Source organism: Mercenaria mercenaria, chromosome 5 (assembly GCF_021730395.1).
Source record: "Mercenaria mercenaria strain notata chromosome 5, MADL_Memer_1, whole genome shotgun sequence".
Classification (NCBI taxonomy): domain Eukaryota; kingdom Metazoa; phylum Mollusca; class Bivalvia; order Venerida; family Veneridae; genus Mercenaria; species Mercenaria mercenaria.
The window spans coordinates 26,826,618-26,898,706 of record NC_069365.1 but is presented as its reverse complement, the minus strand read 5'-3'; the positions used below and the strand labels follow the sequence as shown (position 1 = coordinate 26,898,706).

Genomic DNA, 72,089 nt, shown 5'->3' with positions numbered 1-72,089 from the left:
TGTGATTTTTAACTTGTCAAGGATATGAATGAATATTTCAGCCGTTTACAAATCTTCGTCTAGGGATTTTCTTTTCGGTGTAGTATACATATTTCTGTAGTCGCTTTTAGTTCATTTTCACATTTCTCTAATATATAACCATATGTACATATTTTTATCTTCTGGCAAAATCTTCTTTTATCTTCTATTGCCTTTACTTTACACTGTTTATGCCAATAAGACTTAATTTTTACTTACTTAGGATGCATTTTTACATTGTTAAATGTCTATAGACAATTTAGATAAGGTGATAATTTATCATTATTATTATTATTATTATTAATTACTAGTAGTTTTCCCATTTTCTGTATTCACTTCAAATGTGTATACTAGTACATTCCGATTTTCCTGTATTCACTTTAAAGTATATACTAGTAGTTTTCCAATTTTTTGTACTCACTTCAAGTTTGTATCCTATTAGCTCTCCCATTTTCTGCATGCACTTCAAATTTCTATATTAGTAGTTTTCCCATTTTTCTGTATTCACTTTAATGTATATACTAGTAATTTCCCTACTTTTCTGTATTCACTTCATTGTATATGCTACTAGATTAGTCACATCCAGCGAAGAAATCCTATCTAAATATTCACTTTTACAAAGTTAAGAAAGTTATTGTCTCCAGTTTAATACTTCAACGCGAAGCATAGAAGATTTCACAAGGAATTTTTAAATTAGCAAAACTACTAGCATATAAGAGGATAATTATCAAATAAGAATACGATGCTGACATAGCAGTGTGTAACGACTGGCGCTACAAAGAAACTGATCTTAGGGACAATTGAAACAGGAACATCACTTCGAGCATCGAGAATAACCGTAGATTATGTGCCTCTGAAATGAATCATATCAGAAAACATTGAACCTGAGTTGAATAAAGTAAATCCAACGACCAAATTTTTTATGCAATGACAGCAGCTAGAGAATTTATCACAAGTAAATTTAGAGAAATTGGTTATTGTAAATTTAGAAGTATCTGTTACGAGATTATGGAGTATAACCCCGCCCATGCGGTTGAAGAATATTATAAACATTCCACATACTTCGTCAAAGTCAACAGAACTAACATTTATGCAGTAGTATGTAGAAAGATCCCAAATGATTCATGTTCGACTCCCATATTTTGGACCTAGTACCAGTTAAAATTTGAGGAGGTCGCAAAAGGTAGTTTAAATACGTTTCCATGCATAACCGACATAAAAACTATAAACGTTTCCATTAAACCAGAAACAAAATTATGCAAATGTGCATTTTTACACTCACTTCCACAAATGACGTTCATACTCTGATGAATGAATGTGGCATGTATGGATGGAAGGGAATAACCCGAAGAGGCTGAAATAATCGCGTCAGGCATGAATAACAACCACATAGACAAAACGCTTCTATACTATCGATATCGCTATGTTGCATGCGTAACTTGAAAGAAGTTAGCCAGCTCGATCACTAGTTCAGCAACATGTAAGGCACCATTGTTTTCAAAGACGACGTGTTTAGGACAATCATTTATTTGTTAAGATTTAATTATCTCGCGTGCACGACGTCTTATCTCGAGCACGCGATATCCTATCTTGAGCGCACGAGTTTTTAACTCACTACCCGTGAACTCGAAATATTATCACGTGTGCTCGACATCTTATCTCGTTCGCGCGACATCTTATCTTGAGCGTACGAACTCTTATCTCGTGTGCTCGACATCTTATCTCGTGCGCACAACATCTTATCTCGAGAGTACGACATCTTATCTCTAGGGCACGACATCTTACCTCGTTCGCTCGACATTTTATCTCGTGCGCACAACATCTTATCTCGAGAGCACGACATCTTATACCGAGCGCACGACATCTTTTCTATATATACGAGCGTATTATGGGCTTTTTTTTAGTATTGAGGTCATCAGTAAAAACATACGGACGAGCAGATACTTAGGGTCCCGCCTATTCAGTTATTTTTTAAACTTCCCACAAGTACAAGTTCATCACATGTGCACATAATCTTATCTTCAAAATTAAACAATAATGCTTACTGCATGATAGAAAGCAACAAATCGCAGTTCGACGTATACATCATTTCGGACATTGTCAGGTTATTGCATTCGTAAATTAAGGGGAAAACAGGGAAATTCTTTGATATATAGGCGAAGCCTACATACTTAATCTGTTAAGGACTCGAATTAATTTTTTGCGTCACCACTGAATTTGCTGCGATTTTATCAGTTTGTGTTTTTAACTTATTAACCTTTAAACCCGTGTAGCAAATAAGGTGGGAGTCGTAAGTTTTTACTGATGACCTGAATATACACAAAGGACTCTAATATATATATATATATATATATAATATATATATACATATATAAGATGTCGTGCGCTCGAGAAAAGATGTCGTACGCACAAGTTAAGGTGTCGAGCGCTCGAGATAAGAAGTCGTGCGATACTTATTAAGAATTCAGATGATTTGCTGATCCTATTCTGTCGTTCATTTCATGTGCATTCCATAAAAGATCATTTCTTATATTAACATTATATTCCCTTTCCATTTGACGTCATTTACGGAACATTCTACCTGCCTATGTGCGGACGTCGTCAAAACAGCGGCCCGTTATCACTAAGCAGCGTTGTTGTAACTCTGGCGCATTTCCTCTTCATGCTTTTGCTGTTCATACAAAATGAACGTCAAACTATTCAATGGAAAAGAATAGGACGAATATAAATATATAAATGTAAATGCATGTCCTAAACTAACCACCGTAACAATTAAATGGTTTATCTCTAAAATTATTTTGATTATAGACACATAAGGTAATAAAATATTCAAGGTCAATGGCAATAATGTTGGTTTAAATACTTCCGTATAAACTCTTTGTAAAAAAAGGCCGATATTCTGTTTTACTGATTTTCATTAAACATTAAAAGCATTTACGTTCTGGTGGGACGATGATGTCGTAAAGCTAATGACACTGCTATTCTTTATTTCAGTGTTTCGGCATGTTCAAAAGCGAATGCATGCTCCTATTTTTTCGTGCCTTAACCGATCTTTATTCAATTATCGTATTGTATTTATGCTTTATCAGAACTAATTATCAACCTATAACACATATTTTGGAACAATCATATTCTTATTGTATCTGCATCATATGTTTGTATATTTGTAGTTAGTCAAGAGTACTATTATGTGCTTTTTGCCAATAAATCAATGAAAATATTTATTATCAACACAAATAGCTATCATACAAAACATTTCAATGACACCAAAGAAAAACTGTGAAAGAGTCAGCTCATTTGGTCGCACCGTCATCTTTTGTAACTAAAATGTGAAGGAATTTAGAAAATGCACACGTTTTCATTTACAGAACAAGAAATTGACAATACGATTATCGATACATTTATTCTATCGATATAATTGGGTAAAGATAATATTATAAGTGTGTTTGGTATTAAGAAAATAACAAAGAGTATAAGATAAAGATATGTTTTATTTTAGGTCGACAAGACATATAACAATACAACTTACAAGTGTAAGACGGACTTTTCCCTACCCCAGGGACAGTGTATAATGAAAAATCGAGCGTTAGCGAGGTGTTTTATCCAAGCTGGATAAATAAATTATTATATAGGTTATGACGTCATAATAGTGTACTAAATGAAATGAATTGAAAATAGAGCGGCCACGACGAAATGCTCTTTTTTTATGAATTGTTACACCCTCAATACGTCATAGTGGCTTCAGAAATGAAACTGAACATGTAGTCGGATCTATGGTGGCATATTTCTGCCAACCACATATCCGCTTATTTATGTAGACAGTGTTCACTAAAAATGTCACATATCCAGTCATTATTGGCAAGTGGCAAAATTGCGTGTTATCCAGATAATTATGCTAACAGGACAAAACTGCCTGTTAGTGCCCTCTTCTGCCATCCACATATTCACATAAATAAGTGGTTATTGTGAAAGTGTCCTGATATTCAGTTAATATTCGTACCCAAACTGGCGATTAACGGTTAGATTTTTCGTCCCCTATACGGAATGAATGGGTGTATATCTACCTCGTCCCCAACCAACACCACTAATGGTTTGTGCAACTTGTAGAAATGATTTATAACATTCAGAATTTATTTATTTGTTGGGTTTAACGTCGCACTGACACAAGCATAGGTCATATGGCGACTTCCCAGCTTTGATGGTGGAGGAAGACCCCAGGTGCCCTTCCGGGCGTTATTTCATCACGAGCGGGCACCTGGGTAGAACCATTGACCTACGGTAAGCCAGCTGGATGGCTTTCTCACGCCCCAAGTGAGGCTCGAACCCACATCGATGAGGGGCAAGTGATTTTGAAGTCAGCGGCCTTAACCACTCGGCCACGGAGGCCCTCATAACATTCAGACGGAATGATAAATTTGCATATTTACTATGCCCATTTATGTATTTCATTCATTTCGTAATGATAGGGGACGATTACGGGATATTGCCAATCATAACTGACTAACTGACAAAAATCAAGATACCTAGTTAACGTAAGTGAATAATGTAGATGGCAGTAGTGGGCACTAACAGGCAGCTTTGGCCTGCTAAGATACTTAAGTGGATAACACGCAATTTTGTCACTTGCCAGATAATAACTGAATAAGTGACATTTTTACGAAAAATTTCGAGATAAATAAGTGGATATGTGGTTGGCAGAAATATGCCTCCATAGGATTCAAATCAAACTGGTATGCTATATTCATGCGCAAATAATGCGGCTGATATCAAGGAATACAATTGTTCCAGTTACAGTTTTTTTATCGACGAAAACGTGAAATTACATTCCTCTTGTCCTAGGGAGATGACAAACATATTGTATAGATCAATGAATGATAGACGGAGTCAATTAAGCTGTCTTTAATCAACAGTAAAATACGGGATTTCCTGGGAACTATAGTTAGTGACACAATGGTGAATATTGATTCAGTTGTGCCTTTCTATGATTTATTTATCATTGCGAGGAAAAGGCAGTTAGAACACGTCAAATGAATTGTATGAGATCTTTCCGGAGAGCCGACATATAAATGCGCCATATGTAAATCATGTAATATGAATAGCTCTTTCCAATCTGATAAATTTACGATTTCCGCGGGGACCGAGAATTCCGAATGTCTGGATACAAATCAGGAACCACTTTATTAGAAATATAATACATATTTTGTTACATGCAGCTATATTCCTCCAATAGTTTGATATTTGGATTCAGACGTGCTTTCATAATTGTAATCAAATATATTGAAAGCGATTAATAAAATAATTATATTTACAATCAACGTGGTGTATTTATACACCCCTCCACCTAAAACGTAAGTGACTATATTACCATCACTCATTAAAAAAGACTTCCTATACATGGACACAGCATTGTTATGTTTACTGATCCTTTGGGATCATGGAGTCCAGTCATGCATTACTGTATAATAGAATTCCGCTTAGATTGGTGCTGGGGCTAAGGGAGTGTTGCATATTTCATTACCTCTAATTAACAGACTAAATCAGTCCGAGTCTGTTGTAATTATACTTGGCTGGCTATGTTCTATACATTTAACATATTTTCTTTACATTTTATTAACTGCTGCATAATGTTTAAAAGACTTGCGGCTCTTCTTTCCACTTTATGCAGTAGCAAACTCAGACGAATACAAATCACACTTGAATACGTGTAACAAGGCCTGAGTAGAAAGCATATATAATAGTAAATATATAAATTGTATTGCATTTTACAAACACAATGTAAACAGACATTCTTATTTCCACAGGGATTTTTTTTAGACAGTATATATACAGCAGGAAATCTCGAATACTGAAGTGATTTGAAATTGCTGTCTCTTGAGATATTGTGTATCATGCACTGGCAACAAATCTCCGCCATAATGGTGGCAGACACTTTAAAGTCTATATCATATCACCTGCTAATGAAATCATTCAAAATTCTGATCAGTATTAAAACATTATTATCATAATTTCAACTTACCTGGCGGTCATGTCTCGTTAATTACTTTTAAAAAAATAAAACGTCACCGGTTCATGACTGTAACTGCAACAACGAATGCTTCTCAAACAGTTGACGGACACACCGATACATGATTTAAACATGTACAGTAAGTTGAGTCAAAAATAAATGTGAGAATACAGACATTACAGTATAAAAAAATCAAACTGAGATATTAACTTTCAAAACATATATTCAATTATTCTGCCAAAACGTAACCAGTTGCACTTTTGCGAGCTGCCAGCAAGTAAATACATGTATTAAGAATTTTGGAGGTTTAAAGTGTCTTACAGCTCAAAATGGCTGGCATAAAAAATAAATTTAAAAAATAGCACTTTCAATAAGCAACCGGTGTCACTCTCTTATTATCTCTATCTTGCAGTTGGGGAAATATAACACATCGAACCTGTTCTAATTGTATCAATGACGTTCATTTATGTAAGATTGTAATAGTCTTAGACATATACTTGGAGTTAATACAAACCAACAGTCACCGGTCAGGGAAACAATTCCATTAAAAAGGGGCATTATTGTATTATCAGTCACAGGGTTATTTTTGAAAATAAAGACACCGTGATGATGTCTCATCGTGCATTTTATTTGATACGTAAGGGTGTTAAGAATGGAAAGAAATCACCAAAGGACAATTTCTCTGTGAATAAACGCAGAATGTTTCGTGATGTATATTCATCAGGCGAGGAAATTACTACCAGTCCTCATGAAAAATTACTTGGTGTTAACATTGACACCACACTTACTTCGTACTGATCTTTTTACACTGTTTTATAACGCGTTTTGACTATTGTTGTATAATTTTGGGAAATTGTGGTATCGTCTAGAAGATAAATTAATTCGTTTTCAAAAGAGGGCTGCTAGAACTATGTCATGTATAAAACCATATATGGTACAGCTTCAGGAGACTATGCGCGCACAATATTGCACATGCAGACTCTATGTATATATTATAGTAACTCTGCATTTTTTTCTGAAAGAACCTAACATGCACCATGCACAACTACTGTTGTTACTAATCACTTTTGTGAAGTTTCATTAAATTGTGTCAAGTGGATGTGGAGAGTTGGTACGCCGGGGTGAAGGGGGGGGGGAGTGTACAAAAATTCAAGTCAATAGCTTTGAAAGAAACAAAGATATTGGACGTTATATAAAACTTTAACCAAAAATTCTGAGTTAAAAAGGCGCATAACTCTGTCAATATTCAATATCAGAGTTATGGGAATTGTTTTTCCTGGTGTAGACTTTAATAGTAAATAACTATTTCAAGTTTCAAGTCAAAAGCTTTGACAGTAACAGAGATATTTGGCTATAAAAACATTAACCGAAAGCTTCTAAGTTAAAAAGGGGCATAATTCTGTCAAAATTCACATCAGAGTTATGGGGATTGTTTCTTCTGGAGTAAATAACTTTTTTAAGTTTCAAGTCAGTAGCTTTGATAGTAACAGAGATATTTGATTTTATCAAAAACTAACCAACGCCGACGCCGGGGCGAGTGCAATAGCTCTACTTTTTCTTCAAAAAATCGAGCCAAAAAAGACACCTCCGCATTTATCAGATGAGTAGCTGAACCATTAATCCTTCTTACTTTAATCTACTGTTTTTTGCTAGTTTAGAATATCCTATTACTATTTATTCTGAGCAGAACGTTCTTTGTGCTTATACATGCACTTTAAAAGCTGGTTTATATCAACACAAATGTTTTGTCACGTAACTTGTTATTGTGATTTGTGTATATGTTCACATGGGCCTATGACCTATTGAATCTTCTTCTTTTGAATTTTGGCATCTGGTGAGACTGAGTAAACACAGTTAGCTTGGCATAATAATCAGTCACAAGTCCTAAATTTGAAGATTGGGGTTGAAAAAAAAACAACATATAAACTCTCACTTACATAAAATTATTCACTATGTATATTACGGAACGTTTTCTTTAAATTCCAAGGGGAAGATATGACCTTCTTTCTTGGAAGACAAAGGTAAAATATAGCTAATTTTGGCAAAAGGAAGCAGCCTATATTCAGCTGTAAAATACAGCATCGCTGACTTGATTTTCAACAGGAATTTAAAAGGACCTTGGGTGAATGACTGACATAATTTGACTTTCATTTGTCATTTTTTTGTGATTGAACAGTTCGAGTACAGCTAAATACAGTTTGATTCATTACATCTTAGCTGTGTTTAAATTCAACCAAATATATTACTCATGGTGTTCACAATACTGATTAGTCTATGTTTTGTCAATAGGAGGTAACTTCTGGTTTGTATAATTATGCCCCTTTTCTCTGTATTCAGACCTTGTCTTTTGCTCCCGAGGGATAATAAAGCTCTTTTCCTTCTCAAAATATAGCGTCTAGATAATCATAGCTATAAAGACATTTACTGAGAGAGTAAAGGCGAAAAAGGAAGAATTCAGAAAAAATGTTTTTAAAAACTAAAAATGGTTATGTAATCAGTTGCCACACTAAATAATTATATGACTTTGTGGTCATAAAATTCTGATAACTTTTCTCTTAATCATTGTTTTCATCCATCATTATTTCATATAAAAGGAATTCATATATTAAAGGAATTTTGTTAAAACATTTCCTCAGGCAGAACTTTTTCCTGCCAAGATAATTTCCATAGACCGCTTTGGTTTTTTTCTACTCTGGCGAATTTCTTTCTTTCTAGTTCTTTTCCTTTAAAATATGCATATTTCGCAGTGTAAGGTATTCTGGCTCTAAAAAGGAAAACGTCTTATTACAGCTCGTACGGAATTCTTACTTTTTTCTGGGCATAAAGTTCGTATGGGAAGTATAAAGTAAATAGCAAAAACATATTAAGTACCAACGGATTAATATGGCTTTACTTGAAAAATCTTATATTTCCATTACTTCTCCATTCATCAATTAACAATCATGCTGCAGAATTATTTTCTAATTCCCGCTATATTCTAAAGTCCTATTTTTTCTTAATTAACAAGTTAATTAATTAATCTTTATTTGAACTATAATAATAGTATATAACCTGTATTTTCCGTAGAGTTCTTTTTATTGTTAGAAAAAATTAAATCATATAGTTGACCAACAATCAATATAATATCATTTGTTCAAAAATAACATTTGTAAAAACCCAATTTTCAACGTCAAATAGGAAATATAAAAGGAAAAAATACCTTAAATAATATATGTGAGGTGGGAGAGGAGGGTGAAATGGCAAAAAGAATGGAACAAACTAATCAAATCTTATTACGCCCGGATGAAATGACCAAAACAGCCCGAGTTGGCCCTATACCTGTTAATCATTATCAACGAGATTAAGATTTCTACACTAAGTTTAAATGCAAAATTATCTTCCTATATTTATGCTCCATACCTCAAGATCTGCCTACAACACTGTACGAGTATCATCTGCTCAGCAGCGCACCCGTAGTAAGACCTCATGTGCAGCTCCTGGCGTGATTTCTAGCAATGGTAGAACCTGCGATAGTCCACATGGAGGTAGGATGATTTTCTCACATAACAGAATTCTACACACAAAGCGAGGTTTCGAACCCACATTAATGTGGGGCAATTAAGTGATTCGACTTTAACCACTAGGATTAACCGCCTCGATAGCCTAGTTGTAGAGCGTCCGCTTCGAGTGCGGGAGGTCGTGGGTTCCTTCACAATCGACCTAAAATAAATCATGTATAAACTAACCACTAGGATTACTACTCCACAGTGAGGAAATTTGTGACCTTGACGTTGAGCCTGCATGGGTTTTGCATAATAAGTGAACATTTGACCACAGTTTCAAGAAAATCCTTCAAGTGGTTTAGCAGAAAAGGAGGGGACAGGAAATTGAAGGCTCACACATTTGAGTTGTGACCTTGACCTTGATCTGGCATGGGTGACTTTTGAGTTCTGCACCTCGTCTTGATAAAGGGAGTATTACAGCCAAGTCATATTAAAATCCTTCAAGGGGTTTAGGAGATACAGAACGGACATTAAATGGAAGGCTCAAACCTTTGGCCTTGAGTTGTGACTTGACCTCGCGCCAACACGGCTGACTCCTGAGTTCTGCACATCGTCTTGATGTGGTGATCATTTGACATTACTAGAGTCAAACAGAAAAAGCTACTTTCAAAGAGTGTCCACAGCACAGAAATAAACGAAAATTACTGTACCGGTAACAATGGCAGTGAACTGGACTCGAGGCGAAACAGGCAGGATTTTCAAGTGTGAGAAGTTGGCGAGAAGTTCGACATTCGACATTGAACATTCGTTCTCAGAACGATATTAGACATTTGAAGCGTGAAGTTGGCAATAAGTTAAACTTTCGACATTGAACATTCGATTTCAGAACGACATTCGACATTCTATTTCAGAACGACATTGGACATTCGCATCTAGAACAACATTCGACATTCGATTTCAGAACGACATTCGACATTCACATCTAGAACGACATTGGACATTCGATACCAGAACGACATTGGACATTCGATCTCAGAACGACATTGGACATTCGATACCAGAACGACATTCGACATTCGATTTCAGAACGACATTGGACATTCGATTTCAGAACGACATTCGACATTCGATACCAGAACGACATTCGACATTCGATTTCAGAACGACATTGGACATTTGATACCAGATCTACATTCGACATTCGATTTCAGAACGACATTGGACATTCGATTTCAGAACGACATTCGATACCAGAACGACATTCGACATTCGATTTCAGAACGATATTGGACATTTGATACCAGATCTACATTCAACATTCGATTTCAGAACGAAATTAGACATTCGATTTCAGAACGACATTCGACATTCGATACCAGAACGACATTGGACATTCGATTTCAGAACGACATTGGACATTTAATACCAGAACGACATTCGACATTCGATACCAGAACGACATTCGACATTCGATTTCAGAACGACATTGGACATTTGATACCAGATCTACATTCGACATTCGATTTCAGAACGACATTGGACATTCGATTTCAGAACGACATTCGATACCAGAACGACATTCGACATTCGATTTCAGAACGATATTGGACATTTGATACCAGATCTACATTCAACATTCGATTTCAGAACGAAATTAGACATTCGATTTCAGAACGACATTCGACATTCGATACCAGAACGACATTGGACATTCGATTTCAGAACGACATTGGACATTTCATACCAGAACGACATTAGACATTCGATTTCAGAACGACATTCGACATTCGATTTTAGAACGACATTCTATTTCAGAACGACATTCGACATTCGATACCAGAACGACATTCGACATTCGATTTCAGAACGACATTCGACATTCGATTTCAGAACGACATTGGACATTCGATTTCGGAACGACATTGGACATTCTATTTCAGAACGACATTGGACATTTGATACCAGATCTACATTCGACATTCGATTTCAGAACGACATTGGACATTCGATTTCAGAACGACATTCGACATTCGATACCAGAACGACATTCGACATTCGATACAAGAACGACATTCGACATTTGATACTAGATCTACATTCGACATTCGATTTCAGAACGACATTCGACATTCGATTTCAGAACGACATTGGACATTTTATACCAGATCTACATTCGACATTCGATTTTAGAACAACATTGGACATTCGATTTCAGAACGACATTGGACATTCCGTACCAGAACGACATTGGACATTCGTTTTCAGAACGACATTCGACATTCAATTTCAGAACAACATTGGACATTCGAGTCTAGAACGAGATTGGACATTCGAACCCAGAACAACATTGGACATTCGAATCCTAAACGACATTGGACATTCGAACCTAGAACGACATTAGACATTCGAATCCAGAACGACATTAGATATACGAACCCAGAACGACATTGGACATTCGAATCCAAAACGACATTATTAGTGTCAGTTATCACCGGTTCCCGAAAGTCTGTAAGTGCTCCTGAAAGTGTCACAGACTGTTTAAAATGATTTTGTTAAAAAACAGGAACTACTTGGTTAGTATTATTACTCCAGGCACAAGTTCTTGAAAGTCAGCGAGTCATCCTAATGTGTCGAAGACCGTTCTGAATTGTTTTAAAGGACACGTGGATTGCTGGATAGGTGTTTTCTACCTTGGCACCGATTCCTGAAAGTTTGCGAGTGCTCCTGAAAGTGTCGCAGACCATTCTAAATGATTGAAAAAGAAACATGGACTATTGTGAGATTTTTTCTCCGGTGGAACCGTTTCCTGAAAGTCTGTGAGTCCTCCTGAAAGTGTCGTAGACCATTCTAAGTTACTTTAAAAGAAACATGGACTATTGTGACGATTTTTTCTCCCTTGGAACCGTTTCTTGAAAGTCTGCAAGGGCTCCTGAAAGTGTCGTAGACCATTCTAAGTTACTTAAAAGAAACATGGACATTGTGACGATGTTTTCTCCCTTGGAACCGTTTCCTGAAAGTCTGCGAGTGCTGCTGAAAGTGTCGCAGACCATTCTAAATGATTGAAAAAGAAACACGGACTATTGTGACGATGTTTTCTCCCTTAGCACAGATTCCTGAAAGTCTGCGAGTGCTCCTGAAAATGTCACAGACCGTTCTTAATGGTTTAAAATGATAGTTCTTGTGAACTTCCAAAAGAAACAAGAACTATCATTTCAACCTATTAAGAACAGTCTGTGACATTTTCAGGAGGACTCGCAGACTTTCAAGAACCGGTACCAAGAGAGATAACACTAACCAAGTAGTTCTTGTTTCTTTTTTAATCATTAAAGATGGTCTGCGACACTTTCAGGAACGCTCGCATACTTTCAAGAATAGATGCCAAGTGAGAAAACACCGTCCTATTAGCCTCTGTATCAATTCAACCGATAATAAACGGTCTGTGACACTTTCAGGAGAACTCTCAGACTTTCAGTAAACGGTGCCAGTGGAGAAAACATCGTCACAATAATCCATGTTTCTTTTTCAATCACTTAGAATAGTCTACGACACTTTCAGGAGGACTCGCAGACTTTCATGAAACGGTTCCAAGGGAGAAAAAATCGTCACAATAGTCCATGTTTCTTTTTCAATCATTTATAATGGTCTGTGACACTTTCAGGAGGACTCGCAGACTTTCAGGAAACGGTGCCAAGGGAGAAAACATCATCACAATAGTCCGTGTTTCTTTTTCAATCATTTAGAATGGTCTGCGACACTTTCAGGAGCACTCGCAGACTTTCAGGAAACGGTTCCAAGGGAGAAAACATCGTCACAATAGTCCATGTTTCTTTTTCAATCTTTTAGAATGGTCTGCGACACGTTCAGGAGAACTCGCAGACTTTCAGGAAACGGTGCCAAGGGAAAATACACCGACCCAGCAATCCACGTGTCCTTTAAAACAATTCAGAACGGTCTTCGACACATTAGGAGGACTCGCAGACTTTCAAGAACTGGTGCCAGGAGTGATAACACTAACCAAGTAGTTCCTGTTTCTTTTTAAATCATTTTAAATGGTCTGCGACAATTTCATGAGCACTCACAGACTTTCAGGAATCGGTGCCAACTGACACTACTAATGTCGTTTTTGATTCGAATGTCCAATGTCGTTCTGGGTTCGTATGTCTAATGTCGTTCTGGGTTCGTATGTCCAATGTCGTTCTAGGTTCGAATATCCAATGTCGTTTTGGATTCGAATGTCCAATGTCGTTCTGGGTTCGTATGTCTAATGTCGTTCTGGATTCGAATGTCCAATGTCGTTCTAGGTTCGAATGTCCAATGTCGTTTGGATTCGAATGTCCAATGTTGTTTCGAAATCGAATGTCCAATGTCGTTTTGAAATCGAATGTCCAATGTCGTTCTGAAATCGAATGTCGTTCTGGTATCGAATGTCGAATGTCGTTCTGAAATCGAATGTCGTTCTGGTATCGAATGTCCAATGTCGTTCTGAAATCGAATGATCAATGTTGTTCTGAAATCGAATGTCGAATGTCGTTCTGGTATCGAATGTCGAATGTCGTTCTGGTATCGAATGTCGAATGTCGATCTGAAATTGAATGTCCAATGTTGTTCTGAAATCGAATGTCGAATGTCGTTCTGGTACCGAATGTCGAATGTCGTTCTGAAATAGAATGTCCAATGTCGTTCTGAAATTGAATGTCGAATGTCGTTCTGAAATCGAATGTCTAATGTCGTTCTGAAATCGAATGTCGAATGTCGTTCTGGTATCGAATGTCGAATGTCGTTCTGAAATAGAATGTCCAATGTCGTTCTGAAATCGAATGTCGAATGTCGTTCTGAAATCGAATATTCAATGTCGTTCTGGTATCGAATGTCGAATGTCGTTCTGAAATAGAATGTCGAATGTCGTTCTGAAATTGAATGTCCAATGTCGTTCTGAAATCGAATGTCCAATGTCGTTCTGAAATCGAATGTCGAATGTCGTTCTGGTATCGAATGTCGAATGTCGTTCTGAAATAGAATGTCCAATGTCGTTCTGAAATCGAATGTCGAATGTCGTTCTGAAATCGAATGTCCAATGTCGTTCTGAAATCGAATGTCGAATGTAGATCTGGTATCAAATGTCCAATGTCGTTCTGAAATCGAATGTCGAATGTAAATCTGGTATCAAATGTCCAATTTCGTTCTGAAATCGAATGTCGTTCTGAAAACGAATGTCGAATGTCGTTCTGAAATCGAATGTCGTTCTGGTATCGAATGTCGTTCTGAAATCGAATGTCCAATGTTGTTTTGAAATCGAATGTCGAATGTCGTTCTGGTATCGAATGTCGAGTGTCGTTCTGAAATCGAATGTCCAATGTCGTTCTGAAATCGAATGTCGAATGTAGATCTGGTATCAAATGTCCAATGTCGTTCTGAAATCGAATGTCGAATGCCGTTCTGGTATCGAATGTCGAATGTCGTTCTGAAATCGAATGTTGAATGTCGTTCTGGTATCGAATGTCCAATGTCGTTATGGTATCGAATGTCCAATGTCGTTCTGGTATCGAATGTCCAATGTCGTTCTAAAATCGAATGTCCAATGTCGTTCTGGGTTCGAATGTCTAATGTCTTTCTAAAATAGAATGTCCAATGTCGTTCTGGTATCCAATGTCCAATGTCGTTCTGAGATCGAATGTTCAATGTCGAATGTTTAACTTATTGCCAACTTCACGCTTCAAATGTCCAATGTCGTTCTGAGATTGAATGTTCATTGTCGAATGTCGAACTTCTCGCCAACTTCACACACTTAGGATTTTCTATGTTCAAATACCTCTTTTAACTTTGGAAAACACTCTGGGGACGATTACGGGTAAGGATCAAGAAGTTCACAAGAAGTTAAGTCAAAATATTACTCACACCTTGCCGTATAATCCGATAATACGATAATCCTATTCAGCACTGCCTTCCAGTCTGAAATGAAGCTTGGAAATGAAGCTCCGCCAAATTTAAAATCGTGGGCTAACGGTCTTTGATTGGCTGATTTTCCCGCTTCATCTCGCGCGTATTTTTAGAAATGGTTGCTGTCAGTAATTTACAAGAAAAAATGTAAATTTCAGCACTCTATTTTCAGAAAGTGTGCCTGGTACGAGGCTAATACACCGGCGGACGACAGAAGACAATACCAGAAATGAATTAAATCACTCATCAAAATTATGTATTATGTATGTATTATGTATGTATGATACAAACTGTGCATTCAGACAAACCCAACTGTGCGAATTAGATTGTTAAAGTACATCCTACTATTTTAGAGTACAGATAGGGGTGGGTGCACGGATCCTTCTGAGAAATTTTGAACATCTACAGGAAAAGTGATGCATTAAAAGCCATTTCAGACAAACAATCTGAGCAAATCAGGTTGACAATTATGCTTAAAAAAGAAATTATTTCAGCCTTGACCAGGAATCAAACACGGGACCTCTCACACCTATTGCGGACACTATGCCACGTCACTGAAAAAAGCTAACTCGATAGTAAGGAAGTACATGTATTTTAAATGCACCCTTATACTCCATCCACCCTACTACATCTGGATAATTTGAGTACAGATGCCGACCGAGGTACAGGGGTCCTCACAAAGAACTCATGAAATTCTGCTTTTTAAGCCATATCATACAATAACTCTGAGCAAGTCAGGTTGACAAGTACACCACAGTTGCCTGGAAAATTGAATACAGGTACTGAAAAAGTTTAAAGGGTCCTCCCAGAGAAATGTTTGAAATCCACAAGTACATTTTAAATCCATTGTTGACAACAAAATCTGAGCAAATAAACTTGAAAAACCTGAGATTTTTTAGTTGGGTTTAACGTCACACCGACACAATTGTAGGTCATATGGGGATTTTCCAGGTGCTCCTCCGGGCATTATTTCATCACGGACAGGCACCTGGGAAGAACCATCGACCTTCCGTAAGCCAGCTGGATTGCTTCCTCACATGAAGAATTATACGCCCCAAGCGAGGCGCGAACCTCCATCGGAAAGGGGCAAGTTCTTTAAAGTCAGCGGGAGGCCCCCATAAAATTGGAGAATAAGTGAGGTTTGGGATTATAAGTAAAAGTAATAAATATGTCATACGGAAGCGCTGACGGGACACATGAGTTACGATTAAGTAATTTTATTGTATACCTTACTATTAATCGTAACAAAAAAAAATGTCAAAAACGGTCATTACGACCGCCACTGACGGATCTGTAATGGCGCAGTGTGCCTCATGCGCCATAATCGTAATTGCCCAGGGTAACCGGATGTCAGAACGTTCTGACGTTGACGTTATGAAGCAACGTCATTATGGCGGGTGAAAGGGTGCTGAATCATTTTCACATCGATTAAAAAATAATTACATGTATAATGTATAGAAATCCTGTGTTTTCACGCAGCTTGTATTTTATTAATTTATACAAGTAATCTTGTTTGTTTTAGATGGATGAAAAGATGCACCATGGAAATAATCGGCTTGAGATTTGTATGTTTATACAACAACGAAAGCAAAATTTGCTTGTATGATAGCAACCAATTGCAAACAGTACAGAAAGGTAAATAGAAATATATCTTTTTGGAAAAAACAATGTTCTCCAAACAAACAAAAATTACCTGGAAGATAAAGGGATACTTCTGCATAATGTATTTAAGGACAAGGGTCTGAATGAAGCAGCACGTGCAAGTACAAAATGTACCCAGATTCAATAAATGATAAAGAATAGTACAGATAATCATTTTGCATGAATGGTATAATCATTTTGCATGTCATGCATGATTTTTGTGCCCCCAATCTATCTGTCCGTCCAAATTTGTGCCGTGCATTTCTCAAAAGGTCAGCCAGACCAGAGTTATGGTCTTTAACTTTTTGAAAATACACATGAAGTGCTTAAAAGTTTGTTTTGCATACATCTGATCTAATATTTGACATAGAGTCATAAAACAATGTAGGAGTATTGTTCACCATGTGAATTTGTGCACCTGGGTTCAATATGGGATTTCACTCACAAGACGATAGGTATGGCCCTTTTCTTAGTACAATAGTAAAACGTACGCACTAAGGGCGTAAAAACTGTGTCCCACTCATCTTAAAAAGTATTGTCCAGGAATGATAAAACTTTAAAGGAATATTGTTCAGAATGTGAAGTTGTACACTGAGTTTATTTGGGACTGAACTACTCGTACTGTGACTCGATGAACTCCAGAAGAATAAAAATATTTTCTGTTATCTTGTGTTTCTTGATAATTCATCATAGTATCTAACCCCCAACCCTTACCCCACCACTCCTGATGGCTAACACGCCCCACCACTCTTGATGACTCACCTACCCCAACACTCCTGATGACTCACACACCCAGCACTCCTGATGACTCACACACCCCACCACTCCTGATGATTTACTCACCACACCACTCCTGATGACACACACCCCACCACTCCTGACGACTCACACAACGCACCACTCATGATGATTTACACACCCCACCACTCCTGGTGACTCACACACCCAAATGCAAGGCAATATAAGTGTTTACTTAGTCTTAAATTGTCAACAAGTATCAGTTGACCATACAGTGACAGGAAGTGGTTACAACAGTTACCTATGAACATACAGTGACAGGAAGCGGGGACGCCAGTGACCTATGGACATACAGTAATAGGAAGGGGGAAACCAGTGACCTATCGACATACAGTGAAATGAAGTGGGGACACCAGTGACCTATAGACATACAGTGACAGGAAGCGGGGACACAAGTGACCTATGGACATACAGTGACAGGAAGCGGGGACACCATTGGCCTATGGACATACAGTGACAGGAAGCGGGGACACCATTGGCCTATGGACATACAGTGACAGGAAGCGGGGACACCTGTGACCTATGGACATACAGTGACAGGAAGCGGGGACACCAGTGACCTATGGACATACATTGACAGGAAGTGGGGACACCATTGGCCTTTGGACATACAGGGACAGGAAGCGGGGACACCAGTGACCTAAGGACTTACAGTGACAGGAAGCGGGGACACCATTGGCCTATGGACATACAGTGACAGGAAGTGGGGACACCATTGGCCTATGGACATACAATGACAGGAAGCGGGGACACCATTGGCCTATGGTCATACAGTGACAGGAAGCGGGGACAACATTGGCCTATGGACATACAGTGACAGAAAGCGGGGACACCATTGGCCTATGGACATACAGTGACAGAAAGTGGTGACACCATTGGCCTATGGACATACAGTGACAGGAAGCGGGGACACCATTGGCCTATGGACATACAGTGACAGAAAGTGGGGACACCACTGGCCTATGGACATACAGTGACAGGAAGCGGGAACACCAGTGACCTATGGTCATATAGTGACAGGAAGCGGGGACGCCAGTGACCTACGGACATACAGTGACAGGAAGCGGGGACGCCAGTGACCTAAAGACATACAGTGACAGGAAGCGGTGACACCAGTGATCTATGACCATACAGTGACAGGAAGCGGGGACACAAGTGACCTATGGACATACAGTGACAGAAAGCGGAAACAACAGTGACCTATGGACATACAGTGAAAGGAAGTGGGGACAACAGTGACCTATGGACATACAGTGACAGGAAGCGGGGACACAAGTGACCTATGGACATACAGTGACAGGAAGCGGGGACACCATTGGCCTATGGACATACAGTGACAGGAAGCGGGGACACCATTGGCCTATGGACATACAGTGACAGGAAGCGGGGACACCAGTGACCTATGGACATACAGTGACAGGAAGCGGGGACACCAGTGACCTATGGACATACATTGACAGGAAGTGGGGACACCATTGGCTTTTGGACATACAGGGACAGGAAGCGGGGACACCAGTGACCTAAGGACTTACAGTGACAGGAAGCGGGGACACCACTTGCCTATGGACATACAGTGACAGGAAGCGGGGACACCATTGGCCTATGGTCATACAGTGACAGGAAGCGGGGACAACATTGGCCTATGGACATACAGTGGCAGAAAGTGGGGCCACCATTGGCCTATGGACATACAGTGACAGAAAGTGGGGACACCATTGGCCTATGGACATACAGTGACAGGAAGCGGGGACACCATTGGCCTATGGACATACAGTGACAGGAAGCGGGGACACCAGTGACCTATGGTCATATAGTGACAGGAAGCGGGGACGCCAGTGACCTACGGACATACAGTGACAGGAAGCGGGGACGCCAGAGACCTTTGACCATACAGTGACAGGAAGCGGGAACACAAGTGACCTATGGACATACAGTGACACGAAGCGGGGACTCAAGTGACCTATGGACATACAGTGACAGGAAGCGGGACACAAATGACCTATGGACATACAGTGACAAGAAGCGGGATCAGTGACTTTTGGACATGCAGTAACAGGAAGCGGGGATACCTGTGACCTATGGACATACAGTGACAGGAAGTTGGGGAACCAGTGACCTATGACAATACAGTGACAGGAAGTTGGGACAACAGTGACCTATGACCATACAGTGACAGGAAGTGGGGTCACTAGTGACCTTCGGACATACAGTGACAGGGAGCGGGGACACCACTGACCTATGACCATACAGTGACAGGAATTGGTGACACCAGTGACCTACGGACATAAATTAACAGGAAGCGGGAACACCAGTGATCTATGGACATACAGTGGCATGAAGTGGGGACACCAGTGACCTATGGACATACAGTGACAGGAAGTGGTGACACCAGTGACCAATATACATACATTGATAAGAAGCGGGGATACCAGTGACTTATGGACATACAGTGAACTAGTGACCTCTGACAATACAGTGAAAGGAAGTTGGGACACCAGTGACCTATGGACATACAGTGACAGGAAGCGGGGACACCTGTGATCTGTGGACATTTTTGCGTATACTTTATATCTGTCTATCTACAATTAGATACGTAGTAAAATATGGATAATTTGCTGAATTTCTTCTGTTTAACAAAGTATAAATAGATTCTTATTTGTCCTTGGGGACCATTGCAAACGACTTACAGTTCGATTACTAGGTCATACGTGTTTACACGTTTTCAAACCAAATTTTCTCTACTTGCAAAATGACCTTTCTACTTTTTGATTATGTTTTGTTTTTAGCTTGAGCTCACGTTTTTCTTATACAAGACAAATTAAAATATGGAACCCTGAGTTATGGTTACAAAACGCGATCTTTAATGTTTACAAACATGATGTTTACGAAAACGAACTGTACAGTAATCGAACGATAATTTGATATTTGTAAACAAACGCAGTCGACCATAATAATTATTTACCAGTTTAGGTACTAATAAACTTTGATAATGTGGCAGTTAACCTCAATACAATCGACACTGTTTATTTTCCAATACAGGTAAATCCAATAATTGCTTCGCATAAGATCTATGACGGATTATCTTTGAACACCCCTGGACTTATTGGACTCAACTGCCACATTATCAAAGTTTATTAGTAAATCACGCATACCCGATATGAAATAATATCTCAAACCGTGACTCGATGAACGAAGTACCGTATTAGCGCAATCCGTTAGGTCGCTAGGTATTACACCCGAGGTCCGGAGTTCGATACTGGGTTGAAGTAAACTTTTTTTTTACTTGTTTTTCAGCATAGATACAATACCGGTTTTTCCGCTGGCTTTGAAAATAATACGGTAATACAACATACACGGGTTTTTCGTGAACATCCATTTATACCGATGGAATGTAAGTACAGTACCCACACATTATACACTAACATACCATTCCATAGCTCGAAATGGCGAACATTGAAAAAGCTTCTGATGAGCGATTTCATTATTCTGAGGATTCTAGGAAGATCATTCGACAATTTCTATTGTAATTTTAAAATGATGATAACTTTTCTCTGAAATAAAAAAAAAACTGAAATAAATAAAAAATAAAGCAGGACTACATAAAACATTTCCTAAGAAAACAAACCTCATCCGAGTTTCGAACTCGTATTATTTTTCGCACTGCATTTGAAAACCGACAGCTTTGCCAACTGAGCTATTTTGCCAACTGAACTATTTCGCCATTCAAGTAAATGTAAATTTTTATTTGAAAAGTATCATAAGAATGCCTATCTAATTTACCGTGATAACTGACCAACCTAAATTATCTGTCTTAGACTCGTCTGACATTTTCGCGTCATTTTTATTATCTTTCGCCGACTGTAGTAATCTATATTCATTTAGCTATTGTTTCGTATTAACCTCAGTTTTCTAGGTGAAGAAAAAAAAAGGTATGTTTTTAAGCACTTTGCAGGTGAGTATAGGTTTTTTTTGTTATCAGAAAGACTGGAACATTCTCGTATATTTCCGTCAATTCTTACGGAATTTAAGCTGCTTAACGGTAAAGACTGATTTCTTCTCACCCGCTAAACTGCACATATGTACGGATTTATAAATTAGTGGACGCTCCATAATATGATTTTGTTTAGAGCCAATAGTCAATTTTAAAAAGCTTAAGGATCCAAATTCAAAATTTCAAAAAAAAGAATTTCGAATTTGTATCTTGCTCGAAGCTCGAAACTGAAATGTTCAGTGTTTTATTCGAGCGAGTATTGAACATCGAGTCTGTCGAAAATGGAAATCTTAAGGAACTGATTTCGAGCATAAATTAAATTTCGAGCGTGTAAGAAGAAAAAAGACTTAAAAGTTTAAAAACGTTGAAATTTAAGGCGGCATATTTTGGGCAAGTTAGAAGTAGAAGATCGAAATTCAAATTTTCGAAAGGATGACGTTGAATTTCGCTTACACTGAATTTCGCACAAACTCGGAAATCGAAATTAAAATCAAAAGAAATCATCGAATTTCGAGGCAGAATTGAAATTAGAGCCAGCAGGAAGATCGAAATTCAAATATTTTGAGGGGGCGGTGGTCTAGTGGATAATGTGTCCGTCGCTCAACCCAGGGGCATGGGTTCGTGCCCCACTGGGGTCACGACCATGACTTCTCATATGACACCAGTACTGGTTTTTCCAGGAAGCGGACTCGAGAGTTGTTACAATAAGTTTGAAGCTTTAATCACAATCGAGCTAAAACAAATTAGTATAAACTAAACTAAATAATTATGTCAACGCCTGTATCTTAACGTGACAAAACAAAACGTGCAACTTTCTTTTCTGGTGTAGCATCGTTGCATATATTTAACTGAATGCTATTCTTTGTTACAAGTCAGACGAACGGGCATAACGATACCGAAGATTAAATACATGCTCTCCTTAATACCTGATATTATGGCAATATTACAACCAAACTTTTCAGACAATCATCAATAGCAACTGTCGACTTTTATTAGAGAAATTTAAGTATTAAATAATTAATTGTAACATTGCAAAATATAGTGCCAAAACATGCAATGAAATTTAGTATCATTTAACATATTTTTCAAGGGTGTAGTCGGGGATGGCGGGTACTTTCGATATTATTGCATGCATTTTTATCAGCTGTAAAAACAATTACGAGATGAGAAGTGCAATACTCTTGATTTTGCGTCACGAAGGTGGCTGAGTAACAAATATATATCATATACTGATATCAGATGTGGCATATAATAAACACATGTTAACAATGAAATAATCAAGAAGGGGTCCTAGATCATGGCATTACTTCATATGTGAAATTGAAAATTTCCGAAACAATTATTTTAATAAAAAAAATATCAAACAATTGTAGACTTAAATTCATAGAATTTTTCTTATGACAAAATAGGACTTAACAGACTATATTAAGGTTCTTGAACAAACTGAGATATTTTGTGTCACTTTCAAACGTTTACAGTCATAATCCAATTTAAGCTGGCCCTTTGCCCAAATAACAAATATTTTGCATAGAATACATATAAAATGACAATGTATCTAATTTTGAAAGGTAATTCAAAGGTAGGTGACAATTCGATATGTGTGTTAGGGAACAATAATGCTTTGTTCAGTTAATACACTGATAGTAACTTGACAACGGTCTTATCCTGTAAGAAAGCTACGAATGGCCCGAAAATAAAAGTCATAAAGAAATAGTTGTATATATTTACTTATTTCGTTAAATGCCTGTATTGTATATGGTATAATTGGTACCGGAATGAAAACGAACACTACAATGAAAAATATTTGAAGTATGTACTATAAAGTCTACAGTGTTTTGTTTGAAATACAAAATGCATTTAAATATCAATCACAAAATGTATGATCTCTATAATTATGTCTTACTTAAAAATATTGTTTTATGATGTATATTATCGATTAATATTTATTATATTATTCTTCATTTAGGGCTTCCTTTACAGATGTGACTTTGTGCTAAAGCGATGCAGCATTGCTATTTTGCCTGTATATATTAAATAACAGTTTCATTTACGGATATTTAAGGACTATGCTATTTCGACAATGCAAAATTCGTATGTAAAACTGAGATTGTCGTAACAACGCGAGAAATGCACGGGGATCAAAAAGAAACTAATAATTATAAGAAAATGTATCTCCGAATAAATTATAAAGTATCAATGACACTCAAAAACATGTCCCAACAGTACACTAGAAGAAAATGCATAGAAATTTTCGGGGTAAGTATTTGGTACCGTAAGTCTCTCATATATATACAATATATATATTCTTCTATCAAGGATATGTCAGTGTAAATGAGCTGAGCGTTAGCTTTCTAAGAAAACGCCGTTAAACTATGTTACACGAATCACACGTGCACCGCTCTTTTACAAAACTGTGTCCGCCATGTTTTCTTCAGTGAACGAAATAAAAGGAGTATTTTACCTTAGATTTCCTTATTGTAGAGTACGATTGACTTTCTAATCTAAATAAAACATCACTTTTTATAACATCCCACTGTCCGATCTTTCTGATCACTTAACGATCACTCACAATTACAAAATAAAACCAACGTGTCATCAAAATTATCACTTTACACGGCTTCATGGACATCACGTCCTACTAACATTAAATTTGTAATCATGCGCCAACCAAACAAATGATGAAAGATCGGTACTTTTTCAAAGACATGTTTTATTTCCTGTAATTTTCTGATATTCTAACCTTCAAACAACCGAACTGTATGCACAGAAATAACGAAACATTTATGCAATATAGCTTTTAGTATAAATTCTGGATCTATCTTTTTCCAGCCCAACAACAGACATGTATATGTCACAAACCCGGTCTGTCCTCGAAATCAGTGTCAAAGGTTACTAGAACATAAATACAATAAATAAACAACCGCTTACTATGTTCTTGTAAGTCCTGTAAGATGAAACGGCTCGTGTTTATACATTCATATATATTCCGTATCGGGAACATTGACAATCACAAGTCGATCCTTACCACGAACATGAAAACAGTTACTTTTATGCCTTTGTTTACATTTCAAAAGTAACTATTCACATATACGTTCAAGAACGTAAATTTCGTGCTTTCCGACCCGCATGGTGTGTAAACTTCTGTATTTAAAAGTATGGTGTATTCGGCAAACCATTTGTAACTTCCGACGTGGTAAAAGTCATTGTCAGTTATGTTTACGAAATTTAATTGAATATTTATGTTTTATACTTGCAAAAGAAAAACTTGATGGTCATGGTCGCTGGCTTCGAATTCCTCGCCCATCACCGATGTGGGATCAAAAACCCACTTGAGGTGTGAAACTTTTCTCGTAAGGAAGCCATCCAACTGAGGTTAGTGTCTCGATCTAGGTACTAGTCTGAGCCTCAAAAAATGTCTGGAGGGACCCCTGGAGCCTTTCACCACCAACAAAACCTGGGAAAAGTTCATTGTGTCGTTTCGGTGTTACTCACAATCAAACAAAATAAACATTGTTCCCGTTTTTGTTTGTTTGTTTTATATAAATGAATATGCAAAAAGGGTTTGTTTGTTTCAGTGTAACGTCAAAATATAATATTACAATTATATATAAACAGTGAACGCCACATGCATTATTTGTTCACAAGGGGTTATGCTTTAATCTTACAGGTAAAACAAACATATTCCTATTGTATAAATGGTAAAGGTAAATATATATGTATATGTGTGTGTACTCGTGGAATTAAATGTTAAGTGTAAAAAGTATATATTCACAGTTCAAATCATCCATGCTAAATAATACGTACGGTATGTTTGCTTTCTCACTGTCTAACATGTTTGAAATGATTTATTCGATTTTTATCATAGAGTTCTAGTTTATTTTTCACCTTAAATTAAAGCAAACGTGTTCAATATAATTTTAAACAAACTCTGAAGTTTAGTAGGTTGTAGCATTCTCTAGGTCAATGGTATTTTTATTACCTTCTGTAGTCAGTCATTATCTATTGTAAAAAAAAAACTCTTTTTAACCAAAGTGGAAAAATTCAGGTACTTGAAAATGCAGCTTTCTAAAGTTAGAATTCTCGATGTCATTTGTCAGACATACCTTGTAAATAAATAATATTATTACAAAATTAATACTGCTATTTCTTTTGTTGCACTTTGCGGACTTATGATAAAGTTATTTATGTGCATCTGATCACAACGAAGCACTGACCCTGAGGACTATGTATGGGAAAATATAAGAGTGAACTAAGTGTTGACTGAAAAAGGGCAATATTTATTTTGCCGAACAATACCTTAACAAATATATATTTTCACATATCTGGGCGAAAAATACCGCTTAACAAATATATATTTTCACATATCTGGGCGAAAAACACCGCCATTGCAAAACAATACATTAAAAAAAATATATATTTCCACATGTCTGGGCAGAAAATACCGCCGAAAAATACCTTAACAAATTTATATTTTCACATATCTGGGCGAAACATACCGTCCTTAACAAATAGATATGTTCTCATATCTGAATGGAGTTACAGTCCAATACCATAACAAATATATATATTCACATATTAGGGCGGATATAACCGCCGAAAGCATATCAAGAAATGTAGATGAATTTGCATATTAAGAGAAATCTTTCAAAATTAGAAAGTTGTCACTTGAAAGAGGAAGCGGAATGGCATGTGGTGGTAAGATAAAACCAGAAATTAGCCAAAATAAAATTAAAGAAAGAAGCGTGCTATTCACTCTTGAATGCTGACGAAGAAGGAAGATGCCGTTTCACGATTGGTTCAACGGTATAAAAGGAATTCACTGATTGGCTTTTACCGTAGTATATAAATTAACATATTTCAGAATAGGACCGATTTGCTCCAAATGTACAACACTGAAATAAATAATTTTATCTACCTATAAAATTCATATATATATGAGCAGTACAATTCCTGTAAATGAGCACTACGTAAGCGCTCAGGCCCCTCTCGCACACCATACCTATAGTTCGGACTTCTTTAATGTGTAAAGGCATGTGCACAAAAATGACAAATTTTGCCAACACCTGGTAAATTGTAATGTGTTTTTTAGAAAAGTAATAAACGGAAATAGAAAAATAGCTCTCAGCTCATTTACACGGATAGTTTAGCTTTATTATGTATGTTATAGTTTTTCGCAGTTATGCACGATGACATAGAATACTTACCCCGAAAATTGTGACACGAACATACTGATAACTTTTCCCACTTTACTTTTTAAATTAAAGTAAGAGTTCAGCACTTCATGGTTTTGATGTATTGTCACATTGGAATAACGTTTGTTTTACAGTAACTTCGAAATTAATCAGAAATAATATCATGTACCCCATCCACCTAATTCACAATTTCAAAATAGCATAGGCCTTAAATTAATATACAGCGCGGGCGCACAGCAAGTTGAGAAGATTCCCCAACCTCAGTATATATACCATGGCATAGTGATGAGCAGTTTTCATCACAAACCCTTATCCATTTCTAAATGACATACTGCCGCACTTCGTCCCGATAAGCTTGAACTCAAACACAGGTTTGAAAATGTAGAGAATATGGATCAGGTGGTCGCATTGCCTTTGCTCAATTGTTTGAGGTTTCCTTAGGGGATTTGTTACCGTATGTGTTTTAAGTCTAAAAAAATAGTCCCATTTTTATTTTTTATAATCTTGGTATTGTGTGTGTGTGTGAGCCACTAAGGACTACTTTTTAAACAATAAAAACAAGCAGCAACGGATTCTAGAATAATTATGAACTTTAAATTCATATTTGAAATCACTCCGCTTTAGGGTTAGGGTTGAAATTGGCCCTACCCTTGGGCAAACTTAGTTTTACATGGAAAACCTTTTAAAATCCTCTGCCTTGAACGACAATACACAGAGCTTAGATATTTGGCATCTAGCATTGTCTAGTGGGCCTCTGCCAACATTGTTCAAATTATGACCGGTCTATGCTCAATCAAATGTTGATTCTTCAGGTGTATCGGTTGAGATATCACTCAGTATGCACCGGCTATCAATCCTTTCAGGGCTTTGATTATGTTACGGGATTTATAAACTTCCGTAAACCAGTTTGACAAATTACTGACATGAAAGAATTCAACAACGCATCTCACAGCGTTTCAGGGCGGCAAGTGAGTCAAAATCTACGACATCATTACCACTTGACCACGGAGGACCAGCTTAAAACATGTCAGGTAAGATGTATCTAGACGATTCAGACTTAACCACAATATTGAAACAGTATTCCCGGTGGATACATTCTCGAACAATTTGCTGCACTAAATTGTCACTAGTTCTAGACCTGAACTAAAAGTCATATAAATTTACAGGTAATAAGGTATGTGGTGATAACTAAATTCCGAAAACTGGCGAGTTTTGAAGAACATAAGATAAAAACATGTATATGGCAGTGGTAGACATTGATTTGAAAGCTGACCATTGATCTTTTCTGCGCAGGTGTACAGCTATTTTCAGTTAAATAATATAAACGATATACGAATCAAAAGTTATTTAAAGGCGATTCTTTCTTACAACCTAATCGAATGAGAGATTTTTATAATGCAAACATATTAACTAATTAAAGAGAGGTCACTTCACAGCTGCATCTAAGAAATATCTGCATTTTTGTAAATCTGCTGTAGGTTTCTTTGATAAAGCGAGTAAAAATCCTAATAGAGCTACCATAAGTTTTCAAATATACGACAAATTGCACTAGACGCATTCAAAATTTCAAACATGCGTACACGCTATTAATTAAAATGGGATCGCTTATTTCACTATACATTTTTTTTTCATTTTGTCAAGTGTTTGATATCACAGCGGGTGCTAATAATAACAGAGCTAATGATTTTTATTTTCCTGGATTTGACACTGCGTTCACATGTTCTGACCTCAAAGGAAATTAAAGGTATTTATTTATTTGCGCCGTCATTTTTGTTCAGCTGAAGTTAGGCCCATTATTTTCCACATTAGATAACGAGTTGAAGTGCGCCACAACATACATAAGAAACGTTGGCATCAATCAAAAGAAGAAGATATTTTCATTTTAACCAGATTTTTTGATAGAGAAACTAGTGTTTTATCAGTCTAATTATATTTTGTTTCATCCGATGCCCAATGCTTGTACCTGAAACGCAAGAAATCCAACCAAGTTCTAACCAATTCATGTAAGGGGTGCAAGGGACATGCATGAGGGGTGTTGAATATCTAATCTGACTCTCATTCAGTTTGGGCAACTAATGAATGATCGTAAATATTATAGAGTGATTTTCAAAACATTTGATGATAAGGAAACAAGAGCTCGTAGAACAAGAAATGCCCTCTTAACCCCTTGATGTATTCAGTAACTGCTGTTATGGGTCGACATTCTGACCTCAAAACCAATAGAAGTTATCTGATGATCAACATCCCTATTAAGTTTCGTGATCCTAGGCCCAAGCAGTCACAAGTTATCGTTCGGAAATGGTTTAACAAAGTGGCATTGACCTTTGACCTACCGACCTCAATATCAATAGGAGTCATTTGCTGATCATGACCAACCTCCCTATCAAGTTTTGTGATCCTAGGCCGTAATATTCTGAAATAATTGTCTGTAAACTGTTTAACTGTTCCGGGTCATTGTGTCCTTGGCCTTTGGTCTACTGATCTCAAAATAAATAGGGAACATCTTCTGGTCATGATCAACCTCCATATCAAATTTCGTGATCTTAGGCCCAAGCGTTCTCAAGTTATCGTCCAGAAACGGTTTAACTGCTCCGGGTCAATGTGACCTTGACCTTTGATCTGCTGATCTCAAAATAAATAAGGGTCATCTGCTGTCATGAACAACCTCCCTAACAACTTTCATGATCCAAGGCTCAAGCGTTCTTGAGTTATCATCTGGAAACCGTAGACCTGTGCTGGATCAATGTGACCTTGCCCTTTGACCTACTGACCTCAAAATCAATAGTGGTAACTTAATGCTAATCATAAATTAAAAATATTTGTCAACATCAATCTGCATCATGACTTAAAACACAAACATGTTTCAGGAATTCTTAATGCTATCATCAAGGCTGCCTTACAGGTGAAAGGCCTACATGAAAAATACCAACTATACAGTACCTCACGACTTTCTAGATGTCCTGTTCAGGCAGTAAAACACAAGCAAACACGTAAGTACTATGAACACTGTTTTAATAGTTTTAATAGTGAAAGTTCTTCATAAACAATATCAAAGTTATTTTACAACAGGAGAAAAGAAATGAATGAAAATTTAGACATCAGCAATGAAAACCAGCCATACCAATGTCACTGTTAATATGTGTAAATGCTAGGTGTATCAAATGAGAATAAGTCAAGTTACTTAATATATGTCCTTTCATTGATCTTTCTCTCTTGAATTGATAAGATCACTTCTCAAAGTTATAAATAAGATCAATTCTTTAAATTGATATAATTTTCCATTTATAATAAAGGATATAAACTTATTTTTTGCAGAAATCCTTACAGTTCATATAAAATTGGGTAAAAACATATTAATTAAGACCATTTAAAAGTAAAAGTTTGTAAATGGAAGTAAAAATCTATCATTACATCTTTACAAAAAGTAGGTAAAAGCAGGAGATCTGTCTAGAAGGTACAGCTACATCTGCCACACCCTGACAACCTGTTGTGGTACACTGTAACCTTGACCTTTTGACCCCAAAACGATGATATGGTTCATTCACTGACCATTTGATATTACTCTAATGCTTTCTTTTGATTCACAGGGCATTGGTTGGTAACACTTTTCAGCTGCAATGCAAATATTACATTTAAACGTAATGGCAATAGGGGTTTTCTACATGCCACAGCATAGAACCATCTCTAACTATCAACTGAAAACCAATTTCTTTGATGAGGTCACTGTTATGTTTAACCTTTGAAGTACTGACCGCATACACAATCCAATTTGTCTAGTGACCAAAGGCAATTGACAAATTAACACTGATGTCTTTAGGTCCAAGTGTTCTCCAGATTTTTATAGAAAACCAATTTAAGTCACAGTGATACTGACCTTTGACCTTATTACCACCACCTCCCAATCAGAAGCAGCATGACCATGAAACTTTAATCATGAAATTTTTCAAAATATTTACAGGTGGACAATGGTAATGAAATCTCTAAGAACATCACCTAGAATGCCGTCAAGCAAAATTATACCAGACTCTATTTCACTCACTGGAGTCTGTTCACGAGAGGTACCTCTCACTCCCAAAGCACCAATTTACATGGATCTCTATTCTACAGATTCATTACCACATTTGGAGGGAAGTCTCAACAAAATGGAATCACACTTAGCTCATAAGCACCAAATTAAGATATAACAATACAAAAATATCTGTTTCCTCAAAAACCTCAGTAACCTGTAACATGTCCTAAAGACTGAATGACTACAAATTAGTTGCCAAAAAGTATAGCTTTCAATTTCAGATTTTGCTGTGCTATGGAAACATACATGTTAAACAGAAATAAAACAAACAACGCATTGATGACTGACTTCAGAGAACCAGCTGAAGGGTATAGTCACAGTAGAATTTACATGTACGGTATAATTCATTACTATGCTATGTAAAAGTACCTACTGATTTAACATGAAATAAAAAAAATGCATAATAATGTGTAAAAATAAAACATGAAATGAGCATGTGAAAACCAACATAGTGCATTTGCAACCACAGACTGGTCAGGATCCATGCAGTTCGCTAAGAGTTTCTTTAATTGCAATAGGCTTTGAAGGCGAACAGCATGGATCCTGACCAGACTGCACGGATGCGCATGCTCATCTGGATCCACGCTGGTTGCAAATGCACTATGTTGGTTTTCACATGGTGCAGCTGAAGAGATTGTCAAATGTATTGACCATGTACTCTGTCTAAGGTCTTTAAAGGTAAACATCACCAAAACACATTACATATTTTCCATACTACATCATATTTAACCTGGAATGACCAGTTTTCTTTCATGAGTAAATAACATTGGGCATGGCCTTACAACTATGAATGTTGATCTCTTCTTCTGGATTGTCAATTTTAGAGAAATAATCCATGAACACAGAAGAAAAAACATTGGCCTTGTTTAAAGTGCTGGTCCAAGCTACTATAAATATAATAAATGTATTTCATATTCAAATGAAAATGACTAAACTGAATTACTAATCATTCCAGGTTTTTTGTTTCTTTTTTAAGCTACAAATCTCTCTTACAAATATCAAATTCCTCCAGTCATGTCTCTAAAATACAACTATCTAATACTCTATCTAAAATGTAAAATGTGACATCAGGAAAACAGTCAAAATTGCATGTAACTTATCCAGAAATGGAATACAGCACAACAACAACTAAATGAAATTCCGTTTGACTGTAAACATGGCACATGTACAGTAGTGTCAACATAGCATGTTTTGGCCACGTCATTTTAAGTTTATGTCAATTTCAATTCTGTTCAATATGGTTTAGTCAGAACTGTAAGCAGTAGAACAAGAGCTGTCACAGGAGACAGCGCGCTCGACTATTTCGATGCTGGATAGTGAAACTGGGCACATCTGAGGAAACTAGAGCTGTCACTGGAGTGTTTAATGACTCCAATTGTGGATGGAGATATTGCACAATAGCCTGAGTCTATGTCAAAAATATCAACTTAAAGTAATAAGAGAGGTAAAGATAAAATGTATCAAAACACTGTATAAGTATATCCTAAGCAAAAAGGGGCATAATTCATTAAATATTGCATGGTGCCAGAGTTATGCAGCTTGTGTCATATAGTGTGGGTGATGATGTTGAACAACTATTTTAAGTTTGAATCAAATCCATTCAGTAATAACAGAGACAGGGTGAAAGTGCATCAAAACTTTAACCTAAAATTCTAAGTAAAAAGGGGGAATAATTAATGAAAAATTGGTGCCAGAGTTATGGCCCTTATGTCAGATGGTGTGGGTGATGGTGTTGAACAACTATTTTAAGTTTGAATCAAATCCATTCAGTAATAACAGAGACAGAGTGAAAGTGCATCAAAACTTTAACCTAAAATTCTAATTAAAAAGGGGATATAATTCATGAAAAATTGGTCCCAGAGTTATACACCTTGTGTCATATGATAAAGGTAATGATGTTGAACAATTGTTTAAGTCTGAATCAGATCCATTCAGTAATAACAGAGATAGAGTGAAAGTGCATAAAACTTTAACCTGAAATTCTAAATAAAAAGGGGAATAATTCATGAAAAATTGTGCCAGAGTTAAGCATCTTGTGTCATATGATGTGGGTGATGATGCAGAACAACTATTTCAAGTTTGAATCAAATCCATTCAGTAATAACAGAGGTAGAGTGAAAGTGCACCAAAACTTTAACCTGAAATTCTAAGTAAAAAGGGGGAATAATTCATGAAAAAATGGTGCCAGAGTTATGCACCTTGTGTCATATGATGTGGGTGATGATGTTGAACAACTATTTTAAGTTTGAATCAAATCCATTCAGTAATAACAGAGACAGAGTGAAAGTGCATCAAAACTTTAACCTGAAAATCTAAGTGAAAAGGGGGGATAATTCATGAAATATTGGTGCCAGAGTTATGGCCCTTATGTCAGATGATGTGGATGATGATGAGGAATAAGTATTTCAAGTTTGAATCAAATCCATCAAGTAATTACAGAGATAAGTTGAAAAAAGAGAAAGTGCACCAAAACTTTAACCAAGGTGGGGACGCGGAAAGACGCCGACGCCGGGGCGAGTAGGATAGCTCTCCTTATACTTCGTATAGTCGAGCTAAAAATGTACTTGTCTGTGTTCTATTAGAAAAAGTTCACAGGCAAAAATGCATCCATGTACAAAATGTCGAAATATTTTTTAACTTATTAAAAAACAAAATTCATAAAAATGCATCATTTAACAAATGTACAAACCTATCATGGGTTATTCATGTATTGATATTTGAACAAGATAATATCTTACGAACAATTTCACTTCTTTTGTGTAAGATTTCTTTCAAAATCTTATCAAAACCATTTCTATTTTTATTTTCCATTACTAGCAATGACATGTGTCTGAAGTGTACCTGTATAGCCTATACAGGTTTCACATCATAAAAGCATATTCCTTTTCATCAACATTTGATTTCACTGTTATCAAATCAACATAAAATTATTGTATATTCTAACATGGCAAGATTTATTTCCCTATTAAACAACAAGAGTGCCAGAATGTCACAGCAAATTAGCAAATAGCACCTGTATTTGCAAATGGAATTTTAATTTTATTATTGTAATTCTTTTATTTTTCTAAGTTCACAAAAAACTCCTTACCAGGTAGAGATACCTTAAATTTGAAAGTAACATCTATGTTGTACCATAGAAAAGTGGTGTTGGTTTCTCCCTACAGTCAATTATAAAAAAGTTACAATATAAGTTATTTATAGTAACAACTAAGGGAAGTTAAGTCAAAATGAGGTCAGGTGATGTTTGAAGATGAGGAATGGTCACAGGTTACATCTGTATTAGTATCAATTCATTCTTGTAAGCGGTATTGATGCTAGACGAAACGGTCCCAGTTGGTTAACCAAGAAATGGCCCATATAAAGCAACCTAAGTCCACAATGAGGTCAAGGTCAAGGTAAAACTGAGGTCAGGTGATGTTTGAAGATGAGGAATGGTCACAGGTTACATCTGTATTAGTATCAATTCATTCTTGTAAGCGGTATTGATTCTAGACGAAACGGTCCCATTTGGTTAACCAAGAGATGGCCCATATAAAGCAACCTAAGTCCAAAATGAGGTCAAGGTCAAACTGAGGTCAGGTGATGTCTGAAGATGAATGGTCACAGGTTACATCTGCATTAGTATCAAGTCATTCTAGTAAAGGGTATTGATGCTAGACCAAACGGTCCCATTTGGTTAACCTCATATGGACGGACGAACAGGACAATCACTATATGCCTCCCGCATCAGTAGATGTCGGGGGCATAAAAACAAGGAGTGCGTTCAATAAACGCTTGATGCCCCCGGTGGCATCCTTGTCGATACAAAGAAACCTAAGTCCAAAACGAGGTCAAGGTCAAACTGAGGTCAGGTGATGTTTGAAGATGAGGAATGGTCACAGGTTACATCTGTATTAGTATCAATTCATTCTTGTAAGCGGTATTGATGCTAGACGAAACGTTCCATTTGGTTAACCAAGAGACGGCCCATATAAAGCAACCTAAGTCCAAAATGAGGTCAAGGTCAAACTGAGGTCAGGTGATGTCTGAAGATGAGGAATGGACACAGGTTACATCTGCATTAGTATTAAGTCATTCTAGTAAGGGGTATTGATGCTAGACGAAACGGTCCCATTTGGTTAACCTCGTATGGACGGACAAACGGTCGGACAGACAGGACAATCAGTAGATGCCGGGGGCATAAAATAATTGTAAGTCAAAATACACCTCAAAATTGGATGTAACATGCATGTTGTACTACGACTAGTAATGAACAAGAGTGCCAGAATGTCACAATATACGCCCGTCACAGCAAATTTCTTTACTCTAGCTGCTGTATTGCAAATTAATTTTAATTTTGTGGTTGTTTAGTAATCATTGTAAGTCTTTTGTTTTCCTAAGTCCACAAAAAAAATTCCCTACCAGGTAGAGAGACCTTAAAATACACCTAAAATTCGAAAGTAACATCTATGTTGTACCACAGAAAAGTGGTCTTGGTTTTTCCCTATGGTCAATTATAAAAAAGTTACAATATAAGTTATTTATAGTAACAACTAAGGGAAGTTAATCTTGACATTTCCTCTCATGATGGTGTATAGTTGTGCCAAGTTACATCAAAATCCCTCCATGCATGAAGAAGAAATGCTTTGGACAAAGTCATTCCTGTATCTGACCTTTGGTGTTTATATGACTGAAAAATTGTTGAAAAAGACGTTAAACCCGACCACAAACACACACACTAAGTGTGACCTTGACCTTAGAACCAGGGACCTGGTTCTTGCGCATGACACTTCGTCTCGTGGTGGTGAACATTTGTGCCAAGTTATATCAAAATACCTCTATGCATGAAGAAGAAATGCTCCGGACAAGGTTTTCATTCTTGTATCCTTTGACCGCTAAGTGTGACCTTGACCTTAGACCTAGGGACCTGGTTCTTGCGCATGACACTCCGCCTCATGGTGGTGAACATTTGTGACAAGTTATATCAAAATCCCTCTATGCATGAAGAAGAAATGCTCCGGACAATGTTTTCATTCTTGTATCCTTTGACTTCTAAGTGTGACCTTGACCTTAGACCTAGGGACCTGATTCTTGCGCAAGACACTCCGTCTCATGATGGTGAACAACTGTGCCAAGTTTCATCAAAATCCCTCCATGCACGTAGAAGATATGCTCCGGACAAAGTCATTCTTGAATTTGACCTTTAACCTCTAAGTGTGACCTTGACCTTAGATCTAGGGACCTGCTTCTTGTGCATGACACTCCGTCTCATGATGGTGAACAACTGTGCCAAGTTTCATCAAAATCCCTTCATGCATGTAGAAGATATGCTCCGGACAGTCTGTGGACACCGCCCGCCCGCCCATCCGCCTGCCAGGGGCGTTCCCATAATACGTCCCGTTTTTCAAACGGACGTATAAAAAGTTACAATATAAGCTATTTATAGTAGCAACAAAAGGAAGTAACTCTAAAGAAGGGACCTGCGCATGACACTCGGTCTCATGATGGTGTACCATTGTGCCAAGTTACATCAAAATCCCTCCATGCATTAAGAAGAAATGCTACGGACAGTCATTCTTGTATCTGACCTTTGGCCTCTATGTGTGACCATGACCTTAGACCTAGGGACCTGGTTCGTACGCATGACACTCCATCTTGTGGTGGTGAACATTTGTGCCAAGTTATATCAAAATCCCTCCATGCATGAAAAGAAATGCTCCGGATAAAGTTTTCATTCTTGTATCCTTTGACCTCTAGGTGTGACCTTGACCTTAGACCTAGGGACCTGATTCTTGTGCATGACACTCCGTCTCATGATGGTGAACAATTGTGCAAAGTTACATCAAAATCACTCCATGCATGAAGAAGATATACTCCGGACAAAGTCATTCTTGAATTTGACCTTTGACCTCTATGTGTGACCATGACCTTAGACCTAGGGACCTGGTTCGTACGCATGACACTCCTTCATGTGGTGGTGAACATTTGTGCCAAGTTTCATCAAAATTCCTCCATGCATGAAGAAGATATGCTCTGGACAAAGTCTGTGGACGCAGCCCGCCCGCCCAACCGTCTGCCAGGGGTGTTCCCATCAAATGCCCCGTTTTTCAAACGGGCATATAAAAAGGACTGAAATTTTGAGTTATTACCCACACACAGAGTTTTTATGTCACAATTATGACATCATAGCGTCAAACGTCATAGTGGCACGCTGGAAAAGAAACCCACACAAAACAGGCAAATGTTTGATGAATATCTTCAAGGATGCAGAAAATAATCCTGGACAATGTGTTAGAATAGAAACAAAAAATCTCAGATAGTGATTTGCTCTTGAACAAAATTATTGTCATTCAGATGCGTATTATTACATCACTCAGACTGGGCCCTCGTGATACAATTTTTTTGCATCGGAACTCCAAACAATGATTTTATTCAACAAAAACTCATTAAATGAGCTATATTATTTCCTAAGTATAAGATTAAAACAAGAGGACCATGATGGTCCTGAATCGCTCACCTATCCCCACATGACCCGGTGTTGAACTGAGTATGACGTCGTTATTTCTATTATTTGACATAGTGACCTAGTTTTTGAGCACATGTGACCTAGATATCATCAAGATAAAAAATTCTGACCAATTTTCATGAAGATCCATTGAAAAATATGGCCTCTAGAGAGGTCACAAGGTTTTTCTATTATTTGACCTAATGACCTAGTTTTTGAAGGCACGTGACTCACTTTTAAACTTGACCTAGATATCATCAAGGTGAACATTCTCACCAATTTTCATGAAGATCTCGTGAAAAATATGGCCTCTAAAGAGGTCACAAGGTTTTTCTATTTTTCGACCTACTGACCTAGTTTTTGACCGCACATGACCAAGTTACAAACCTGACCTAGATATCATCAAGCTGAACATTCTCACCAATTTTCATGAAGATCCGTTGAGAAATATGGCCTCTAGAGAGGTCACAAGGTTTTTTCTATTTTTAGACCTACTGACCTAGTTTTTAACCCCACGTGACCCAGTTTCGAACTTGACTTAGATATCATCAAGGTGAACATTCTGACCAATATTCATGAAGATCTCATGAAAAATATGGCCTCTAGAGAGGTCACAAGGTTTTTCTATTTTTAGATCTACTGACCTAGTTTTTAACCCCACGTGACCCAGTTTCGAACCTGACCTAGATATCATCAAGGTGAACATTCTGACCAATTTTCATGAAGATCCATTGAGAAATATGGCCTCTAGAGAGGTCACAAGGTTTTTCTATTTTTAGACCTAATGACCTAGTTTTTGATCCTACTTGACCCAGTTTCAAACTTGACCTAGATATCATCAAGGTAAACATTCTGACCAATACTCATGAAGATCTCATGAAAAATATGGCCTCTAGAGAGGTCACAAGGTTTTTCTATATTTAGACCTACTGACCTAGTTTTTGAACCCACGTGACCCAGTTTCGAACTTGACCTAGATATCATCAAGGTGAACATTCTGACCAATTTTCATGAAGATCTTATGAAATAAATGGCCTCTAGAGAGGTCACAAGGTTTTTCTATTTTTAGACCTACTGACCTAGTTTTTCAAGGCACATGACCCAGTTTCGAACCTGACCTAGATATCATCAAGATGAACATTCTGACCAATTTTCATAAAGATCCCATGAAAAATGTGACCTCTAGAGTGGTCACAAGCAAAAGTTTACGGACGCACGGACGGACGACGGACACCGCGCGATCACAAAAGCTCACCTTGTCACTTTGTGACAGGTGAGCTAAAAAATGCATAGGTTCGTTGCACTTTGAGAGATCAATAAATTTCAAGTGGATTTCAAGGCATAATGATTTGGAATTATTTCGCCCGACAGAATTTTAATTACTATTTTTTCCCTTTAGAAGGAAAGTAATGTTGCTGTTTTTTTTATTAATATACATGGAAAACAACATCATTTTATACAAGGGCAATTTTCATTTCCATATGCCGGGTTCAGTTATTCTGTGTTATTCCTATACATGACATTAGTTCAACTGAACACAAAATTTATACTAGGGATCTGCAAAATCAACAAGTTTGAAAAAAATCTAATTCTCTAGACTACCTAGGACCCCAGATAAATATACACTCAATCTATGAACAATATAAACTCGGTGGACAATAAAAATCCACACTTCTACAGTTCAGTACTACAGTTAAAACATACCTTTATATAGTATTTCCAATTCTTAAACAACAATAATTACATAACATGTATTATGTCTACTAGAACTAAAATATACATAAATTCCATATAGTGGTAAACAACAACAGAAACCCTGTACTGCCCAGTAAAACTCTTTACATTTACATAATTGAGCCGCGCCATGAGAAAACCAACATAGTGGCTTTGTGACCAGCATGGATCCAGACCAGCCTGCGCATCCGCACAGTCTGGTCAGGATTCATGCTGTTTGCTTTCAAAGTCTATTGCAATTAGAAAAACTGTTAGCGAACAGCATGGATCCTGACCAGACTGCATGGATGTGCAGTCTGGTCTGGATCCATGCTGGTCGCAAAGCCACTATGTTGGTTTTCTCATGGCGCGGCTCAATTATAAATTTACAGTCAGAGAGGCAGTGCTGAATAAATTCTATCACAGTGGAGTAAGACTGAAAAAACTCGTGGCATTAGATATTCTTTATGACAATACATATTTTGGCTGTCTTAATTACAAGTCTGTTGTTTTTTTCTAAAAACTTAACAACACTGCCGTGTGGATGCAAATTCACTGATAAAAGAACTAGACATTAGACAATCTGCAGAACAAAACCATAGTATCCAACAACTGATAAAAAAATATATAAAATTAAGAGGCTATTAAATTTTATCAGTATTATTTTAGAAAATAGTAAAAACCTGAACTATAACAAAAATTTACCTACAATGTAAAAATACTTAGTCTTAGCTTAGGCTATTACATTTAAAATAAGTAGAAAAGGTGGCCTGCACCTTTTTTTGTAAATAAAAAGCGGATGGGAGATATGAAACATATTTTAATTCTGTGGTTGGGGGTCTTTTTAAGCCATTAATTTTGTATGGTTGGGTAGTGGGTATTTGACAGGGGTAAGTTTCCTTAACAGGCTATGAATCTGTGGAAATGTGGGTCAAGACTTCAGTGAAAAGATTTCAGACTCAAGACAGTAAAAGTGACAGCACAGCTCAGTTCATTACGAGAGACAGACCCATTTTGTTAAAAATGGAAGACTTCCTGATTTGAAGATTTTTCTCTCCATTTTTTGGATATTTTTGTGTAGAATTGGTACTTAAACACATTCATTGCATGAAATGAGGTGGTTTTCAAGTTTATATTCCAACAACAGAAAGTCTCGAAAATCAAAAGCGAAAGAAGGGGATTTATGAGCAGACAAAAGCAAATTTGTGCCTTTTTAAGGTAGCAGACCACAACTGAATGGCATTTAACACAAACTATTCAACCCACGATTTTCTTTCTTTATTTTTCTTTAATTCATTATAGAAATTTTATGTAAAGTAGATGCAGGAAAAATGTTCTCTCAAGATAGGTAAATCAGATTGTACTTTACAAGATACAAAGGATTTGAACTTTGAATCTGTTATGTCTGACCTTCACTGCTGACATTGGCAGGGGGTAAATAGTTGACTAAATTCATCGAAGTTGGAGTCACTCAGCAAAAAAAACAAACTGGGTGATCATTAATTTTCTCTATTGTCAGCTTAAACACAATTGATTCAATATCGTCCCCAACTCCTACCCACCTCTTTGGACATAAATGATGCACTGAAACAGTATGGGGCCCAAAAGATATTTAAACAAGAGGGCCATGAAGGCCCTGTATTGCTCACCTGACCTAGGAATCATCAAGATTAACATTCTGACCAAGTTTCATTAAGATATGGTCATAAATGTGGCCTCTAAAGTGTTAACTAGCTTTTTCTTTGATTTGACTTGGTGACATAGTTTTTGACCCTACATGACCCAGATTCAAACTGGACCTTGAGATCACCAAGATTAAAATTCTGACCAAGTTTCATGAATATACAGTCATAAATGTGGCCTCTACAGTGTTAACAAGCTTTTCCTTTGATTTGACCTGGTGACCTACTGTAGATACCCATGTATAATGCGCAGTATTGTCACCCCCGGGACCACCCCCGAATCGTTGGTGCACATAATACACAGGTATAGACAATTTTCCAACTTCAAAACAAATTTTTTTACCGATGTTCGCCATTTTGGTAAAGGGAAACTATTCCCTGTGGTAGTTTTTCATCCCAGATGACCCAATATCGAACTCATCCAAGATTTTATTGAGGTTAACATTCTGACCAAGTTTCATTAAGATTGGGTCAAAATTGTGACCTCTGGAGTGTTAACTAACTTTTCTTTTGATATGACCTGGTGACCTAGTTTTTGACCACATAAGACCCAGATTCGATCTTGACCTAAAGATCATCAAGATTAACATTCTGACTAAGTTTCATGAAGATACAGTCATAAATGTGGCCTCTAGAGTGTTAACAAGCTTTTCCTTTGATTTGACCTAGTGACCTAGTTTTTGACCCCATCTTACCCAGATTTGAACTTGACCTATATATCATCAAGATTAACATTCTGACCAAGTTTCAGTAAAATATGTCATAAATGTGGCCTCTAGAGTGTTAACTAGCTTTTCCTTTGATCTGACCTGGTGACCTAGTTTTTGACCCAAGATGACCCAATATCAACTCGTCCAAGATTTCATTGAGGGTAACATTCTGACTAAGTTTCATTAAGATCGGGTCAAAATTGTGACCTCTAGAGTGTTAACAAGCTTTTCCTTTGATTTGACCTGGTGACGTAGTTTTTGACCCCGGATGACCCAATATTGAACTTGTCCAAGATTTTATTGAGGGTAACATTCTGACCAAGTTTCATGAAGATTGGGCCAAAACTGTGACCTCTAGTGTGTTAACATGCTTTTCCTTTGATTTGACCTGGTGACCTAGTTTTTGAACCCAGATGACCACTCGTCCAAGATTTTATTGAGGGTAACACTCTGACCAAGTTTCAGTAAGATTGGGCCAAAATTGTGACCTCTAGAGTGTTAACAGTCAAACTGTTGACGACAACGGACGACGGACGGACGATGGACGACGACGGACACAGGGCGATCACAAAAGCTCACCCTGAGCACAAATTGCTCAGGAGAGCTAAAAATGCTAAAAGTAGCAAATATTTCTGTATGCTACCAGCAACTGACAACTAAAACAGACAACATATATTGTGCATCTGTGGTGGTAACCCTTGAAAAAAGTGAGCTTTACACAACATCTAAGCCCACACTTATTTTAAAATGGAGCACACCCTATTTAAGAAGTTCAAAGGGCCATGAAAACATCTCACTGATTTACTTTGTTGAAACATTGGACAACCTAAAATTCTTTATTCTCAAAACTTAACCTTTAAAATATTAATTTATCAGTGCTCCTACATGTTTCAATAAGTTATTTACAATCAAAACAAAGTAAAGTAACATACTCAAGTCAACACAATAATCATCATCTTTTGTCTGTACAGATAATATGCTCCTACTAAGTGAAATTCTATTCCCTTTCTTAACCCTAGGGCCTTAAAGACTACCAAAAATGAAAAGACAAGAGCCGGCATACAGAAACTTAACAAAGGCACTGATTATCAAATTCTTTCGTTTTGTAACAATTTGTACCACTCTGTTAAAGATAACCGGATTAAAGATTTCTTGAGCATTATAATTCCCAACATATTTATCAATCTTAACAATAATACTGTTCAAACAGCTGTATGTACACAATTCATTTCTCCTTAAGCTGTGTAAAATGAAACTAAAAACTACAGCAAATTGTACAACAGAAACTAAAATCATCCGCCAAGTAATCCAGTTGTAATAAAACAATGAACAAGAGATGTACTATATACACTTCAATCTATGTTAATGGCTTGACTGTATCAAAAATAACAACAGACGCACTGATATTGTTGTTTACCTAAACAGCTTCTCCTTATCTGCAGTGATACCATGAACTTTTATCAAATGATAGTGCCATCTGTACTCTTGGTTAAATTCTAGTCCGCATAATGAACACTTGTATTGTTCTGAGGCTGAGCTACTTGCACTATTTAACTGTTCACTACTAGCACTAAATGCTGCAAGTAACTGTTCACTGCCTCCCCCAGGAAATACTGAATTACCATCTACTGGTCTCTCAGTATATACAAGTGGATTAACATTATCTATAAATTGTTTTACATTAGAAGCTTGAAACATGTCAACTTCATCTACATCTTCATCCTCATCAATTTCAATGTCGGAATTTTCAAGTTCAGCGAAGTTTATTCTTGGTTTTTCACCACAAGAGAGCCGAGTTCTTCTTTCTGTGTTGCTTGCAATATTCTCATTGTTATCAGAGTCTACATCAATATTGTCTGTTTCAGGCTGCCAGTCTTTGTCTTGCTCCTTTTCACATTTTGGACCTCTCTTGGAAAAAGTCTTTTTCAGTGAAGCATGAAAACCAAGATGGCGTCTTTTCTTGTTAGCCTCTTTTTGTGCCTTCAGATTGACAGGAATTGGCGAAATTATTTTACCATCTGCATCCCTAGGCCTAACCTGACGTTTTTTCCAATTCCAAACTTTTCGTTGACCTTTATTTTTTTCTTTAGAAGGGTATGGATTGATTCTAGCCTGTGCAAGGAGTTGCATGGTTGTTGATTCGCTAAGTCTTGGTGATGGTGCCCCCGTTGCAGCCTGGGAGAACAGCTCCTGGAATGAGATGAAAGGAAGCCTGTTGACAAGGGAGTTGGACTGATCCTGGCTGTCAATGCCCACCTGCTTTGCTTGCTGTAAATGACTGAACAATGCTGGATATCTGGATTCAAGTTTACCTTGAGGAGCTTTTGCCACCACACTTTTATATTCTCGAGGCATATCTAAACTAGCATTTCTGCTATTTTTATCACCATTCACTTCTCCATCACTTTGTGAATAGATTTCATGAGTCATATCTTCATCAACCTCAATCTTTACAATGGGTGAAACTGATCTACTCTTATCCGAGATCTGGTCTGTACCTTGTACTGGAACACTTGAACCGCGTGAGTTTCGAGCAGAGTCAAGGATAGCATTTGTTGTGACTTCTTTTGATTGAGATAAAGCAGCTGAAGAATTTTTCAACAGGGCTACAAGACTGGAAGAGCTTTTAGTAAGCGCAGATGTTTGCACAGTAGAGCCTGTATCACTAATGCCATTTTCAACTTCAGTCCTGCCTTTGCTTGATCTCTCTAATGCAGCCTGATATTTGCTTACATTGTCTTTAACCATCTCAATCCAAGATCTTCCCTGAGGGTCCGGCTCTGATCTACCCCTTTCTCTGGGATAACCTGTTAGAGCCAAACTTCCTTTCTCATGCAATTTGTCAAGAAGTGCAGTTCTCCCCACTTCACCTAAGGAGGAATGTTCATTGTATAGCCATTCTGGTGGACAGTCAAAGTTCTCAGTTTCAGAGTTACTTCCCCCTGTTAATACATTATCAGAACTGGCTCCTGTGAAGTCCCCTGCATCACACTCTTGTGAACCGCCATACTCACTCTCATCAATATTTTTCTCCACTTTCACTTCAATAGCCTGGAATTCAGAGTTATCTTCTACACCATTTTCCTTTGCACTGTCTTTAATTTCTTTGTCAAAATTGTTTTTCTCCTGATGCTGAGTAATAGTTTTGTCCTCACTGTTCCCTCTTGGAATTTCTTTTTCAATAATACGGTCAATTAAAGAGGAAACTTTTGTCTTTTCTACAACACCTTCAGTTTTGTCTTTCTCACTTTCAGCTATTTTGTCTTTCTCACTTTCCGCTACACTTGAGACATTAACAATCTTTGGCTGAGTCTGCTCAGCAGCTTCATATTCTGGATCAACCTTCTCTTCTTTCACTTTTATTACATCTTTATGTATAAATGGATTAATTCCTGGGGAATCATGGTAACTACTTTCCTTCGGTAATGGAGTTTCATTTCTGCTTGCTTCATTTCTTTCTTCCGGCTTCTTGCTCTCTGCAGAAGGTTCAACACTGTTCGTAACTCTTTGTTTTGGCTGACTTCGTTTTCTCTTACTTTGTTTAGAGACAGATTCCGCTCCTGATTTCCCTTCCCTCTCTTTACGTATTGCAGCATTTGTATCTCTAAGTAAATTACTAAGAACATTAATATCATTCTGGAAGTTTTCTTGTCCATTTGTATTATGTACAGCTGGAAATCCTGTGTTTCCCAAGTTTCCATGCAACCAATAAGATGGTTGCTCATGAGTTTTTTGCCTTTTTGGTTTCTTTTTGTTATCAGCAAACACAGATTTAAGAGTTTTATGAATTTTCACAACTTGTTGCTCCTTGGTATCAAGAATCGAGATACAAATAATTCCATCTATTTCTAAACCAGACACTGTATTGTAATTTTTCTGACAAAGGGAGACAACTTCATCATGAAGCAGCTGAATAATGTCTGTATGGGTGGTTGCCCCTGGATAGCCAGCTGGTAGTTTTGCCATTCTGAAAAGAAAAGAAGTTTTTATCCAAGGATGATTAAAATGATGTATATCGGACAGTTTTATAATATTTTCAACCTTGCGTACAATAGTCTACGAGTATGCCATCTTGTACAGACAAAGCTTAAGTTGATAAATATTTTGAGGCTTGTACTCTTTTAAGTACATGGGTTTTTATATATTTCAGTTATATATACAGCTTAATAAAAAATCTTTGCTGGGTTGGACAAACTGATTTTTTTCTCAGTAAAATTTTTACTTAACTTTGACAAAACTACAAAACAAAATGATCTCTTTTTTTAATGCGTGAATGGCATGACACCTTGCTTTAAAATATTTAAACTTAACAGCTGTTTATCTTAAAATAAACTGTCAAAACAAACAGAGACAAAATCTATTTTTAGCTCTAGCAACCCCTAAAAGGGGCCAGTACCCTCTAAAAACAAGAGATCCGCCAAGCAGGGCAATATATGCCGAAGGGTTATATCAGTGGAGGACAGAATGATTCAAAATTTAAAGAAAAAGCGAAATTTAAAGATTTTTTTTGGAGGTGCAAGACTTAGTGTTTAAAGTCAATACCTTGAACAGTTAATAAGTTATGCTCTTGACACGAAATATGAGGGACAGATTTGACTTTTGAGCTCAGTTTGTGACACTGACTGTTGACCTACAGACCCGGTTAATGTGCTTGTCGCCACCTACATACATGCCAAGTTTTAAGTCAATACCTTGCATGCTTATTTAGTAACTTATGCTCCAGACACAAAATATGATTGACAGTTTTGACCTTTAATCTCAATTTTTGACCTTGACCTTTGGTCTACACCGCCGGTTCAAGCACTCTGCACATTGTCTTATCGCCATCTACCTATAGGCTACGTTAAAAGTCAATACCTTTAATAGCCGGTCGCAAATTATGACAGAAGTACAGACAGACTCATGCAAAATAACATACTGTATAAGTGGATATTTCTGTGGGTCGAAAAGTTTGCGAATTTGGAATTCCAGACATTTGGCGAGCGGAAATACTAGCGAATTCCCAATTTCCAAGTTGCGTAAAAATAGCACTTCGTACGAATCACTGATTTGTCTGGCATAATAATTGCACTTTTGCTGACAGCACTGTTATCCCTTATATGGACCCAGTAAGGGAAAAATCATCCAGTCAGTATGTTTTCTCGCCTATGGCAGTTTACGGTAATTAGCTTTGCTAGTTTTGTATCCGTTAACAAGTCGTAATTTAAAGTAATTACGATTATCTTTACCTTTTTAAAATGTAACCAAACAACTCTATTTTGAGAAGTAGCTTAAACTTGTAAAGAGTACAAACAGAGACATAGTATCAATTTCTCTTGTTTACTACCGCTGTTATGGTCCATTTTTATGACGGTTTGGCTGATATTTACGCTGGAGAAAATATTAGCGAATTTTGTCAATTTGCAAAATTTGCCAATATTTCCACCTCGCTAACTTAACCACTTATACAGTAATATGTCCCCTTTTCTCCAAAACGGGCATATAAGAATTGGGAGAGGACCTTATGATGAAGCTACAGACCAAGTTTGATGAAGACTCGTCAAGCAGTATATGAAAAGAAGCCATTTAAAGGTATTTTTATTTCTGAATCTAATGGCGCCTCAAAAAAGCAAGCATCCCCATTTGGAAATATGCAGAAGAAGACCTAAATAAGATGCTGCAAACCCAGTTTGATGAAAATCTGTCAAGCTGTTCATGAAACAAGAGGGCCAAGATGGCAGTAGGTCGCTCACCTGAGAAACACACCATAATAATTCAGAACAATGTAAACATGTTTGACCTAGTAATTTCATGGAAAAAAATATTCTGACCAATTATCATTAAAATTGGAGCAAAAACAAGTATTTTTTTATTTGACCTAGTGACCTAGGTTTTGACCCCAGATGACCCATATTCGAACTTGACCTAGATTTCATCAAGGCTATTTTTCTGACCTAATTTCATGAAGATCAATTGAAAAATACAGCCTCTATCGCATACACAAGGTTTTTCTTTGATTTGACCTAGTTTTTGAACCCAGATGACCCATATTCGAACTTGACCTAGACTTGATCAAGGTTATCATTCTGACAAAATTTCATGAAGATCAGTTAAAAAATACAGCTTCTATCACATACATGAGGTTTTTCTTTGATTTAACCGTGTGACCTACTTTTTGACTACAGATGACCCATATTCAAATTCTACCTAGATTTCATCAAGGCAATCATTCTGACTTACTTTCAGGAAGATCAATTGAAAAAAAAAACAGCCTCTATCGCATACACAAGGTTTTCCTTTGATTTGACCTAGTGACCTACTTTTTGATCCCAGATGACCCATATTCGAACTTGACCTAGATTTCATCAAGGCAATCATTCTGACCAAATTTCATGAAGATCAATTGAAAAATACAGCCTCTAATGCATACACAAGGTTTTTCTTTGATTTGACCTAGTGACCTACTTTTTGACCCCAGATGACCCATAATCAAACTCGACCTAGATTTTATAAAGGCAATCATTCTGACCAAATTTCATAAAGATCAATTGAAAAATACAGCCTCTATCGCATACACAATGTTTTTCTTTGATTTGATCTAGTGACCTAACTTTTGACCCAAGATGACCCATATTCAAACTTGACCTAGATTTCATCAAGGCAATCATTCTGACTTAATTTCATGAAGATCAATTGAAAAATATAGCCTCTATCGCATACACGAAGTTTTTCTTTGATTTGACCTAGTGACCTACTTTTTGATCCCAGATGACCCATATTCGAACTTGACCTAGATTTCATCAAGGCAATCATTCTGACCAAAATTCATGAAGATTAATTGAAAAATACAGCCTCTATCACATACACAAGGTTTTTCATTGATTTGACCTAGTGACCTATTTTTTGACCCCAGATGACCCATTTTCAAACTCGGCCTAGACTTCATCAAAATCATTCTGACCAAAATTCATGAAGATTAATTGAAAAATACAGCCTCTATCTCATACACAAGGTTTCTCTTTGATTTGACCTAGTGACCTAGTTTTTTACCCCAGATGACCTATTTTCGAACTCGGCCTAGATTTCATCAACGTAATCATTCTGACCAAATTTCATGAAGATCAGTTGAAAATAAAAGCCTCTATCGCATACACAAGCTAAATGTTGACGGACAGACAGACGACAGATGCCGGACATCGAGTGATCAGAAAAAGCTAAAAAAGGCTTTAAAGGTATTATGTTTGTTTGTTTTGGGTTTAACGCCGTTTTTCAACAGTATTTCAGTCATGTAACGGCGGGCAGTTAACCTAACCAGTGTTCCTGGATTCTGTACCAGTACAAACCTGTTCTCCGCAAGTAACTGCCAACTTCCCCACATGAATCAGAGGTGGAGGACTAATGATTTCAGACACAATGTCGTTTATTTTAAAGGTATTACTATCTTACCTCTAGTGGCCCCTAAAAGTGACCAATAACCCCCATTTGAACAAATTTGGGAGAAGACCTTACAATGACACTACAGACCATTCACAATTTGATGAAGATCAGTTCGTTATAAGTTATTTGAAGGTTTTTCTATTTCTAGCTTAGTGGACCCTTAAATGTGATGAGCGCTCCTATTTGAACAAGTTTTTGAGAGGACCAAAAGACCAAGTCTGATGAAGATCTAAATATCATGTCATAAAAGTTAAATAATCATATCATAAAAGGTTTTGACTTAGTTGTTAGATTAAACTGAATTTTCATTATCTTTGTTAGAGTTACTTCCCTTGTTATGTACGTCACACTGACACAATTATAGGTCATATGGCGTCTTCCCTGTTTTTTAAGGAGGAAGACTCCTGGTGCCCCATCATGTGCAGGCACCTGGGTAGAACCACTGACCATCCATAAGCCAGCTGGATATCTTCCTGACATGAAGAATCCAATGCTCAGAGTGAGGCTCGAACCCAAATCGATGAGGAGCAAGTGATTTGAAGTAAGCGACCTTCAACCACTCGGCTACAGAGGCCCTTTTTGTTTTGAAATAATGTAGAAGTTATCTGTTCTATTGTCACTACAATTCAAATTTAAATCACCAGTTTGAATCTGCTGACTTTTTTAAATAGGCGAAAAAAGCAGATATATAAATTGCCCCTGTATGTTAGACAAGGCCTGAACGAACCTATGATTTATCCCAGTCTACAATTAAAATTGAGAAGAAGTATTTTCACAGTCTGTACATGCTAAGGACCTACTTCTTAGTAAGTTTATTCCAATGCTTTACAACTTCAACACTGTTTACTGACACACTCTTGACCAATAGCTGTTCACTTGTAAAACGTTGACCTCAATGATCTGGAAAAGAACAAAAGAATCATCTTAAAAGGTGTCGGAGGACTATAATGCTTGAAAATTTGGGTCTGCGCATGTCACTCCATCTCACTGAGGTTAACATTCACATGCATGCCAAATATAAACAAGACTGCTCCATGCATGTTAAAGTTATGGTCTGGACAAACAACTCTTGACGGACGCAAGCAAGCACAGATGCAAGCATATACACTGAACAGCCATTTGGACGACTATGTCTTCGTTTTCAGCAAGTGGGCTTGACAAAAATTTTGCTTAGTGTGATATCCATCACTGTTTTGCTATATCTTATATTATGTGAATTGTATGTTATCTTGGGTTTTGTAGCCGTATATAAAAGTAATAAAGTTATCTGTAACTGTATCTTAAGCCTAAATGGTTGAAAAGCAACAGACAAAGTTTCAAAAACACCTTTCATCACAGGGTTTTTTTTCGGCCATTTTATAGCCGTTATTGGGCTATATTCCTAATGCCAAAAAGTATGTATTTTTCCCAAAATGAGTGCAAAAATTCCCAATCTACATTCTGAAAAAAATTTCATCAAAATTGCACAAACACTGACCAAATTATGGATAATTTTGTAATGGCAGTATCTTAAAGAGATTATACAATGTGAAACAAGTGTATGAGAAGGTACTTAAACACATCCTTACTGTATCCTATGGGACTAAATATTTCCCAATTTGGAACATTTACGCGTCAAAATTCCCAATATTGGGGGTATAGGCTATGTTCCCAAAACAGGAAGAAAAAACCCTGCATCAAATGAACACGTCATTTTTTTCACCATGCAAGACAACCTAAAACTGACCCCAGATCTATCAATCAGTGAATTAGAAGTTTGAGCCTATCAGTGAATCAGAAGCTTGAGTTTTGATATCGGTCTCTAAATCAAGCATTAATAACTTTGGCCCTTGTGTAACTTGAGCGGATGCAGTGGTAAAATTGTTTTTACCTACAAAACCAGGTGTTATTTTTTTTTGTTTAATGTCGCACTGACAATTATTGGTCATAGGCGACTTTCCAGTTTTGATGGTGGAGAAAGATCCCAAGTGCCTCTCTGTGCGTAATGTCATCACGAGCGCCTTGGTAGAACCACCGACCTTCAATAAGCCAGCTGGATGGCTTCCTCACATGAAGAATTCAACGCCCCGAGTGAGGCTTGAACCTACATCGATGATGGGCAAGTGATTTCAAGTCGGCGACCTTAACCATTCGGCTACAGAGGTCCCCACAGGGGTTATTATTAATGAAGAAAAATATGCCTTAAATAACTCTATAATACAATATCTGTGGAATTTTTTGAGTGATCAAACTTTATTACCTTTGTTGACTCTACTCCTACAAGAGGCAAGCAGAGCCTTTACACATCTGACATTTGAATCATCTGAAGAGTGATGACAAGCATATCCTGGAAATAAAAGAAGTCATATTACACAACTTTTCTACAAAATACACATAATTGGTCCATAACAATAATTTTATTAGAAAACAAGAGAGCCAGACTGTCACAAAATATGCCCCTCATCGAACTTAGTCTAACTCAAGGGGCATAATCCAAGCGTGCCTGGGGTGATTTGGCTTGTTATCGAACTTGGCCGAGATATTATACCCACAAACATTGTCAGCAAGTTTGGTGAAGATCGGATGAAAACTGTTTGACTTAGAGAGGGGACAAGGCTAATTTAAACTCCCTGTTTTTCAAGTAATTCAAGGGCCATAATCCAAGAGTGCCTGGGGCGATTTGGCTGGTTATCAAACTTAGCCCAGATATTATGTTCACAAACATTGTCAGCAAGTTTGGTGAAGATCCTATGTAAACTGTTTGACTTAGAGAGCGGACATGCTTATGACGATACGCCACGCGTGTTCACAAAATACGCCCTGCTCTTTCAGAGATGCTTAGCCGAGATATGTCCACAAACATTGTCAGCAAGTTTGGTGAAGATTGGATGAAAACTGGTTGACTTAGAGAGCGGACAAGGCAAAAATCAGTTTTTCGAGTAATTCAAGGACCATAATCCCAGAGTGCCTGTGGCCATTTGGCTGGTTATCGAATCTGGCCGAGATGTTATACCTAAAAACATTGTCAGCAAGTTTGGTGAAGATCGGATGAAAACTGTTTGACTTAGAGAGTGGACAAGGCTAAATTCACTGTTTTTCGAGTAATTCAAGGGCCATAATCCAAGAATGCCTGGGGCGATTTGACTGGTTATGGAACTTGGCAGAGATATTACGCCTACAAACATTGTCAGCAAGTTTGGTGAAGATCCGATGTAAACTGTTTGACTTTGAGAGCGGACAACCGACAAGACAAAAATCAGTTTTTCGAGTAATTCAAGGGCCATAATCCAAGAATGCATGGGGTGATTTGGCTGGTTATCGAACTTGGCCGAGACATTATGCCCACAAACATTGTCAGCAAGTTTGGTGAAGATCCGATGAAAACAGTGCGACTTAGAGAGCAGACATGCTTTGGACGCCGCCCCGGGCGTATAAAAAAGCATTTATATGACTGTATTCACATTAATTAACAGTAACTGATCCACAAAACTGAACCAGTTTTCAAGTCATACTGTATTATCACATCTAAGCAGCCTTTTCACATTATTTTGCATAAATTATTGCAATTCCGAATGTTCATTTATTGTTGAGTAAAACTGAAATTTAACAAGACTTTCCTTTGATCTGGCCAACTGACCTAGTTTTTGACCCCACATGACCCAGTTTCGAACTTGACCTAGAGATCATCAAACAAACATTCTGACCAAGTTTCATAAAGATTGGGTGACTGTGGCCTCTAACGTGTCAACAAAGCAAATGTTGACGCATGATGCCAACAATGACCAGTCACAATAGCTCACCTTGAGCATTTGTGCTCAGATGAACTAAAAGTAAGTTTCAAAGCTATTTGCCTCAAAATGATAGCTGTACGAATTTGCATGTAACTTTAACCATGCTGTGATGTCGACACTGACGCCAGGGTGAGTACAGACTATTCTTTGAAAAGTCAAACTAAAACTACAGTAACTTACAGACCAGAGTTTTCTTGGGTTGGGCAATACTCCTAAAAATGAATGAAGTGGGCAATACTGGACAATAAGAAGTTTTACTAATTTTTTTCTTACCGAAACAATTGAGTTTCTATGTTACAAAATGTGAGCTAATTCTTACAATAAATTTTACTTACTTTGAAATTATTGGTAAAGTGATAGGTAGCTGACACAACAGTTTTATTAACAATATTATGGTTTACATGTATTTACACAACAAAATAGTTTTTATGTGAAAATAAACAACCTTCAACATTTATAGTCACAAATACATGAATTTATAAATGACGCAGTATTACTTTGTATATATACAATCTACACATTGTCACTGATCACATATTGAAAGGTCTCTCTAGGTCCAACTAGATTTTGCTTAACATATGATCAAAGTCTACCAGCCTAGTACTTCTTTACCACAAAGCATTCTGTAACAGAAAATAAGTTTTGCAGTTTTTTCGATCCCCAGTCTGTTTCTGAGTTTTGTCTGAATAATACCAAAATATGAAAACACAGAGATATAAACTAACTAGCTATTTTTATTTAGGGGCCTAGCCCAAAATCTAGGGGCCATGGGCTACTGGGCCCCTGCTAATTTATATCCCTGAAACACCCTTTCAAAAGACACCGAAGATGCTGACATATCTACAGGTTTTTTGTCTACCCTACAGAGTGGTTCACCAACTGCCTTTGTCCTCTCTACACAGCACCACCACACAACACTTACAGATTTTGTATTCTCAATTGTTACAGCATGCAGGTGTCACTACTATCACTATAGCCTAGGGGTTGTACAGGCCCAGATCAAGAAATATTTGATTGGCGGGGACTAGTTTAAAACAAAGGTATCATCGGAGAAATGCATAGCGCCGAGAGGGGGTAGGTACGGGAGGGCCACCTCTGTCCGTATTGGGGAGAAGAGTGGGTTCTCTTCCCTGAAAATTTTTGAAATACAGATATGAAATGGTGGCCTCTGGTGTATGTTTTGATCTTAATTTTGAGGTACTGGAGGGGTACTCCCCTCATTCAAGTCATTGGGGTCTAGTGCATTTTTTGGGTCTAAATTTAGGAGTATTCCCACCACTTCAGGTAGGTCAATTTGGAAATATACGTATGAAATGTAGGCCTCTGGTGCATTTTGGGACTAAATTTTGAGAAAATATTACTTCTTTGCAAAAACAGTTTGGTGCAACTTTGAAGAGTATAGGTCACTTCTCAGCCAACGGGGGAGGGTGGGGTGTGCACAGGCCCCTCAGCCCGACCGTTGATCCAGGCCTGACTTAAATAAACTATATTCAGCTACTGTATAAAAAAATGTCACAAGGTTTTCTGTGACAATATTTCTCTCAAAAGTTCAACACAGGAATTATTACTTGATTTTTGATTTTCTCAAAATTATCTTATTAGAATATGTACTTTCAGAAAAATCAAATTTTGTTACAACTTATTATTATCCTCTTAAAAGATTTCTAACTAATTTATAGACATGTTTTAACCTGGACCTAATATGTTTTAGCTTTTACTGTATAATTTCATTGTGTTAAAAACATTGATATTATATAAATGCTCATTATAATGTTGATTGGTAACTATAATGATTATAAATGTATGATTAACTGTTATACAAATTGAAATTTATCTTGACTTATTCTCACTGTAAGAGTCTATACTTGATTAATACTTGTTTAGAAATGTTCTTTGGCATATGTTCCCTTGCCAACATAATATACTATATAAAGCATGGTTTTGAATGAAGAAAAAAAAAGAAAATATTAGGACTCGAAAGTAAGAACTAAGACAATCTCTGCAGAGTTAGAATTTATGTCAGGAATACCTGTAGTTGTGTAAAAAGTAAACTTTTATACGGAAAACCGTTTGGCCATTAATTTTGAAGTAAAGATTTAATTGTCGAAGGAACTCGTTATTTATTTGTTACTTATATTTGTGTTGATTTCAATACAAGAACTTTAAAACAGAGTTGGAGTTATTCATCAATTTTGCTGATTCCCCATCAGCGCGTCAACAACAGTTGCTGAGCATTTAGCTCTATCACAAAAACAGCAAAAAATATCACTGACAATGGGTATGTTTAAGAATTAGACTGTCTATCACCAACAGCAAGAGGCTAAATTAGCAAGACAGACCTGTTTCTAACAGGATTTTTCTCTCTCTCTTCTGGGGGCTTTGTGTCACTCTGTCCTGGTCAGTGTGTGTGTGTGTTCAGTTTAATGTCTTCTTCAACAATTTTTCGGTCATATAAACAATGGTGTCTACTTTAATACAAGTTGTAGCAGTGAGCGCAATGTCCAACTTTATAGTGCTGCTTCACTGGAATATCACGCTGTAGTCTAAGACATGTGACATGATACCCCTCCCAGTCATATTATACTGACATCGGGCTGACCAGTCCTAGCACTATCCTCTTAATGCTGAGCACCAAGCGAGGATGCTACCAGTACCATTTTTACATCTTTGGTATGATGCAGCCTGGGATCGAACCCACAACCGCCCACATTCGACCCTCTGGTAAGTTCGCTCTGTCTCTGTACTAGCAGAGGATGATTTGGCACACTGAGTGGCTGCTTTTGAACCATGTAAAGCGCCCTTGAATGTGACTATCATGAAAATGGTGCTATATTATATAAATCTGGTATAATATTTAATATATATGCCATGTATCTGAATGGGGCTTAAATTTCATAAATTTTCAATTTTATATTGAATGGCTCTGCAATCTCTCTGAAAAAATAGGGAAATCTACCATTGTTATAGGTCATAATAAGCTAAATAGTTTTCCCTATATATTCTATATAAAACTGACCTTTTTTAAAGAGCTATCAAACATAACTAGACCCATTTCAGAGAACAAATCCTTACCTCATTTTAAAGAGTTATGATAAAACTGATATAAAATGAAGGGAAAAGTAGGGGTCATGTATCTTCTAAGAGAGATTTTTCTGGTCACATTTGCTTACTGTAAACTGACATCAAAATCACACTGCTGTGACCTGGAAGTACTACTCATACTAAAATTGAGCTTGACTTCACCAAATACAACCTGCTCTCCCATTTTTCCTACCAAAATGTCACAAATACACCCACAATGAAATTTAAGCAGAAACTAACTTCAATTTAGACCTCTGTTGCCATGCCAAGTGAAAAATTAGTGTTCAAATACCTGGCAGCCATTACGTGACTAGACCAGATGGCTCCCACGCTGGTTCCTTTAGTTTAGTTAGGCCTATAGATGAATAAGTCATAGTTAAATAAACGAAATACATCAGTCTTCGCCTTAATTTTTTTTCAGCACTTGTCCTTTCGGGCAAGTAAGTTAAGAAAACCACTTGCCCGAAAACATTTTTACTTGCCCAAAATCATTTTGTTTATAAATATGATGTATTTTGGTTTATGCTTAATTCAACATTCAGTTATTTAAATGGTAGTCAACTAACCTACCCACACTATTGATGGGCAGGCTAAGCCAACGTAAGTGGATAACCATGTTGCAATATTCAAGTAACTAGCAGACAAAAATTATGGGAGAAAACTGTAGAAAAAAAGTAAAACCTATACCAGTATCTAGTTATATGCCAGGTGTGGGGTTCAAATTTACACTACCCTTCTAAAACTTACTTTTTTAATCCAGGGCCTTTAAAATATAGTGTTGTTGTTCAAATTTAACTGCAATAATGGATCAGCCTGGTTAGGCGCCCCCCACCTCCTCCCCCCAAAAAATTATTGTGTTTCTGGTGGCATGGCCAAAAAAAGTTGAATCATTATTATCAAGTTAATATCACAGTCCGGGGAGACGTGTCCAAAAAATATGGACACAATAATCATCATCAACCCACCCGTGTTTAAAGTGAAAAAAAAACATTAACAATTATCGGTAATTATTCTGTTGATAAACAAGTAATTGGCCTTGTTTTCATCATCAATTAAAACCCCCTCAAAGAGCTAAAAGAAGTGTGTCGGTATCATGGCATTTGAAGTGGAGATCAAAGCGGTATAGTTGCCCGAGATTGTCATGGCATTACGTCATGTTTTCGCGCCATTTCACTGTCTGATCGTACGGCCTCGGTTCTTTAAATTGCTGAGAAGAAATCAGTAAAAAAAGTATCTTCTTTAATTTTTTTTAAAAGCGAATATGCAATATCCGGTATAAACTGACAGGTAAATGTGTCAAACGATAATAGTAGATATCCTACACTCTGTGACCTATTTGCCCTCAAGGAATTTACGTTATTGTTTGAAAAGAATATCTGACATAGTGTGGAGTCAAAAAAGACATGTACAAAGATTCATTTACTTATTAAACTTATTAAAAACCACAGCGACATCAGACTGCTTTATTTTCAAACAATTTTTTATTTACGTTCACGAGGTCACGTAACCTATTCTGCCGCACTTGCAGAAATCTGTTTGCCAAAAAACATTTTACTCGATGTATTTAAATTGCTGCCGCTTTTTCATTATTTAAGATTTTTTAATCCTGTTTTTTTGTACTTTCTTGTCAAAAGTCTGAATTTTATGACCATAGTATGTATTATTTATTTACTTTTAGAAATAAATAAATAATTAAGATCGCGCTGTTTGAAATTTTACAAATAATTGTATGAAACTTCGATCGTTTTTATAGAATTATGCCTACATTTCTGTCGATATCTTATTAAAATTGTTATAGAATTAAAACTGTATTACTTCTCAAGCGGTGTTGAAAATCTGAAGCGATCATATTAAAAAATGAATGCACTACACGCGTTTTTGTGTACGTGTCGATAAACAAAAGTAACGGCGATACGATAGGTCGCACGTGCTCGAGGAATGGAAAGTTACTGGCATGACGTTTTGATATCATTACGATTCGCGGGTAAACTCCAGTCATAGGGATGTAATTTCTGAATTTTGTAAAGTAACTTTATACATTGCAAATGTCACGTGAAGTCATCAATTCATGCATAAATATACGAAAGCTGGTATTTAGGATGTTCATTTCAGATTCATGAAATTCTTTTTTGTAATTATTGTGAAAATTAAGGGATTTAAATTTCGGAAAAAAAGCACTTGTCCGTTCGGGCAACCACCTGAAAACTTTGGCTTGCCCAAAACAGGATCTACTTGTCCCGGACTTCGGGCAACCCAGTTACGACGAAGACTGATACATGCAGCAGAAAATATTCACATGTATACAGGGTTTTTTTCTCCTTGAAGTCCTTCATAATAGGGGCCGTTAATAGGCCCCTTCCCCTCAGAAATTTTTTTTTTTTTTAAATTCATGCAGTTTTCCCCAAAAATTGACTTTACATCAGGTTTTTTTATTTGCCTTTGCCCAAATACTGAGCCTTTTTCTCCAAATCACACGACTTGACTTTAACACTCATAAAAATGATCAGTAGATTTTAACATTAGAAAAACATAACTGTGTTGTCATCTATGTTAAACTCCAATCTAGGCCTATAGGTCCTGTTACCATTAGGATCTGAACTAAAACAAACAAATAAATCATATGATATCTGAATAAAGAGCACTTTAATGCTAAAATTCTTGACCTACTTCCTCATATCAACAAATCAATACATGTTTGGCGCACTCGACCTTCACCTTGAACTTTTGGCCGAGATTATTTTAGTCAATAAATTGAGTAATAGGGTGGACGCCATTTTTGAAAAAATATTTTAACAGTTCGTGCTGCACAGACGAAATAATACTTATCCTCTTTCCAGATCCTTATCTAAGAAATATATGGGTCTAATTAAATGAACTATACTAAAGTGTTTGTTAAAATAAAACTGAAAAGGGCAAGGTCGCTAAAAATAGAACATTGCCATGGATAGAAATGTTTTGTTTTTGCAGCTAATCTTCATTCTCTTCGGAAGCAGATCTAAAACATAAAGCTTACCTGATACATATCCAATAAGACAATACAATTTCTGTACCTATATACGCTTAGAATGACTATAAAAACACGAGTTCACAAATTCTAGCGCGCACTTGGCCGCTTTCTTAACCCGGAAGTGACCTTAAGCGGTGTCGATATAAAAATCACTCTCCTTCGGGGATAAAGACACTAAATATTAATTTAGTGTCTCGGACCCTGAAAAGCATGAAATGATAGCATGTTTAGCTTACTAAATTTATGCCTCTGTCTATTGTCTGTAAACATCATTTTTTGAAAAACAGATCATTTTCAGCGCAATAATTGCATTGATAGTAGCTCTATTTGATAATTGTTAAAACTATAACAAAAGGCAATGCAAAGAAGTATAAAATACATTTTTATAGCTCTTTGGGTAAGGGTAGATTTCCCGGAAGCACAGAGCACACAAAACACAGTCATAGAGCTCCGTGCATCGTAAAGAAGGCCCATAACAAAAGAAGCTGTAACGGAAAAAAATTGTAGATGGGTTGCTTCAAAAATCCAACAACAAGTATGGGCCTTAATTATAAATAGTATGCAAAATACAGAAAATGGGGCTTGGGTGGTATGGGGTAGATCTATAAAAGGGTCGGATGTCAGTGGAGGGAGGTGGAGCAAAGATGAATATTAAACAGGGAAAGCCGCGTTCCTTAAACGTAGTATTCCTACAACGTCGCGCGAAATGGATTAAATATACTGATGTCCGAAGGTAATGGTACAACATCGAAAAAAAATACATGTACTATAAGTTCTGGGCGTTATGCGAGCGGACAACTTTCAATACATGATAAATGACACACGCAGATATCCTTATGGACTCTCAAGCCTGCAAATGCTTGAAGGTTGTTCCACATCACCACTGCACTTGGGAAAATGAAAATGGGAAAACGAAAATTTGTAGTAATTGCCAGTGGTAGGCAAAATGAATGCATATGACGCCTGAGTCTTGTGAGTTTATAATCCATGGACAAATTTATAAAACGTGATAAATTAAGTATATTTCCGTCTGTCTTCAACTCTTGTAAGGTCTGTCAACCAAATGCATGTTGCATAGAGGTGACACTATTGTGTAGTGACAATCTATGCTCATCCGAAATGGACAGTCCTAGGCTGAACCCTTTTCAATGTAAAGTTTCAGGGGGGTGGGGGCTCCATATTTTCTACTTGACGTCTAACTACGTTTTTAAGCAAGCTGCATAGTGTGAGACTTTCTTCTTTTAATTTCATTAAGCCTTAGCCTATAGTGCATTGAAAAGTGTAGAGAATATACCTCCACGTCAGAAATATATATCCTGTTGCTTGCGTAAGTGTTTTATATGTCAAAGTAACATGTAAACGCTGTGGTGAGTCATATCAGAATATAAATAGTTCTTATTAAAATGCAGAACTGAACTGATTATGTCAATAGATTTCGACAAAATGTTTTTGTCTACATAGAAAGTATAAATTATCAAGTATCAAGAATTTAGAAATAAAGACGTCATGATAATTTTGGAAATACTAGTCAAAGTTACTTTTTGGTTTAAATCTAGACAATACATCAATTTAGACATAATCGGTTGTTGTAAAGATGTAACTAATGCTTACCGTCACCAGCTTTTAACTGGAAATAGTATCAAAACCGGAAATGAATAATTCTAATATATTACAAGGATACATTAGTACGGAAGAGCATTACTGCCAGGTGTCTGTTATTTACTAACTCGAAATTTCGAATTACTAAGTGTAAATCGTACAACATTAATGATTAGGGAGTAACCTTTATTCAAAAACAAAAGTATCAACGTGTCATTATTTCTAAAAAAAAAATATAATTAATATCAGATTACATTTATGGGCAAAGAAGTGACCGAAGCAAATATTCATAACTTTTGTCGGACATTGATTCAATATAAGATAATCTGGTTGTTGCATATGTCGAAATTGGGGAAAACAATTGAAACATACATGACATTGCAACGTGCTTCCGACGCTTACCTAATCTGGCTTTAATAGAAGTGTTAATATCCTGCGTACATTTCAAATTACACATTCATAAAGTAAATACCTCAAGATTGAAATTCTAAGAATGTTGAGGTATTATAAAAGTCATCATCCCGCATAGATCACTTTGGGAAGTTTTCTTTCATTGTTTCATTCGCTTCGCTCGCAAGTATAAAGTAAAACCAGGACTTGCATGATGAAACCGGCATCAACGCTTTGCATATGAAACTTACAACGGGACAGCTGCGCACTAATCAACTTGTGACGTCCTCTTTAGATATAGAAAACCCGCCCTTGTCTTGAGTTAAAAGCCCGTTTTGTTATTATAACTGAAAAATTCGTACTCTTGAGTGATCACAAAATATTTTATATTAATTGGCAGCTAGTTTCAGTCAAGTACGTTTTTGATGCTATAGAACTAAGTAATAATTAAAATTTGCTTCGCGGTAAGTGTGTTATTTATGTATGATTGTATTAAATAGTACACTTAAACCTTCAAAAGAAAATGTTTGTCATAATGACCATCGGATTCCAAAAGAAGTCAGGGGAATAGAACTATTTATAAAATACACATTGCTTTAATTGGAATCAACTCCTTTTAATGTATTACTAAACGCATTATACTTGAGATAAAGAATTAAATGGAATCTTTTGATACCTATTTTGACACCGGTACCTGATTGCAAATGTTGCTTTACTTTAATAAAATATTTTCAAATACACCAGCCGCGGTGATTTAGAAGTGGATTATTTTCTTTCAATTATTCAACTTTTCATTAATCCGCCATAGTTTCACACCTTTTCTGTGTTACTTAATATTTTGGCACAATAGTGGTTAATGGTCTAGATTCGCCAGTTAGGACACGAATAAAACACATATCAGATGTAGAAACTTCAGGAAAATTTTAACTAAACAAAAGTGTATTTTAAGAGGAAATCTTGTATCAAATTATTCAATTTAGATAACAAAGGTAGGTTTTCATTTTTTATAACGTTAAAATAATTGTTTCATTTAAATATTCTTTAACATTGTCAAAAAGGTACGGTAGAAACGTGATAGGAATTTTCAAAATTTTCAAAATATCTTTAAGATCACATTCGACACGGAGTACTCTTCAGATGTACCATTTGGGTGGAAAGTCTGCTTTTGCGTGCGCAGAATTACAAAATATACGTCCACGTGCGTCTTTTATACGTGCACGCATAAATATATAGGGTCGTGCGCGATATACGTGCACTTGTCATTATGCATGAACTTATAAATTTACGCTTGCATTTTGATATGGTAAGTATGGTGACAGAAGTTTCAAGCATGCAGCTCCAAAGCTTTGGAATGTCCTCCCAGCAAGCATCAGAGATTCAACCTCACTGTCCGCATTTAATAAAAACTTTGAAAACGCATCTCTTTCACACATGTTATATAAAATAACAAAATCTGAAATACTGTTGAAAATGGCGCTAAACATAAAACAAACAAACCATGACAGGTTTGTTTCGTGTTGAGAAAGGGATTGCTCTCGTAATGTAATTTAACGTTGAGTTCAACAGGCATTATTTTGTATACTTCCACAGGCATTATTTATATCTGGGAAAGTAGCAGAAAGGTGTAAATGACAACACGCGTTCATATATTCTCTGTATTGCAACACGCTTTATTGTATTCATCTCGCAAAGTAACTCATTACGGGTATTGACTGAACAAACTTTTTGTCTCGACAGGACCTGAACCGTTTGTGTATTGCGAACCTCAGAAAAAAGTCACCTTTGGTGATACTATAACTCACACAACTTAAGAAACTACATTAAACTCAGAATATATATATGTGTGTGTGTTCGGGTTTAACGTCTTTTTCAACAATTTTTCAGTCATATAAACGACGGTGTCTACTTGTAGCAGTGAGCACACTGGAATATCACGCCGTAGGCACGTGACATGATACCCCACCCAGTCACATTATACTGACACCGGGCTGACCAGTCCTAGCACTACCCTCTTAATTAGAATATATATATATATATCAAAGTGCCTGTGTAAAACTATTGTTACATTTATTCCGCTGAGCCGACTTTTGAAAATCATAAATAATTTTACAATACTGGTAGACTACACTAAAAAGGTCTAAACCCTCATATAACTAGATTTGAACTTAACAAAAGTAATCATTTTAAACTTTAACAGTCCCAAATATAGATACTATATATATATATATATATTGTTCCCTTTATTTCCTCTGAGTTGACAGTATTTCTGTTCTGCAGGAGGATTATGCTTATCCATTTTACCATTGTGGTTGTACAATAGTAAATAAAATTGCTATATGTTTTATATAAAATTAACTGTCTTCTGAGAGGTGTAACACATACCCAGGCCCATTGAAAAATAATTACTAGCCTTATGTTCTTAAATGCCCTATGAACCAAAAAAAAAAAAAAAACACCAACAAAAGTAGGGGTCATGCATCATTTAAAAGAATTTTTTTGTCTGATAGGTCAGCACTATGGAATATCTTCCAAACTGGCAGCTAAATGTAGGTATAAAGAGATTATTATACTATATATCATTCCGAGATGAAAACAACCCCTATTGAAGTATACATCATTCTCTTGTTGTTATTTAAAATAGCATTCAGTTACCTTGCCAGACATTCCAAGACTTAAATAACATCCGTTGTTATTTGTGACATTCAGTTACACTTCTAGATAAATAATGCCTGTTGTTGTATACATCATTCCGAGAGATGAATAACTCCTTTGGTTGTTTACACCATTCAGTTACTTTGCATCTCTAATATTCAGAAATTCTGTTTGGCTGCTTTTTGTAAATTTTATAAAAAAAAAAAACCCAAAAAACCCTCAATTTTCGGGAAATGGAAGTCAGTCAGGGAATAGTGCAATTAAAACTCACCAACACCTTTCAAACATGATTTCGTTTCATATAAGTTGAAAATGGTAAGACATTAGGATATATGAGTTTAATATGAACGTCTTTTCGTAAGTTTTTATTATCACATAACTTATCATTGATTTTATTGTTTGTTTATTTGATTTTGGGTTAACGCAGTTTTTTCAACAGTATCTCAGTTATGTAATGACCGGCAGTAACCTAACCAGTGTTCCTGGATTTTGCACCAGTACAAACCTGTTCTCCGCAAGTAACTGCAAACTTTCCAGCTTGAACCAGAGGTGGAGTACGAATGATTTCAGAAACAATGTGTTTTATTACGGCGCCGCGGAGAATATACGCTTCGCCCGGGGATCGAAATCCGTAAAATCTGGGTTCTCCCAATATAATAGGCTATTCCGGCCTATCTCGACGCTAATGCAATAGTTTTTCGAGAAAGAAAAGATTTTTACCTTGCTTTCTGTGCAGTAAGCACTGGAAGCTGGGAATTAGCTAACATATGGAGACTTTTCTAAATGTAAGTTACTTGCTATCAATGGTATGCCGTAGAATATGTACTATACTGTGTTTTGACATGGATTACAGTAATGTAAGTTTAATACAGGCTAGATCTGTGAAAAATGTAGGAAAACGCTTGTTAAATCGGAATAAAAATTGTATATCTATTATTGCTTATACTAATTTGGCCCCATGGGTTTACTTTTTAACTTAGTATAATGCCATTTTCCTTGTCTTGGAATGTATAAAAAATACCTCTCCATCTCGGTTATGTTGAACAGTAATAAACAACAAACGATTAAACAACTGTTTACAACTACTAGTATGTAATTTATACGTCAAGGAATAAATCAAATTATAACTTTACCCAGTAGAATTTAAACAAAGACGTTTTAGGCAACATAATCATCATCGCCGCCCTCCACATCAGTATCATCGTCGCCCTCCCATTCTTCATCATCATCAATATCATCATCATCGTCGTCGTCATCATCAGTAACATTAACAAAACCAAATACATATCGCTTTTTCCATTTTTTTTTTATAGAAGGACTCTCCATCATTTCACCATTCATTAATCATTTTCAATCCATTCATTGGTATTTGAAAAAGCATAAAACTGCTGTTCTTGTCACTTTTCGGGGATGTTTTAACAGGAGTGAAAATGTGTGTTAACAGAGAGATTCTCGCGCTCACGTGCTGTTAAAACACCTTTTTATATATGCGCGTTCCGTGGCAAAGCTTAAACGTACTACGGCCTCAAAACGGATAATTCAAAACGAAATGAAGTCATCGTGAAAAAACAACGTAGGCATTCCCGCGCATTTCATGGAAATTGAATGACGTTGAGGGACAATCTATTCATTTACTTGATTTTCACGCGTTTTATGCTAGAATAGCGTTAGCGCATGTTCTTTTCGTGTTATATCATCTTCAGAATCCCTCGGGAATCGTTGGTCCCCTCGCCCTACCGGGCTTGGGCACCAACCAATCCCTCGGGATTCTACAGATGTTATAACACGAAAAAACATGCGTTATCCCTACAATGGTATGAGTATTGTATCCATACAATGAACATGTATGTATTAATATCAATGTACTGAAATGAAATAAAAATTGGAAAAACAAAAACATTAGCAACAACATCCCAATCATCAGAAGCACCATCATTATCATTAACAGCAGCAGCATTATCGCCACAACCATCATCACCACCATCACCGCAATAATTATTATAAGCCTTATCCTATGCAACAGCAGAGACATTTGACCTATCCACTTTTTGGCTATTACTTTTGCACTTTTAAATACAATGTACTTTTATAGCCTTCAAAATGACTTAATTCAAGCCATCACTTGTCCAAAGTTTATTTTTATTACCTCGATGACCGAGCAATTGGGACATAATACTGAATTAAAGGCTTGATATAGGATTGAACTATTTAAAAGATTTAAGAAGCAAGGCCATGCTAACCTATTTCTCTGTCTTTCACTAGCTATGGCTTTAAACCTACATGCGCAAAATTGAGATTACAAGTATAAGCCTCTGATTTTGATAAGTGAAAAGTTTTTTTTTCTTGTTTCAGTTGAGCGCATTAGACGTATTTTCAATATTAATTTCAGGATATTAAACATAAACAGAGAGAACAAGAGTTGAAAAATAATGCGTGCAGAAGGCGGTAACGTGGAAGGCCATGCAGCACTGCTCAAGCTCCATAGAGGTGCGCATCTGAGTCGGACTGGTCAAGGTGGGGCTCGAACAAGGATTGTTCACTCTCATCCGACACATATGAGGGCGCAACCAACGTCGAAAATTTCCAGTGCACAATCAACTCCACGCGCACAACCAGCGTCAAAATGTTCTAGTACACAGTCAACTCTACAGACTGCATCGCGACCGCCCGAACTAAACTGCCGCAGGCGAAGTTCATGTTCAAGTACTGGTATATGGTATCCTGGGTCCAAAAGCGAGCGTGCACGTCCAGATTCTTATGCTTTAAGTCGCGATTCTACTGACGAAGTTGAAAGTAATGAAACAAAAGAAGATGACGTGAGTTATGATAAAACTAAAGAAAAGACAGAAACAATTCCGAAGACAAACGTTTTTGCTGGAAGTCGTAAAAGATCAGTGGGGTACGGGTATAAACGTCCAATTGAAAGTCTTTTGCCTACAACAGCGGAATTTGATTTTGACGCAGACGGTAAGAGAAGCTTCTTTTTCTTTTACTTTGTTTCACAGTTAGGAAGTAAACACATCCATTGTCAAAAGTTAAGCGGATCAATTTAATAACAGTCCACCGGATTCAATACTAGTTTTGCACCTGTAAGTAACTTCTATTCGTGTAAATATATTGTTTTGTTTATTGTTAGGTTAAGTTACATGATTTTAGATGCGAATTTTCCTTATACCATCCGTTTCCCTGCTTCCAAGACATTCCATCCAAAACTACCATACTACTTTGCGAATGTTGCACAAATCCGCAGCGTGAGAAAATCCGACCAATTTAAACTTTTAACCAAACAAAAATATTTCAATTAACTCAATCGAAAATTTCATATATCATAATATTATGAAGTTTTCGATTGAGTTCCATTACAATTATTGCACGAGGAAGGCATCCAGCGGGCTTACGGAAGGTCGGTGGTCCTACCAAGGTGTTGCCAAATGACCAATAATTGTGTCGGTGTGACGTTAAACCTAACAAACCACCGACCTTCAATAAGCCAGCTGGATGCATTCCTCACGCAATAATTTAAAAGAAACGTGGAACATGTAGCTACTTTGACAAGGTCATCACAATAACATATTCCAAAGAAAATAAGGATAAAAAGGTGTTGTTATTTTTTTATTTTCGGCCACTATCTTAGCGCTGGCTACGGGAATAATTTATTCTAAAATAATTGCTGGATTTCTGCCAAGAATAGCGCAAGTGGTCATACAATTGTATAATAAAAACAATTATGAGGCAAGGTGCATTATATCACTATATCATTGAGAAAGGTTTGAATGTCGATTTGTCATCCAATACCATCGTGTGAGAGAAATATTAACATGACTTGTGTAAATCCTCAGAACGATAAAGGTCAAACTATACCAATATTGTTACAATGTATTTTCAAATAAGCCTAAAATCAAAACATACTTTTAGTAAAGATTGATAGATATTTACGGTATATGTCCCCAGTCCATATGGTATCATTGAGTGTCTTTTAACTTTATTTTTCATAACTTTCGGTCATATTTCACGGTTAATTGACATATTCTGTCCATACTTTGTATTCCACAAGAGGTGTACAATATTTTTATCAACAGAAGTCAGGGATAAAATTAAAAGACAACAAATTATTTTTGCGTATAATTGTTACTGGATATTGATATGGTCGAACAAATGTTAGATAAATTAAAAAGTATGTATACCAGAGTAGTAGTAATACATGTACAAGTGAGCTAAAATGATAAAATGGGACAAATTGAAAATAGACTTGGACGTAGGAAGGATTCAGCCTTTAATTGGTAAGAAATGTTATTGAAATAAGAAGAAATGTGCTTTGTATATGGGGTGAAGATATTTGTGTTGCATACATTGTGAAATATGTCCTTCAAAACTGAAGCTGTTTGGTGTCTTGCAAAACAGCTCTCAACCTCGAGGGACAATGTTGGATCATCTTAACTGCCTAGTTGGATTAGTACGAACGGATGACGGACTAGGAGTCGTGGAAATACTACGCATAAACGCCGCTTTTAATCTATTGTATGAACACTTATTATTTTCATGATCGTGTGGTTATTTGAGGTAACCGAAACCGCTGCTAGATATGACATACATTAACCTATGAGTACTGTAACTGTAACGTAATTGAAGAAATTGCTTTCTGGTGAACGATTCTACGCCTGAAGATTCTTACAAAGTGAAAAAAAAAACACATTGCAATGTCACATTTATAAATGTTGATTTACATAATGTTTTGTATCGTGACAATCATTTTTTATTTCTCATTATATGTACAGAAGCTGATGAAAAGGAGAGAGTTGAGGAAGCGAAAGAACAAGCTGTGAAGTCTCTGCAGGCAGAGGACTATAACCGGATGTGCAAGTTGGAGGGAATAACGCCGTGTGGAAGGTTTAAAAGACAGATCACGGACTGTGTGGCAGATGTCTCAAACAGTCTCCTCGGTACGAAAGATGTCAAGTCTATATGCGTCTCACTTATGGTATGATAACGCTTTATTTGTAAATAAGTTTGCACATTTCAGTTACAATACAGCTCATGTTGAAATCTAAGAACTTCATTTTTACACTTTTTAGTGCACAGAAATTTTTTCTAAATTTCTTTTTATGCAATTTTCAAAACATAAGATAGTATCTTATTATTTTTGTATGATATATCACAAAGTGCAAAATTTGTTACATTGTATACTGAATCAGTTATGTAACAGAAGCGTTGGCTATTCGTATACTGGCTTATTTATGTCATTTAATCCACGGGCAATATAATAGCACTTTACCTCTTGGTATTATATTATACAAGTCTTAGATCTTGTTTAATCTAATGAAAGAAATTGGCTTAAAATCTTAACTTCTTATATAAATTTGATTAAAGAAAACACTTAACTAGAAAACATGAATAACTGGAACAAATCATGCTTATATGGTAAATTAATTATCAGCAGCTGTTCCTTGTGCTTATATTTTCCGCTTGCGTAAAAATTTGTCACCAGCAAAATTTATTTCCTGTAAAATATCGTACATGTATCTAAAACAAGTTTATACTCGAAAGTTTTTTTTTTCTTTGATAACAATAATATTCAATCATGATTTAGAATCACAAAGTAGATTACATGTTTTATTTCAGTCAAACGTAACGATAAAAGAACTAGACCTGTCAGGCAATGACCTCTCTGAGAAAGGAGCCAGGTACCTTGCTGAAGCCCTCAGAGAAAATAGTACCGTGGAAGACTTGGTAGGTATACATAGAAGGCCGCTTGTCTGGTCTGTTTTTCAGTATTTAGTTATTTTATATCATAACATGTGACACACAATAGGAAATATAACTAAGACTGTTTTGAAAATATTCAGTAACAAATGGAAAAAAAATGTTACAGAAGGAGGACAGTTAATATTTTACATTAGTTTTCTACTTTGTTCTGAACGGTCAGAACGCAAGTGCAACAAGTATATTCCAGACTTTGTGGTTTGTTGGGTTTGTCTTGCTAACAAGTTGCTGTCAGATATATCATTATACCAGCTAGAGCATTATAAATCAGCTACTAGTATTGCATTTGTCTTGCTAACAGTTTACGTGCATATTAGTCATTCGAATGAACACTTACTGTCTTTAGCGTTTGCCTGACTACAACTTTACATTCAGATATAATATTATTCCAGTGCAATAGATATCTTCGTTGTTAACTGTTTATACACAAACAAGTTTTATTCAGAAACAGGGTTTGTAATCTATTGTTTGTGTTTCTATCAAATTTACCTTCAGGTATATTTAAGAAATAATAAGTTCCCAAACGTGGTTTATCGTAGAATAACCCGAGTTTTGAGTTCTTATGCGTAAGAATATATCACGAAGGCCGTAGGCCTGAGTGATATATTGTTTTTCATAAGAACGAAAAGCTCGGGTTATTCTACGATAAATCACACCTGGGGAACTTATTATTTCGATTCTAACACCACTTACTAGTATCAACAGTGTTAGAAAAAATGGTAACTACTTTTTACGACCGTGTTACGCACCTAGATCGGATGACGTCATTGCACGCGAGTGGTTTATTGCAGAATAGCCCGAGATAAATTTTGCTCTACATGTATGTATGTTATTTGCTGGCCATGTTAGAATACAAATTATAATTCAGACATTTTGTATTTTCAATCCCATTGCCAGTACAAGGTTTGTTGATATTGGGTAGTTGTCATACTAAACAGTTTTACTTAAGATTTATTAAATTTCCAGTCCAGATGTCAGTACAATAGGCCTACCGGTCTTCAAGGCTTGCGGTCATTGGTAGATTCTTGCAGTTTTACAAATTCAGATATTAACTATAGGTTGTCAATACGAACAGTTTTACATTTTCAGTCCCTATGTCAGTGCAATATAGATCTACAGGGTTTGCAGTCCTTGGCAGATGTCTTATTAGAAATGAAACCGATGACGAGAATCGACTTGTCCAGTACGTAAGACATTAACAGATTTTAAAGAAGTGATAACTGTTAACCAATAGTTTCAAGATGTACTTTACTAACTAACATGTATAAGTACGGTGTAATGTATAAATAGTTAGTAATTTTGTAATAAGATCTCATGCAACCACTGCAGGGAAACATTGGTCTTTACTGTGCCATCGCTTAGCTCTGATAACCCGACTATGCTAACGATTGAGTTGCAGCTAAAGCCAGATACATGTATAATAAAAGATAGGTATTAAATCGCTGATGCATATTGCCTTCTTGTGGCCATGCTTTTTTAATGAATGCCATTCATAAAATAATCATTGTTTATATACATCACAGTCACATTTCGCTCATAAATATGGGTCGGAAGCTGCAAGTTCGCCATACTGGCCCCGCCTGAGTAATGTTACCGCAGTGAGCATGAAGATAAATACTTGCTACTGCATTTTTGTTATTTGCAGAAAACAAGTTTGAAAGACGGCACGCAGAAATAATATCCGAAATTATACAGGTAGGTTAATCAAAAAATGTTATTATAATAAGAGAATTAAAGAAGGTCTTATTTGTTAAGAACCGACCGCTTACGATGTAAGAGATGCAGTTTTGTCGCCCAATATGATATTCCTAATTACAATATGTATTTATGACCAGATGATTTATATTTGATCAAATCAAAATGTCTTATATTTCTTAGCTCCCATCTTAATCGCTTATGTGTTTTACTCGATACGTTTCTAGCACTACATGTTTGTACCTGTCTATTCTCGCATTTCGAGCATAACGTTGATGATTATGTAATTGAATATGGTATAACATTTTCAGAAAAACGACTACATAGAGGAGATTGTACTATCTGGAAACAAGTTTGATGATGTTAGTGGTGTTTCTTTAGGCAAAGCTTTGGGTAAGTTTCTTACGTATGGTAGCAGATGCCAGTTTTTGGACTTTTCGCAAGTCGACCGGAGACCGTCTTCCTTCGACTCAGCAGAAATCAACTAAACAATATGATTTGAAAGAAATAATTTGTTTGTTTGTTTTGGGTTTAACGCCGTTTTTCAACAGTATTTCAGTCATGTAACGGCGGGCAGTGTTCCTGGATTCTGTACCAGTACAAACCTGTTCTCCGCAAGTAACTGCCAACTTCCCCACATGGATCAGAGGTGGAGGACTTATGATTTCAGACACAATATCGTTTATCAAATAGTCACGGAGAACATACGCCCTGCCCGAGGACTCACGACCCCGCGATCCTGCTACCTATAGGTTATAACACACTAAATAGCCAGCACTATATATTCTATATAAAAGGACAAGTTTTCACAATGCTGCAATACACACCTAGACCCATTTTAAATTTCTTTAACTTACATTTTTTTGTAGAGCAACATTTATACTGTAAAATAATCCAAAGAAAAGTGGGGGTTTCATGTTGATGCAAGAAAAATATTTCTGTCAAACGGACACACCGTAATTTTTACACTGAAATGACAATCGCAATTTAGGGTAGGG

At 36.7% G+C, this 72,089-nt stretch overlaps 2 protein-coding genes across 2 annotated transcripts in view; one reads left to right on the top strand and one right to left on the bottom strand.

The window, feature by feature from the left end:
* Nucleotides 1-42,406: 42,406 nt before the first annotated feature.
* On the bottom strand, nt 42,407-59,128 carry LOC128556944 (uncharacterized). The gene is made up of 4 exons (XM_053543012.1): nt 59,002-59,128; nt 51,377-51,463; nt 49,938-50,037; nt 42,407-45,688 (listed from the first exon to the last, which is right to left on the bottom strand). Exon 4 carries the CDS (start codon nt 45,685-45,687, stop codon nt 43,135-43,137), a length of 2,553 nt encoding a protein of 850 aa, XP_053398987.1. The 5' UTR covers nt 45,688; nt 49,938-50,037; nt 51,377-51,463; nt 59,002-59,128; the 3' UTR covers nt 42,407-43,134.
* Nucleotides 59,129-69,665: 10,537 nt separating this feature from the next.
* Nucleotides 69,666-72,089, top strand: part of LOC128557454 (leucine-rich repeat-containing protein 74A-like) — an 8,625-nt gene continuing 6,201 nt past the window's right edge. The window contains exons 1-3 of the mRNA XM_053544833.1: nt 69,666-70,579; nt 71,042-71,091; nt 71,403-71,484. Coding sequence (XP_053400808.1) covers nt 70,549-70,579; nt 71,042-71,091; nt 71,403-71,484 — 163 coding nt within the window. The 5' untranslated portion in view covers nt 69,666-70,548. The remainder of the gene's footprint in view (nt 70,580-71,041; nt 71,092-71,402; nt 71,485-72,089) is intronic.

Coding starts and splice junctions, on each gene's coding strand:
- LOC128556944 (XM_053543012.1), bottom strand. CDS start 45,687: ATGGCAAAACTACCAGCTGGCTATCCAGGGGCAACCACCCATACAGAC.